The 72,089-nt window shown below is 35.8% G+C and overlaps 1 non-coding gene across 1 annotated transcript; it reads left to right on the forward strand.

The window, feature by feature from the left end:
* Nucleotides 1–15,543: 15,543 nt before the first annotated feature.
* On the forward strand, nt 15,544–15,650 carry LOC141710339 (small nucleolar RNA R71). Its single transcript, XR_012570865.1, has one exon. It is a non-coding gene; the product is annotated as a small nucleolar RNA R71 (small nucleolar RNA).
* The last annotated feature ends 56,439 nt before the right edge of the window (nt 15,651–72,089 follow it).

A 72,089-nucleotide genomic window follows, 5' to 3' on the forward strand; every position in this document is an offset into this window, starting at 1 on the left:
ACCAAGATACGATCCAGGTTCAAGTGTGATTCAGGTTTACATTATTACAAACCATTTATTCAACATCTAACACACTCTAACTTTATTCAGCAACTTATCAGACCACACATGGCCTGGCAAATACTACCTCAGAGAAGTCGGGTCCTAAAGGGGCGGGAACACGGGTATGTTTGACTGGTCTTCTAGGCATCTGCGATATATACATAACAGTTTGCAAGGGCGAGCATAATCGCTCAGCAGTACCAACATATGAATAATGGAATAAAAATAGTAATGTAACAATAATAGGAACAGAGCTGTAATCACGCCAATAACATTATATAATAAAAATTGGAGACAACTGGATATCACTAACTAGCATGCCGTTGTATCAACCACTTATACCCTTATGGGAATCAAAAATCGAGATCAAATACGTAACGGATATGAGAAGACAGCTGATCTGGCTATCAACGCCAGACGGCTCTAACTGCCATCCCATTTACCTGTTCCGGAACTCAGAGTCTAGCTAGGTCTCTGACCTGCTGGACTAATGGGTTATATACTGCGCGCAACCGAATTAGCCTCTTACGCCACCTCAATAGGCCTACTCTGGCCCCTATGTATCCCATATCTGACCGTTTTATCCAGTTTTCAAAACACTTGTACCTATCTCATTTTCAAAATCATTTATTTTACCAGCACACATATAAAATCCAGTTCGTAAATCATTTCATTCGAGATAGGTACCTTTCGAAGTTACTTTTCCCCAAAATAAGTTGAAAACAGTGAATTTATAACTACAGGGGATACGTAACTTAAAACGTTTCTGTTCCATTACGAGAATAAAACATTTAGCTATTCATACGTACTGAACCATAAAAGAATGGTCAGGGGTACTTGCCTGGCAACGCTTTACAAAACCCTAAGTAGCCTTCATGTTGATTTCGATCCTGGTGAAACTCGACTGGGATCTACAAATACAGAATACCCTAATCAGTTATACCGACATGCTTGATATCCTTAGATCCTGATAACCCAATCCGATAACCCGACTCGTATAGTTATTATACACATAATCACGTATTCATGTAATCCGAACACAAATAGGGGTAACACGTATAATATAAATACGTATGTTTACAAATACATTTTTAGAAAATTTTGGTAGCAACTCCTTTGTTTATAAGCCTACCCGTCGATTACAATCGAGGTCAACAATCACAACAATCCATAATATGAAGTTCACCATTCTCATATAATTTATACCAAAACACAATTCGTATTTAATTATTTAAGTTCGAAAATACTTTACGTAAATCATTTTATTTATTTATAAAATTTAGGACTCAGAACAACGTCATCACCGTCCACCGTCTGCTCGTAACGAGTCATCGCGGTACGGCGGCAAAATTCTCTTGGTACCTGATAATTCGGATTCCAACCAAAAATTTCACCGATTAATTACTGAAATTTTTCCTGTATAAATTTATTTTTATCACGAATATTACTCAAAATTTCCTGCAATACAGAAATTATAATTAAAAATTATGCACAGTCCAAATCATAGCACATAAGCGGCCCAAACAGGCCCAACCAAAAACAACTGCATAAACTGGCCCAACAGTGGAGGCCCAATAACAGAGCCCAACTGCAAAGCCCAGTAACCAGAACCCGAAACCAGCCAAACCAAACACACAGCCGCACAAATGCACAGCCACCACATGCGCCACCGCGTGCCACATACACACACACACACACAATCGAACACACACACACACACAGATATGCACACACAAATACACAGAGCACACACATATATACAAATATATATACATGCATACCAACTGAACAACACAGAAGCAAGCCAACCAGAAAACAGGGGCGGCTCACCGGAGAAATCGCCAGAAAAATGAGGGGAAGAGGAACGAAGTCCAGGGAAGCAAAAACGGAAGGAAGAAGATAAGAGCCGAGGAAGGAAACCGGAACAAAAACGAGAAACAAAGAGAGAACAGAGAGAGAATCGAGAGAGAATCGATAGAGAATCGAGAGAGTTTGAGAGGCACAGCCGAGAACCAAAGGGAAATTGATGTCAAGGATATAACAGGGCAGCCACAGGTGTCCTATTAAAACAGGATACGTGTTGGTTTATTATTAACTCGTACTCCTGAATTCCCAGAATCCCAATTTTATATCCCGACATTATATTTTTAACGAACCAAGTAATATTGAAAACACATCGAAATAAATCCCAACTAATCTAAAAAGATTTAAAATATTCTGAAATAATTAAAAACATAATCTTTGAAATTTTAAAAACAATTCTTAAGGCGCACGTTATACCCACTTTTTAACAAATAACGAAATGACGCGCGGGTGAAACGAATCCCGAATTTTCCAAAATAATTTTAAAATTCTCAGAATAATACGAACTTAATAAAATATGAGTTTCATGATTTTTAAAGATTTCCTGAATTAAATATAGATTTTACAAATAAACACACTCAGAAAATCATTTAAAAATAAATAATTCGTGGAATATTGATTTCTCAATTTTATAAAGTCCTAAAATTAATTATTGAAATTATAAAATTATAAAACCAATTTTAGAAACAATCCAAGTATTTATGGAATTAAAACTATACTAAAATTACTTTTATAAGCGAAATAAAATCGTATAACTCAATAATAAATCACACAATCCAGTCCCACATATCAACAAATCATAATTAAATAAATAACAATCAATAACTGCTGCTAAAATCAATACACACATTTATTTAATTATTTAAACCTTTATTACACTTTTAAAATATTAAAAATAAAAGAATATACACGAGTCGTTATATCATTTCCCCCTTAAGAAGATTCTGTCCCCAGAATCTGACTTAGCTAAACAAATGAGGATATTTATCAAGCATGTTTGACTCTAATTTCCAAGTAGACTCTTCTACTCGAGGATTTCTGCACAAGACTTTCACTATGGGGATTGACTTATTCCTAAGGACTCATTCTTTACGGTCTAGGATTTGGATCGGTTGTTCCACATAGGACAAATCTGGTTGCAATTCAATCGGTTCATATTCTATAACTTGATTCGAACTAGGGATATAGGGCTTCAACATAGATACGTGGAACACATTATGAATGTGCTGCCACTGCGGTGGTAACACTATCTCATAAGCAACCTTTCCCACTTTCTTCGAAACCTCAAAGGGTCCTATAAATTTGGGGCTAAGTTTACCTTTCTGACCAAAACATACTAACCCTTTTCAAGGTGATACCTTTAATAATACTAGAGCTCCTATCTCGAAGTTCATATCTATCCTATGCAAATCTGCATACTTTCTCTGTCTATCTTGGGTTGCTTCCAACCTTTTCCGAATCAACACTATTGCATCTTTGGTTTGCTGAACCAACTCGGGACCTAACACTTTTTTCTCTCCTACCTTATCCCAATACAACGGTGATCTACACTTATGTCCATACAAAGCTTCGTAAGGCGGCATCCCGATACTGGCATGGTAACTGTTATTATACGAGAAATCAATCAAAGGTAGGTGTTCATCCCAATTACCCTTAAAATCCAAAACACAGACTCTCAACATATCCTCTATGATCTGAATCATTCTTTCACTTTGGCCATCCGTCTGAGGATGATAAGCGGTGCTCATATTCAACTTTGTTTCTAGGCACTCTTGGAATTTAGTCCAGAACCTGGAATTAAATCTCGGGTCTCGATCTGACACTATAGACACAGGCACTCCATATTTGGTAACTATCTCATCCAAGTATAACTTAACTAGCTTTTCCAACGAATACCTTTCATTGATCGGAAGAAAATGCGCTAACTTAGTCAATAAGGGATGTATTCACCGCTCGGTGAATATGATAAGGGATCGGTTAAGAAGTACCACTAGGGGCCACAGGAGGTACTAGAGGTCTCGTCGAAGAAGAACTGGGACCACAGCCGGGAGGGAAATCCCTAACGGCAGACACAGACCTACGTACCCAACGGGGACGAGTACCAAGTCCAGAGATGTCTCTCGACACAAAGGAAGGAACTGGTGGAAAAGGCATATGGGTCTCCTCAGCAACAACATCCAGGGTCCTCTCAGAATCTGAGCTATCCGAGTCAGAGGGATTCTCCCGAGATGGAGAACTCGAAATCGCAATAGGCCACTGTCAACATAATAAATATACAGGGAAGACAAAACCAGGTCAAGGCATATCTATCAAAACATTTAATAGATGCCAGGGTAACGCCGTCGGAACCCTCGACTAACTCTGAAGTTTTGCTCCTCTATATGAGTTGCTGACTCACACCTAAAGACTCACTTTATCACCTATTCGAAACAATCCCTAACCTGGATCAGGGACTTGAACCTGTAGCTCTGATACTAACTGTGACGTCCTCAACCCCGGGGTCAGGAGTTGATGTCACCAAACACAACTACCAAAATATAAACAACTAGATTATTATTAAAATATGCTAACTTGACCCCAAACCAAGATCTGATCCAGGTTCAAGTGTGATTCAGGTTCACATTATTACAAACCATTTATTCAACATCTAACACACTCTAACTTTATTCAGTAACTTATCAGACCGCACATGGCCTGAGAAACACTACCTTAGAGGAGCTGGGTCCAGAAGGGGCGTGAACGCGGGTATGTCTGACTAGTCTTCTAAGCATCTGTGATATATACATAACAGTTTCCTAGGGTGAGCATAATCGCTCAGCAGTACCAAGATATGAATAACGGAATAAAAACAGTAATGTAACAATAATAGGAACATAGCTGTAATCATGTCATCAACATTATATAATGAAAATCGGAGATAACTGGATATCACTAACTAGCATGATTTATCTAAACAACGTAGTAGTGTGCTGTGTAAGTACCAGAGTCCAATTTTAGCATTTTATTCACATTTATAAAACCGATGTATCAACCACTTATACCCTTACGGGAATCACAAATCCAAATCAAATACGTAACGGATATGTGAAGACAGCTGATCAGGCTATCAACACCAGACGGCTCTAACTGCCATCCCATTTACCTGTTCCGGAACTCAGAGACTAGCTAGGTCTCTGACCTGCTGGACTAATCGGTTATATACTGCGCGCAACCGAATTAGCCTCTTACGCCACCTCAATAGGCCTACTCTGGCCCCTATGTATCCAGTATCTGACCGTTTTATCCGGTTTTCAAAACACTTGTACCTATCTCATTTTCAAAATTATTTATTTTACCAGCACACATATAAAATCCAGTTCGCAAATCATTTCATTCGAGATAGGTACCTTTCGAAGTTACTTTTCCCCAAAATAAGTTGAAAACAGTGAAATTATAACTACAGGGGATACGTAACTTAAAACATTTCTGTTCCATTACGAGAATAAAACATTTAGCTATTCATACATACTGAACCATAAAAGAATGGTCAGGGGTACTTGCCTTGCAACGCTTTACAAAACCCTAAGTAGCCTTCACGTTGATTTCAGTCACGGGGAAACTTGACTGGGATCTACAAATACAGAATACCCTAATCAGTTATACCAACATGCTTGATATCCTCAGATCCTAATAACCCAATCCGATAACCCGACTCGTATAGTTATTATACACATAATCACGTAATCACGTAATCCAAACACAAATAGGGCTAGCACGTATAATATAAATACGTACGTTTACAAATATATTTTTAGAAAATTTTGGGAGCAACTCCTTTGTTTATAAGCCTACCTATCGATTACAATCGACGTCAACAATCACAACAATCCACAACATCAAGTTTACCATTCTCATATCACTTATACCACAACATAATTCGTATTTAATTATTTAAGTCCGAAAATACTTTACGTAAATCATTTTATCAATTTATAAAATTTAGGACTCAGAACCTCGTCATCACCATCGACCGTCCACTCGTAACGAGTCATCGCGGTACGGGGGCAAAAATTCTCGGGGTACCCGATAATTCGGATTCCAACAAAAAATTTCGCCGATTAATTACTGATATTTTTCTCGTATAAATTTATTTTTATCACGAATATTACTCAAAATTTCCTGCACTACATAAATTACAATTAAAAATTCTGCACAGTCCAAATCGCAACGGCCCAAACAGGCCCAACCAAAAACAACTGCATAAACAGGTCCAACAGTGGAGGCCCAATAATAGAGCCCAACTACAAAGCCCAGTAACTAGAATCCGAAACCAGCCCAAACCAAACACACATCCGCACAAATGCACAGCCACCACAGGCGCCACCGTGTGCCACACACACACACACACATAATTGAACACACACACACACATATATGCACACACAAATACATAGAGCACACACATATATATAAATATATATACATACATACCAATTGAACAACACAGAACCAAGCCAACCAGAAAACAAGGGCGACTCACCGGAGAAATCACCGAAAAAATTAGGGGAAGAGGAACGAAGTCCAGGGAAATAAAAACGGAAGGAAGAAGATAAGAGACAAGGAAGGAAACCGGAACAAAAACAAGAAATAAAGAGAGAACAGAGAGAGAATCAAGAGAGAATCGAGAGAGTTCGAGAGGCACAACCGAGAACCAAAGGGAAATTCATGTCAAGGATATAACATGGCAGCCACACGTGTCCTGTTAAAACAGGATACGTGTTGGTTTATTATTAACTCGTACTCCTGAATATCCGGAAACCCAATTTTATATCCCGACAATATATTTTTAACGAACCAAGTAATATTGAAAACACATTGAAATAAATCCCAACTAATCTAAAAAGATCAGAAATATTCCGAAATAATTACAAACACAGTCTTCGAAATTTTAAAAACAATTCTTAAGGCGCATTTTATACCCGCTTTTTGACAAATAACGAAACGACGCGCGGGTGAAACGAAATCCCGAAAATTTCCAGATTAATTTTAAAATTCTCAAAATAATACGAACTTAATAAAATATGAGTTTCATGATTTTTAAAGATTTCCTGAATTAAATATAGATTTTACAAATAAACACACTCAAAAAATCATTTAAAATCAATAATTAGTGGAATATTGATTTCTCAATTTTATAAAGTCCTAAAATTAATTATTGAAATTATAAAATTATAAAACCAATTTTAGAAACAATCCAAGTATTTATGGAATTAAAACTATTATAAAATCACTTTTACAAGCGAAATAAAATCGTATAACTCAATAATAAATCACACAATCCAATCCCACATATCAATAAATCACAATTAAATAAATAATAATCAATAACTGCTCCCAAAATCAATACACACATTTATTTAATTATTTAAACCTTTATTACACTTTGAAAATATTAAAAATAAAAGAATATACACGAGTCGTTATATCGGTAATTACAGATAAATAAATTTATTATTTAATATAAATAATTATTACTAATTATTGAACCCTAAAAATTGTTTTAAAAAATTATTTGAGAAAAATCAGAATTAAAAATGATTTTTCCATAATTTTTGGAATTAAAATAAATTTATTATGATTTATTAAAATTATTTGATTAATTATCAAAATAATTAATCATTATTAAAAATTTAATAAATAATAAATAAATAATAAATAACTGAAGAAATAACTAAATCTGATTTTTATAAAATATTTCAGAATTATTTATAATATAAATCAATTAATTAAATAATTAATTAATCAATTTATAAAATAAAAAACTGATTTTATAATTAATAAAAAAATAAAAATAAAAATTTGTAAACACTTGTCAGAAAAATTGTTTCTGACAGAAACAGATCAAAAGCGAGTTGGAATTGGGTTGAAAACCGGGTTGTCAAGAACAATCCGGGTCGGGATGAACGCACCGGAAAATTCCCAGATTCCGGTGGGTTCCCTAGACATCGGCAACCTCTGATCTTGGTCAAAAACGTACCGTTTGGTACCGTTTTCGATCCTAAATCATTCTAAATCACTTCACCAACTTCAATCAACTGAGAAACAACCAGAATCATCCCTGAATCTGCAACTTCGGCCAAACCTGATTGAAACTCCGGCCAAATATTCATCTAACAATTCTGTACATGAAACTTCGTGTTCTATATCTCAAATCAAAGCTTAAAACCTGTACAATAAAACCCCTAACCTCTACCATACCAAAGATTCTTCAAAATAAAAAACGTTCAAATCAAAAACTGGGTATAAACCATAATAATCGAATATCACTATTCAGGAATCATTTGTTCAATTAAACACAGTGAATCGATTGTAAATTATCAGATACAACTATATCAATCATCAAATCATCCTAATAACCCTAGAATCAAAAAGACCCAATTCGAACATAAACCCTAGAATTCGAAAATCAAAAAACAACGAATTAAAACATGAAATTGATGATAAAAACAGAAAGAACAGATCAAAACTTCAATTTGGGTACTTGAATCACACGATTTGATGCGAAAATAAGCTTGAAATCATGATTTAATCTTCGACCCGACCCTCGAATACCTGGCCCGAATTTAAGTGAATTTTATTATTTTTCTGATTTTATGTAATTAATTAATAATAAATAAATAAAAATTAGGCTATTTATAGTAGTAAAATTAATACTCCTAATTAAAATCAATGCCCTAATTACACATCTTTTAAAATTAATTGGCCCTTAATTTTATTATTTTTGAGTATTAAAATTTAATTTTTAAATATTTTATATATACAATATATATATGCCAAAAATTTCCATAAATTGTGAATAATTCAAAAATGAAAAGAAATGGTATAAATGAAAGTCCTATAATTTTATAAAAATAAAAATGTGATTTTTGTGGGGGTTTTTGACACCTAATGGGGCCCAGAAAAGTCATTTTTCGTGAAACGAGAAAATTTATAAAATACTTTAGATGTTCAGAATAACGCGATGGTACAAGCCGTTTTATGAAAAATAAGGCCAATTATTTTATTTGAAATATCAGCTATAAAATCATAGTTCAGGTCATATAACTTTTGATAGGAAGGCTGTAACTACGAAATAAAATATCCGAAAAATACCCTGAAAATACCCGGACAATATGGAATACACCTAGCACGTAACAGTTAGGGTTTTATAGATAATTACACATAACTGACATATTAAAACACATAATTTTATCATTAATACGATATAGTACAAACGTAATTTCCCAGGCATTACATCATTTCCCCTTAATAGGATTCTGTCCTAAGAATCTCACTAGGAAAATAAATGGGGATACTTTTCTAACATTTCGCTTACAAGTTCCCAGGTTGACTCTTCAACCATAGGATTTCTCCACAAAACTCGTACTAAAGGTACAGACTTATTCCTCAATTCTCTTTCTTGCCGATCTAGAATTCTTATTTGTTGTTCTATATAGGACAAATCAGATTGAATTTCTATCGGCTCATATTCTATTACGTGTATGGAATCAGGATTATATCGCTTAAGAACTGACACATGAAATACGTTATAAATATGCTGCATATGAGGTGGAAAGGCTAATTCGTAAGCAACTTTCCGGACTTTCTTCAGAATCTCAAATGGACCAACATATCATGGCTTCAGTTTATCCTTGTTGCCAAATCTGGTCAATCCTTTCCATGGCGATATCTTGAGTAATACGTGTTCTCCTTCTTGATAGTCCATATCTTTCCTGGCTTGATCTGCATATTTGCGTTGTCGATCCTGAGCTGCTTCGAGTCGCTTCCGGATAAGTTCTATCTTTTCCTTGGTTTGTGAATCAATTCTGGACCCAAAATTTTGTGTTCTCCAACTTCATCCCAATATACAGGTGATCTGCATTTTCTTCCGTATAAAGCTTCATAGGGTGGCATCCCAATGCTCCCATGATAGCTGTTGTTGTAAGAAAATTCGACTAACAGTAAATGCTCATCCCAACTACCTTCATAATCAATTACACATATGCGCAACATGTCTTTGATTGTTTGAACAGTTCTTTCACTTTGTCCGTCCATTTGCGGATGATAAGCGGTACTCATATTCAATTTAGTTCCAAGACATTCTTGAAATTGTCTCCAAAATCTTGAATTGAAATGCGGATCTCCATCAGATACAATAGAAACTAGGACTCTATTTCGAATCACAATTTCTTTGAGATATAAATGTACTAACTTGTCGAGTGAAAATCTTTCGTTGATTGGTAGAAAATGTGCTGAATTCGTTAGTCTGTCAATAATCACCAAAAAATAACTACATAAACAAGCCCAACAGTGGAGGCCCAATAATAGAGCCCAACTACAAAGCCCAGTAACTAGAATCCGAAACCGGCCCAAACCAAACACACAGCCACCACACGCGCCACCGTGCGCCACACACAAACACACACATAATTGAACACACACACACACATATATGCACACACAAATACACAGAGCACACACATATATACAAATATATATACATGCATACCAACTGAACAATATATAACCAAGCCAACCAGAAAACAAAGGCGGCTCACCGGAGAAATCACCGGAAAAATGAGGGGAAGAGGAACAAAGCCCAGGGAAACAAAAACGGAAGGAAAAAGATAAGAGACGAGGAAGGAAACCGGAACAAAAACAAGAAACAAAGAGAGAACAGAGAGAGAATCGAGAGAGAATCGAGAGAGTTCGAGAGGCACAACCGAGAACCAAAGGGAAATTGATGTCAAGGATATAACGTGGCTGTTAGGGCGAAAACATGCGCTAATATTCACGCAAGTATACGCATTCGCAAGTAGTATAAGATATAAATCAGATTCGTTCCCACAGAGACTGGTTTAGGTTAAGTTCAATTTATGCACCTATGCAACAATGTATGGTTATCGCTCAATGCTAAGACAAATAACAAATTGGGTTTTTATTAAACTAAGAGATTATATTAAATAACATTAACTAAGAGAATTGAGGTTGAATTACTATATATGACAAACATGGGATTCTAACTTCATTAAATACTTCATTCAATAGCCTTATTGTTTTTAACCTTAGCATGTGATGGTGATGACACTAATCAGATAACACGAAACTGATAAACGCCAACTTTCGTTGCACAAGTACCATTCTACCAGACATCCACAAAAGAGATAGAAGCTGAATAGGCACCAATTATATTGAGACCCTATATGTCTATAGAATTTGACAACATAACGGTTTAAGAACAAGTTATCTATCTTGATTACATAGGGCAAGTAAAATGGTTAGAGTTACCTACGAATCATGCATACACGTACATGAACCTATGCTAGCATGGCAAGTTCTAAACCTCTATATTCACTGTCGCTTCAATAGAGATTAACACGCTATCTTATATGTTAGCTACGCACATAAGACGAATAAGCACAACCAATACTAGGATATCATACAATCACCACACACCAAGATATCGAAACAATTAACTATTGAAATCCATAAGTAAATCCGCTAGAATCCCATGACAACGATTAGCCCATAATCGAACTCATCGTCACCATGGGTTCCAATGAAAGCATGGTATAAACAAGGTCTTAATAAACTAAATAATAATCAAAGTATGAATAAACGAGATCTAGGTTCAACAAGAACGAAAATGAGCATCCAAAGTTACAACTAATTCAAAGAATCACAAGTTGAAAACAAGATCTTCTTTTTCAGAGTTGTTCTGTGCTTCTAGGTCTTCTCCTTGGTATCCCAATCTTCCCGGATGATGAAAACCCTTTTTTTTTAAGTATATATACGCCCCTAGTGGACCTGGACCCTTAAAATCGTCAAATTCTACTCAAAAAATGCTTTTTCAGCGAAATCAGCGACTAGCCGCGCCCTGAGCGGCCGCTCAGCTCTCCTGAGCGGGCGTTCAGCTCTCTGAGCGGGCGCTCAGCTCTGCTGAGCGGGCGCTCAGCTACTGACTGGGAAAAATATTCTGATGAATCTTGTTTTGGCCATAACTTGAGTTCTACTCGTCAGAATTAGGCGATTCAACTGCCCACGCTAAGCTATTGAGATTCTCTACAACTTGACAATGGCCTTGGCTTCCAATTCTGATCACTTTTCATCATATTTCCTTTAAAAGCTCTTTTCTTCATATAACTGATACCTGAAATGCATTAACACAAAAACACATCAAAATACCAACAACTTGAGTCCAAAACACCAATTTAAGCTTGTAATAAAGCATTCCAAGTGGATATAAAATCCACTTATCATACCCCCAAACTTGAATCGATGCTTGTCCTCAAGCATAAACAGACTCAAAACTACAAAACAAACCTAATGCATGAATACAACTATGTGAATGCAACTAAATGATAATGCAATCGATCCCCTCAGAATAACCATAACCAAATGAATAAGCCAATGCCTCTAAGAATGCAATAACTTGAAACAGAGTTCAAATAAATCCCACAAACCAACTCATAAACCAGAAACGTGCGGGTGTGGATGCTTAACAAATATAGTCTCGATACTAGATCAATAACCCTAACTTATCTATCATTGAAACAATCAAAAGTTTATAAACAGAATAGACAATAAACGCATTATGACTCACAACACCTCCTTTCTACTAGAGTTATACAAGGATTCACACTATTATTGAACACATAGCAAAGATGCTTATTTGATCGTGCAATGAATGAGGTCCCAAAAGACTTATACAATAATACCCATGTAGCGAGCGTTAGGTTAGCGGATCCCAGACTATAAAAGCCTTAGGTCACTAGGCACAAAGTCCCCTAGAACTTAATAACTCGAGTATTAAAGAGCTCACTCTTGATCAATTGTGTATAAACACATACTTTTTTTCTTTCTTTTTTTTTCTCTTTTTTCTTTTTTTTTTCCTTTTTTTTTTCAACACTTTCTGAATGAGTGTGTTTCGCTCCATCTCATTCAACCCTAGACTACTCATAAAAATATGAGCCGGCTACTAGCCATTTGACGCCTAGCCTTACAACAACTAGCAATGAAATCCAAGTTTTTCTCCAGATAAAAAAAAATCAGTGTTTTTACGTCATTACGAGAATATCACATATTCTAAATATAACCAAGTGATTAAATCTCAACAACAAACAAGTATGATCATGATCTAGATCAAAAGCAACCCTATAAGACTTTGTGAAAATATTTATTTCTGGCATGCAAATCAATTCATTAAGACTTAAACATCCCTCTATTCCTCATCACCACACTCAAATCAACATCAACTTATCCAATATCATAGTTCAACTTAAGGGATCATGCTAAATATGCATGCAAATGCAACTATATGAAATTACATAAAAACAAACAAATATGTCCTAAATGAACAATCATACAAAAATATGAATGAACTACAACTAAACATGCAACATGAATCTATATGAATCTATATGGACACACACTACTAATCCTTACATTATCACCCCCAAACTTAAAATTTTCAATGTCCTCATTGAAGGTAATAATAAGGATTTCAGGCATACCTAGTCGTCGGAAAGATCACCCTCTTCGGGTGGAGGATCAGGTGGCCAATCAACTTCGCCACTAGTGTCTCGGAAAATAGTACCGAAAACGTGTGTCAAATCTTCAGCAAAATGATGGTGAATGTCGTGCATGGCCTCCATACGCCTAATTACTCGCCTATACTGCTCGTCACCAACACCAGTCCTATCAACTACCTGCTGCACATGAGAAGAACCCTCTATAGGCACTGGAGGATCCGTTCGGCTACCCTCTACATCATCAAAGATATATCCCAACCCCTTGTCAGGGGGTGCACCTAAGAATGAATAACTCAAGTGATTTGGTAGTGGGTTGAGCTCAAGTGTAGGAGCATCTTCAATAGACGACTCGAGACGATCCTGAGAAATTTTCAGCTCTGTTAACCCAAGAGAATCGAATGGCACATCCAAATTCCTCTTCCACAGAGGTGCATTCAAAACCTGAATTTGCTCTACTTTAAAGCACTCCTCTTTAGTTGTGGGTAATTTTATTTCCTTGAACACATTGAAAGTGACCTTCTGATCATGAACCTTCATCGTAAGCTCTCCTTTTTGCACATCGATCATAGTTCGGCCTGTAGCCAAGAATGGTCTTCCCAAGATAATGGGAATCTTCTTATCTTCCTCGAAATCAAGAATTACAAAGTCAGCAGGGAAGAAGAGTTTATCCACCTTGACCAAGACATCCTCCACAATACCTCGTGGATAAGCGATGGAATGGTCAGCTAGTTGCAATGACATGTATGTTGGTTTCGGCTCAGGCAGACCAAGCTTCTTGAAAATAGATAAGGGCATCAGATTGATGCTAGCTCCTAAATCACATAAACACTTGTCGAATGACAAGTTTCCGATTGTGCAAGGAATAGTGAAGCTTCCAGGACCTTTAAGCTTCAGAGGCAACTTCTGTTGCAGCACAGCACTGCATTCCTCCGTTAGAGCAACGGTCTCTAAGTCATCGAGCTTCACTTTCCGAGAGAGAATACCTTTCATAAACCTCGCATAGCTAGGCATCTGTTCAAGAGCTTCAGCGAAAGGTATGTTGATATAAAGTTTCTTGAACACCTCCAAAAACTTCTCAAACTGCTTATCCAGCTTTTTCTTCTGCAGCCTTTTAGGAAAAGGAGGTGGAGGATATATCTATTTATCCCCTGTATTACCCTCAGGAGGAGTGTGTTCCACATTAGTCTTCCTTGGTTCCACCTCTACTTCCTTCTGCACATCTTCTTCAGCCACAACTGCATTTTCTGAATCTTGAGATTTTTCTGGCTCTTCGTCTTGCTGAACTTGGGGGCTTGCGACCTTTCCAGACCTTAAGGTGATGGCATTCACCTGTTCTTCAACTTCCCTCTTGCCTGGATTTGTTTCTGTATCACTAGGAACCGTTCCTGGTGGTCGATTCAATAAGGCATTAGCAATTTGCCCTATTTGGTTCTCCAGATTCTGGATAGAAACAGCTTGGCTTTGGCATATAAGAGCTTGGTTTTTGCACATAAGCCTCAACTCCTCTAATTCAAAATTTTCATTCGAAGATAGACCTTCATCATGAGTTTGTAGTTGAAGTTGGAGTTGTTGCTGAAAACCAAGAGAGTTGAACAGCTTATTTCCAAATGGCTGGAATGGCTGTTGCATCACATTCTGATTGGTGCTCCAGCTGAAGTTAGGATGATTCCAGTTGTCAGGATGATAAGTGTCTGGAACTGGTTGTTGCGATCTCTGAAAGTTGCTCACAAACTGAGCTGAGTCGCTAGATATAGCGCATTGCTCTGTCGCATGCGGACCTGCACACAGCTCACAAACACTAATTATCTGCTTAACACCATAGTTAGCCAGAGAATCGATCTTCATCGACAACGCCTTTAGTTGAGCAGTGATAGCCGTAGCTGTATCCACTTCAAGAACTCCTGCTACCTTGCCCTGTGGACATCTCTGGGTTGGATACTGATATTCATTAGCAACCATCAGTTCAATTAGATCATAAGCTTCCTCATAGCTCTTTGCACATAATGCTCCGCCTGATGCTGCATCAAGCATAGGTCTGGACTGTGCTCCCAACCCATTGTAAAAATAAGTGATGATCATCCAATCAGGAATTCCATGATGAGGACACTTCCTAAGCATCTCCTTGTAGCGCTCCCAAGCTTCACATAGCGATTCTCCCGTTTGCTGCACAAATTGAGTAATAGCGTTCCTCATTGCAGCTGTCTTCGCCATAGGGAAGAATTTAGTAAGAAAATTCTGAGCAAGATCTTCCCAAGTAGTAATCGAACCAGCTGGTAGAGAGTGTAACCAGCTCTTAGCCTTGTCCCTCAAAGAGAATGGGAATAGTCTCAGCTTCACAGCATCTTCGGAAACACCGTTGAACTTGAAGGTGTCGCAGATCTCAATGAAATCCCTAATGTGCGTATTGGGATCTTCCATTGGAGAACCCCCAAACTGGACTGAAGTCTGTACCCATTGAATTATTCCAGGCTTGATCTCAAAGGTATTAGCTGTGATAGCTGACCGGACAATGCTAGATTGAATGTCATTGATCTTGGGTTGAGAAAAATCCATCAAGGCTTTCGTTCATGCTGCTGGATCACCCATTGTAATGAGTACCTGAAACACAAACAAATAAACCGTGAAAGTAAAAGAATCCGAGTCAGTGAAATTTAACGACCACTGATGACAAGCACATAAACTAAAAATTAACACCGAGTCCCCGGCAGCGGCGCCAAAAACTTGTTAGGGCGAAAACACGCGCTAATATTCACGCAAGTATACGCGTTCGCAAGTAGTATAAGATATAAATCAGATTCGTTCCCACAGAGACTGGTTTAGGTTAAGTTCAATTTATGCACCTATGCAACAATGTATGGTTATCGCTCAATCCTAAGACAAATAACAAATTGGGTTTTTATTAAACTAAGAGATTATATTAAATAACATTAACTAAGAGAATTGAGGTTGAATTACTATATATGACAAACATGGGATTCTAACTTCATTAAATACTTCATTCAATAGCCTTATTGTTTTTAATCTTAGCATGTGATGGTGATGACACTAATCAGATAACACGAAACTGATAAACGCCAACTTTCGTTGCACGAGTACCATTCTACCAGACATCCACAAAAGAGATAGAAGCTGAATAGGAACCAATTATATTGAGACCCTATATGTCTATAGAATTTGACAACATAACGATTTAAGAACAAGTTATCTATCTTGATTACATAGGTCAAGTAAAACGGTTAGAGTTACCTACGAATCATGCATACACGTACATGAACCTATGCTAGCATGGCAAGTTCTAAACCTCTATATTCACTGTCGCTTCAATAGAGATTAACACGCTATCTTATATGTTAGCTACACACATAAGACGAATAAGCACAACCAATACTAAGATATCATACAATCACCACACACCAAGATATCGAAACAATTAACTATTGAAATCCATAAGTAAATCCGCTAGAATCCCATGACAACGATTTGCAAATAATCGAACTCATCGTCACCATGGGTTCCAATGAAAGCATGGTATAAACAAGGTCTTAATAAACTAAATAATAATCAAAGTACGAATAAACGAGATCTAGGCTCAATAAGAACGAAAACGAGCATCCAAAGTTACAACTAATTCAAAGAATCACAAGTTGAAAATAAGATCTTCTTTTTCAGAGTTGTTCTGTGCTTCTAGGTCTTCTCCTTGGTATCCCAATCTTCCCGGATGATGAAAACCTTTTTTTAAGTATATATACGCCCCTAGTGGACCTGGACCCTTAAAATCGTCAAATTCTACTCAAAAAATGCTTTTTCAGCGAAATCAGCGACCAGCCGCGCCCTGAGCGGCCGCTCAGCTCTCCTGAGCGGCCGCTCAGCTCTCTGAGCGGGCGCTCAGCTCTGCTGAGCGGGCGCTCAGCTACTGACTGGGAAAAATATTCTGATGAATCTTGTTTTGGCCATAACTTGAGTTCTACTCGTCAGAATTAGGCGATTCAACTGCCCACGCGAAGCTATTGAGATTCTCTACAACTTGAAAATGGCCTTGGCTTCCAATTCTGATCACTTTTCATCATATTTCCTTTAAAAGCTCTTTTCTTCATATAACTGATACCTGAAATGCATTAACACAAAACACATCAAAATACCAACAACTTGAGTCCAAAACACCAATTTAAGCTTGTAATAAAGCATTCCAAGTGGATATAAAATCCACTTATCAGTGGCAGCCACACGTGTCCTGTTAAAACAGGATACGTGTTGGTTTATTATTAACTCGTACTCCTGAATTTCCGAAAACCCAATTTTATATCCCGACAATATATTTTTAACGAACCAAGTAATATTGAAAACACATCGAAATAAATCCCAACTAATCTAAAAAGATCAGAAATATTCTGAAATAATTAAAAACATAGTCTTTGAAATTTTAAAAACAATTCTTAAGGCGCATTTTATACCCACTTTTTGACAAATAACGAAACGACGCGCGGGTGAAACTAATCCCAAAAATTTCCAAAATAATTTTAAAATTCTCAGAATAATACGAACTTAATAAAATACGAGTTTCATGATTTTCGAAGATTTTTTGAATTAAATATAGATTTTACAAATAAACAAACTCAGAAAATCATTTAAAAATAAATAATTAGAGGAATATTGATTTATCAATTTTATAAAGCTCTAAAATTAATTATTGAAATTATAAAATTATAAAACCAATTTTAGAAACAATCCATGTATTTATGGAATCAAAACTATAATAAAATCACTTTTACAAGCGAAATAAAATTGTATAACTCAATAATAAATCACACAATCCAATCGCACATATCAATAAATCACAATTAAATAAATAATAATCAATAACTGCTGCTAAAATCAATACACACATTTATTTAATTATTTAAACCTTTATTACACTTTGAAATTATTAAAAATAAAAGAATATGCACGAGTCGTTATATCGGTAATTACAGATAAATAAATTTCTTATTCAATATAAATAATTATTACTAATTATTGAACCCTAAAAATTGTTTTAAATAATTATTTGGGAAAAATTAGAATTAAAAATGATTTTTCCATAATTTTTGGAATTAAAATAAATTTATTATGATTTATTAAAATTATTTGATTAATTATCAAAATAATTAATCATTTTTAAAAATTTAATAAATAATAAAAAACTAAAGAAATAAATAAATCTGATTTTTAGAAAATATTTCAGAATTATTTATAATATAAATCAATTAATTAAATAATTAATTAATCAATTTATAAAATAAAAAAAATTATTTTATAATTAATAAAAAAATAAAATAAAAATTCACTAAACACTTGTCAGAAAAATTGTTTCTGACAGAACATATCAAAAGCGGGTTGGAATTGGGTTGAAAACCGGGTTGCCAAAAACAATCCGGGTCGGGATGAACACACCGGAAAATTCCCAGATTCCGGTGGGTTCCCTGGACTTCGGCAACCTCTGAACTTGGTCAAAAATGTACCATTTGGTACCGTTTTCGATCTTAAATCATTCTAAATCACTTCACCAACTTCAATCAACTGAGAAACAACCAGAATCATCCATGAATCTGCAACTTCGGCCAAACCTGATTGAAACTCCAGCTAAATATTCATCTATCTATTCTGTACATGAAACTTCGTGTTCTATATCTCAAATCAAAGCTTAAAACCTGTACAATAAAACCCCTAACCTCTACCATACCAAAGATTCTTCAAAATAAAAAACGTTCAAATGAAAAATTGGGTATAAACCCTAATAATCGAATATCACTATTCATGAATCATTTGTTCAATTAAACACAGTGAATCGATTGTAAATTATTAGATACAACTATATCCATCATCAAATCATCCTAATAACCGTAGAATCAAAAAGACCCAATTCGAACATAAACCCTAGAATTCGAAAATCAAAAACAACGAATTAAAACATGAAATTGATGATAAAAACATAAGGAACAGATCAAAACTTTCAATTTGGGTACTCGAATCACACGATTTGATGCGAAAATAAGCTTGAAATCACGATTTAATCTTCGACCCGACCCTGGAATACTTGGCCCAAATTTCAGCGAATTTTAATTATTTTTCTGATATTATGTAATTAATTAATAATAAATAAATAAAAATTAGGCTATTTATAGTAGTAAAATTAATACTCCTAATTAAAATCAAGGCCCTAATTAAACATCTTTTAAAATTAATTGGCCCTTAATTTTATTATTTTTGAGTATTAAAATTTAATTTTTAAATATTTTATATATACAATATATATATATGCCAAAAATTTCCAAAAATTGTGAATAATTCAAAAATGAAAAGAAATGGTATAAATGAAAGTCCTATAATTTTATAAAAATAAAAATGTGATTTTTGTGGGGGATTTTGACACCTAATGGGGCCCAGAAAAGTCATTTTTCGCGAAACGAGAAAATTTATAAAATATTTTAGATGTTCAGAATAACGCGATGCTACAAGCCGTTTTATGAAAAATAAGGCCAATTATTTTATTTGAAATATCAGCTATAAAATCATAGTTCGGGTCATATAACTTTTGATAGGAAGGCTGTAACTACGAAGTAAAATATTCGAAAAATACCCTGAAAATACCCGGACAATATGGAATACACCTAGCACGTAACAGTTAGGGTTTTATAGCTAATTACACATAACTGGCATATTAAAACACATAATTTTATCATTAATACGATATAATACAAACGTAATTTCCCAGGCATTACATCATTTCCCCCTTAATAGGATTCTGTCCTCAGAATCTCACTAGGAAAATAAATGGGGATACTTTTCTAACATTTCGCTTACAAGTTCCCAGGTTGACTCTTCAACCATAGGATTTCTCCACAAAACTCGTACTAAAGGTACAGACTTATTCCTCAATTCTCTTTCTTGCTGATCTAGAATTCTTATTTGTTGTTCTATATAGGACAAATCAGGTTGAATTTCTATCGGCTATTATTCTATTACGTGTATGGAATCAATATTATATCGCTTAAGAACTGACACATGAAATACGTTATGAATATGCTGCATGTGAGGTGAAAAGGCTAATTCGTAAGCAGCTTTCCCCACTTTCTTCAGAATCTCAAATGGACTAACATATCATGGCTTCAGTTTATCCTTGTTGCCAAATCTGGTCAATCCTTTCCATGGCGATATCTTGAGTAATACGTGCTCTCCTTCTTAATAGTCCATATCTTTCCTGGCTTGATCTGCATATTTGCGTTGTCGATCCTGAGCTGCTTCGAGTCGCTTCCGGATAAGTTCTATCTTTTCCTTGGTTTGTGAATCAATTCTGGACCCAAAATTTTGCGTTCTCCAACTTCATCCCAATATACAAGTGATCTGCATTTTTTTCCGTATAAAGCTTCATAGGGTGGCATCCCAATGCTCGCATGATAGCTGTTGTTGTAAGAAAATTCGACTAACGATAAATGCTCATCCCAACTACCTTCAAAATCAATTACACATATGCGCAACATGTCTTTGATTGTTTGAATAGTTCTTTCACTTTGTTCATCTGTTTGCGGATGATAAACGATACTAATATTCAATTTAGTTCCAAGACATTCTTGAAATTATCTCCAAAATCTTGAACTGAAATACGGATCTCAATCAGATACAATAGATACTGGGACTCCATGTCGAATCACAATTTCTTTGAGATATAAATGTATTAACTTGTCGAGTGAAAATCTTTCGTTGATTGGTAGAAAATGTGCTGACTTCGTTAGTCTGTCAATAATCACCCAAATTATGTAATGATTCGCTCTGGTTCTTGGAAGTCCTACCAAAAAATCCATCGCTATATGTTCCCATTTTCATTCTGAAATATCCAGTGGTTGCAGTAATCCGCTTGGACGTTGATGTTCTTCTTTGACTCATTGGCATGTGTATCATTTACTTACCCACTATGCTATTTCTTTCTTCATATTTGACCACCAAAAGTTTTCCTTCAGATCTCGATACATTTTTGTACTTCCGGGATGTATGGAATATTTTGAGCTGTGAGCATCTCGTAGTATTTCTTCTTTCAGTTCTGGCACATTAGGTATCCATATTCTTGATGAAAAGCGTAGAATTCCTTCATTATCCTTCTGAGTTGTGATTTCTTCTCCAGTTAAATTGTCATCGTCTTGACTCATCACCTCTTCTTGGCATCTTCGAATCTATTCTAATAATTCTGACTGGAAGGTCATTGAATGAATAGCTTCAGTGGATTCATTTGGGATACGAATCTCAATTTCCAATTTTTCAAATTCTTTGGCTAATTCTTCTGAAAAATTCAAAAAATTCAATCTTTCTTTTCAGCTTAGCGCATCTGCCATGACGTTCGCTTTTCCTGGATGATAGCTGATTGTGACATCATAATCCTTGATTAACTCTAACCATCATCGTTGTCTCATATTGAGTTCCTTCCGCATAAAGATATACTTTAAACTCTTATAATCCGTGTAGATTTCGCATTTTCACCGTAAAGATAGTGTCTCCAAAGTTTTAGTGCAAATACAATGGCTGCTAGTTCCAGGTCATGCATAGGATATTTCTGTTGATGAGGTTTCAATTATCTTGAAGCATAGGCAATTACTTTACCATGCTGCATCAATACACATCCCAGTCCTCGATATGAAGCGTCGCTGTAAATGATAAAATATCCTTGCTCATCTGGTAAAACGAGTACCGGTGCAGTTACTAACCGATTCTTCAGTTCTTGAAAACTTTCTTCATACTTGTCATCCCATACGAACTTTTCACTTTTTCAAGTCAACTTAGTCAATGGCGTTGCTATCTTCGCAAAATCTTTGACAAATCTTCTGTAATAACCTGTCGATCCCAAGAAACTTCTGATTTTTTCGGTGTCTTTGGCCTTTCCCAATTTAGTACGGCTTCGATCTTTGCTGCATCAACTTTAATTCCTTCAATGCTGATGATATGACCTAGAAATTGTACTTCTTGTAACCAAAATTCGCATTTCAAGAACTTCACTTAAAGCTGTTCCTTTCTTAAAATTTCCAAAGCAATCCTCAGATGCTCGACATATTCTTTTTCAGTCTTTGAGTAAATCAAGATGTTATCAATAAATACAATCATAAACTTATCCAAATATCTCTTAAATACCCTGTTCATCAAATCCATGAATGTTATTGGTGCTTTGGTCAAACTGAATGCCATTACAAGAAATTCATAATGTCCATATCTGGTACGAAAAGCAGTTTTGGGGATATCTTCAGCTTTGATCTTCAATTGATGGTATCCCGGCCTTAAGTCTATCTTGGAAAACCATGCGGCTCCTTTCAGTTGATCAAACAAATCATCGATTCGTTGAAAATGATATTTATTCTTGATAGTCAGCTTATTTAGTTCACGATAGTCGATACATAGTCGCATGCTGCCGTCTTTCTTCTTCACAAACAATACCGGTGCACCTCATGGGGATACGCTAGGTCTTATAATTCCTATGTCCAGAAGATCTTGTAATTACATCGACAATTCTTTCATTTCAACCGGTTTTATCCGATATAGAGCTTTCGAAACTGGTTCTGTACCCGGCGCTAAATCAATAGTAAACTCAATTTCTCGATCAGGTGGTAACTCTGAAAGTTCATCTAGAAAGACGTCGGGAAATTCACATACAACCGAAATATCTTCTATCTTGGGACTTTCTTTTTCCGTATCCAATATATAGGCTATATACATTTCACATCCCTGTCGTAGCAATCATTTGGTCTGCATTGTTGTCAGGAATTTTTTCGCTATTTTTCGCCCGTAAACATTACCGTTGCATTTTCCGCAGTCCGCAATTTCACTTTCTTATTTGCACAATCGATCTGAACATTATGACAGGCTAACCAATCCATCCCTAAAATAATATCAAACTCTCCTAACTTGAATAAAATCAAGTCCACAGAGAAAAGATGTCCGATTATACTAATATCGCACTCGGGAAATACTCGATATACAGGAATTTGGTCGTCATTATTGATGTCCGATTATACTAATATCGCACTCGGGAAATACTCGATATACAGGAACTTGGTCGTCATTCGCTAATTTTATAATTAATGTCTCGCCCAACCATTCTGTTCCGCAACATTTCTTATCAATGAATTCTTCAGAAATAAAAGATCTTGTAGCTCCGGAATCAATCAATACTTTTGCATCTACTGAGTTCACCGAAAGCATACATGCAATCACACTAGAACTCCACACAACTTCCTTTATTATCATGTTGAAAGTTTTCGCTCTGAGCTGATTATGTTGTGTGGTGGAGGTAGTGCCAATACTTTCGGAACACTAGCGGCCATAGCTGGTCCTCGGCAATCCCTAGCAACATGTCCTTTCTTTCCATACTGAAAATAAGTAACCTATGTTCCTCCTGCTGGACATTCATTTGAGTAGTGCACTTTTTGTTTGCATCTAAAACATGTCATATTGTCCTTGATACAGACACTCGTATGTTTTTGACCACATATTTTACAGTACGGCGGTAGGGGTCTGATGATTCCCTGCTGATTGGGAGCTTCAAAATGATTACCTGATCTCTGGTTGCCTTGTCCTGTCATTTTAAAATTCATATTTTTCCGGACTTGAAATCCCGGCTTCCTGTTGAAACGGTTCTGAAAACTTTCTTGTCCTTTTTCCCTTTGGGACATTTCACTTTCTTCTTCAATGATCATAGCTTTCTGGACCATGGCGGTGTAAGTCGTCAATTCAAATACTGCCACTCCGGTACGAATCCATGGCTTCAATCCCTGTTGGAATCTCTTAGCCCGCTTCTCTTCAGTATCAACCTGCTCCGGAACAAACCTAGCCAACTCAGTAAACTTGGCTTCGTATTTTGTCACGGACATATTCCCTTGCTTCAGTTCTAAGAACTTAATTTACATCTAGTTCTTCACATAGAGAGGAAAATGTTTTTCCAAAAATAGCTCTTTAAACCTATACCAAGTCACATTGTCTTCACCCTCTAAAGCTTTCCTTGATTCCCACCAATAATTCGCTTCTCCTTTCAGGATATAGCTATAAAAATCAGTTTTTTGATCATCTTCAACCTTCACGAGTGCAAATGTTTTCTCTATTTCTTTTAACCAAGCCCTAGCCTTAGTAGCACCTATTGTACCTTCAAACTCTGGAGGCTTAACTGACTGAAACTGCTTAAAGGTAACAACAGGCATAACTGGTGGTAATTGAGGTTCAGGACGAGGTGGATTTTGTAATATCTGTTGCTGAATCTGTTGCTGATGTTGCATGCATTATTACCATCTGCTGTTGCATTAGATGGAAAATTTGGTTCATAGTGTCATTAGTCTATCCCTCAGAGTTGTTGTTGGAGGTTTCAGTTCTGGTCTTTCTTTTTTGTGCCATTTTCTGATAATAAAACAAATGATTCTTATTAATAATTCCTTAGAAAGTTGATAATAGATACATAAATAATTTATCTGTTATTAAAACAAAATTTAAACAATAAATTATGGAGAGAAAACAACTTGATTAATATTAAACAAAAATTTGAATGATTTGAAATTTAAACAATCAGTTGAAATGATTTTTTTTTTATAATTTGAAATGGAAAAGATGATACACTGCTTTAGATTAAACATAATTTAAAATATGAAAAACTGTAAAACAGTAAAGTAAATGTAAGTGCTGTAAAGACTAAAATTTAAATAAATAAAAAAAAGTTGAAAAAGTTTATTTTATATATATGACACCAGCCTCAGGTGTAAGTGTTTGATACAAAAAGTCTCGGTCAGATCTGTCATGGGTACTGCTACTACAAGTCAAACTAGATACTACACATATACATAGCTAACCACACTATACTACGCTGCATTTATCTACATATTTCATATATAATACACAACTAGTCTCCTGCTGTCAACCCTCAAAACCCTGGAGGAATGCGCCTCAACTCATCCTGGAGTATCTGAATAACCACTTGTGCCAAACGGGTAGCTCTATGATACTCTGCATAGGAGTACGGTCCATCATGCATCAAAGCATCTAACTCAAAAGTAGCACTCATCACTGTCGACTGAAGCCTCTGCCTCATCATGTAATCTGGCTGAAGTGTAGCTAACGGTCCTCGATCTCTCTGGTCAAACAAATCCATAATCTCTCTGCACTGTGACCTCCAATACTCAACATCCTCCCTCAAAACACTATACTCATGATATGGAACCATATGTGGTGCTGCAACCGGCCCCACAGACTCCTGTGATGGAACTCTCGGTATCCCTGCTGAGGTAAACCCAACTGCAATCCCAAATCATGCTCATCCATTCCCTCGACCGGTATAACGACTCGTGTATTTTTAATTATTTAAATATGTAACTATGGAAATTATTAAATAAATAAAATATGTGTATTGGTTTTAACCGCTATGTGTTGTTTGATTAGTAGCTATGTGTGATTTATGATGTACTGGGTTGTCCGCGTGATTAATTATGGAGTCGTATTGAATTGTTTTCACTTTTGAAAGTGGATTTAGTGTAAATTTATTTGCATAAATATTTGGAATGTCTCTAAAAATTGTTTTTATGGTTTTATAATTATAATAATTATTTTTGCGATTTTACAAAATTTAGAAATCAATATTTCATCAATTAAATAACCCTGTATGATTTTCTGAGTGCATTTATTTGTAAAATCTGCATTTAATTCCAGAATTCTTTAAAAATCATGAAACTAATATATATTTAAGTTTGGAATATTCCGAGAATTTTAAAATTGTTTCGGAAATTTTTGGGATTAATTTCACCCGCGCGTTATTTCGTTAATTATTAAAAAGCGGGTATAAATTGTGTTTTAGAAATTATTTTAAAATTTTAAAATTTATGTTTTAATTAACTTTGGGATATTTATAACATTTTAAAACTATTCTCATGATTTTCTGAAATTGTTTTAAGTTCAGCTCGGTTCGTTAATTATGTAATGCGAGTACGAGTTATATTTTTAAAATACTTAAAAAATTTTGAAAAATTTATTTTTAATAACCTTAAATTATTCGTGAAATTTTAAAAATTTATTTGGAATTGTTCGGGATTATTTTATTTGCGCGATGGTTCGTTAAGTTTGCAAAAACGGGACAAAATGGGGCTGTCAGAAAAGGAAAAGGGGCACGTGGCACAATTATAGCTATTCAAGTAACTCGTGGCTGTTACTCAGTGGTTGCTGCAGAATTAAAAAAAAACAAAAACAAAAACAAAAATTATATAAAAATATTAACAGCAAAACCCTTGTTCTGTTTTCCCCACCCCGTGCCATTCCCTTCTTCCTCTCGACTTAAATCTCTCTCATCTCTCCTTCGGTTTTATATCGGGTTGCCTGCTTCGATTCGTGGCCGCTTCCTGTTTTCTGTTCCGGTGAGCCGCGTCCAACTCCTGCTGGTTCCAATTGTTGAGTCCTATTTTCTTTTGCCTGATTATATAGATATATATAGATACGTCTTGGTGTGTATTATAGTTGAATGTTGATACTATTGTGCTACCGTTCTTTTCCCCCTTATTTCCGACCGCCGTCGCGTGCTTTTCCGGCGTGGTGGCCGGCGTGCATGTGATGCACGTGCGTATGTCCAGTTGTGTTGCTGTTGTGTTACTTGTTGCATTTGGTTCGCTGTTACTCGAAGTTGCCATTTTATGAATTTAATTTATTGATTATTGTAATATTCGTATGACTTTATGTGATTATGTGAATTTTGGATTTCAATTATTTCGAATTTTATCGGTGAAACCCGAGATCGGAAACCAAAATTGGGCACCTCCGGGTTTTTGCAGCCGACATCAAGGAACATTAGTGAGCTGACGGTGGACGATGATGATGTATATCTGAGTCCTAAAATTTTTAAAGAAATAAATGTAAAAATGTGAATAATAATAATTAGTTGGTTTAAATCAGTGGTTGGGATTTGTGGAATTGGAATGTGATTGGATAATTGTTACGATTGTTGTGTTTGGGATTTGACGTCGATTGATGTTTCCACGGGTAGTCCAATAAACAAAGGGGACGCTGCCCGATTTTCGGGAAATCAACTGTGGAAATGCGGGAGGGTATCCGGTAATTATCGGGACGTCGAGTGAATATATATACTTATACTTTATAAGAACTTGATTGTATGTTGTGGTAAATGTTCTGTCCAAAACTCAGTAACCCTAATTTCATAAAATGACGAGTATACGTATTTTCTGAAAATGAACACTGAACCGATTTCGGGAACGTGAACCCTAATTGTTGTATATGTTATTATAATATGAATAATTACGAGTCGGAATATGCTATCGTATGGGTAGGTTGTTAGCGAGGATATGTCAAGCATAACTGGGTGTCTAACATATAGTATTTCGACCTTGTAGGTTTTAGTCGGGAAACCGAAAGTGGACGTTGGACTAAAGATAACCTAGTGGTTAGTCGACGAGCTCAGTAGAGTTTCAACAGAAAAACCTGAGGGTCGAAGTCGAATCCAATTTGATCTAGTGGTTGGACGTTAAAGCCTGAGCGGCAGAGTCGGCTCAGAATTGATCAGTAATAGTTGTAAAGCCGTGCAAGGCAAGTACTTCTAAAACTTTTTCGAGATATAATGCAAATATTTCTAAATTCTCTTGTGACATATTGTTAAGTATTCAAAATAGCTCTGTTTTATATTTTAAGTACTTTGAATTCTTCAGCCTTGAACCTGAGCCACATCATTTGATCTTTGAGCCATAAGCCTTATTCTTTCTAAACCATCCTTTGTTGATTTTCAGATACCAAAACACAGAAATATGATACTACTCCCCAAATGTATAACTACCAAACACCAAACACTGGAAGAGAATTGTTTGAAAACACAGAAACTTTTATACCCCAACCATTCTTTATAACATCAAAGAACTAAACCTTGAAAAAAAACATTATTCGTCTAATACCTGATCCTTTTACAGGCTGAAAATCATTTCTCATACATACTCTGATATACCCTTGTGATACCCATGAATTGGATTACGCTTTTATTCAAGTGTTTTATCATCATTGATTATGATCTTGTTTTATTGAAGTATATTGTTTATCATACTGAACTGTTTTAGAATTGGATAGTTTTCTTATGTGGACCAGATTCGTGGTCAGACTAGATTCGTGGTCGAGGTAGGCCAATGTGTGCCTTGGATCCAGTAATTAGAGCAGAGCTGTGTGCCTTGCTCGGGGTTAGTGCGTGACTGATCGGCAGCCTAACCTTGGTTTTAAAACTTAAAATGAATATCCAATTCTAACGATTGTTTAACAATAAACTTGATTATTCTAAATCATCCCATTTGAGCATTGTTTAACTTCAGTTATCACTGTTATGACTTGCTGATCTAGTTAGCTCACTCTTGCGATTCTTTTATGTATTCTACAATTAAAAAGGATATGGTTGATAGCGAGGTTCCTCAGTCTAGAATACGAGCTAGGATTCCAGATTGAGTTGGATCGAGCTAGCAAGAGCTTATATTGGTAATGAGATAATAAGATTGTAAACATAATTTCATTATCAATTGTAAGTTAAATTAGTTGGGATTTGGTACGTTGTAATAAAAGATATGGTTGTGGCTTATTTTCATACTTTAACCTGTTGCGATCCATGGTTATGTAAGGCAGGGTCATTGCGAATAATATTTCATATACAAGTTTTTATATTATATATGTGTTGTGGACCCCGAACTTCTGACCCGGGTTTGGAGGGCGCCACAATCGGGGCCATCTGAAATTCCTCTGGCTCTGGTGTATATACTGGCAAAGGGGGTGGTACTGCTGGTGGAATCTCTGGCTCCATCTCTGGAATGAACTGATACTCTACCGGAAGTGGAGGTGGAAGTATCAACTCAAAGAACTCTAAAAGATCAAACATCTCCATGGGATCTGGTAACAGCTCTGGAGCTAGTGGTACTGGCTCCTGTGGGAATGGTGGTGGTGGTGGAAGTGGTGGAAATATCTGTGCTTGTGCCACCTGAACTGGTATCTCAGCGGACACTGGCGGCATAACTGGTGCAACTGGCCCAGTAATAGTCCTATCGGAAGATGCTGACGATGTCATCTGATAACATAACAAGGAAATAAGAAGGGTCACTTAACAATCCTATAACTTATAATTTCTGAATCTAAGACTATCTGGACCCTAATATTCCAATTCTTATCTTATTTGATCTCCCTATCTTATCCTAATCCTAATGTTCTTATTTTCAGGGACCTAACCTACAACTCTAATGCCAAATTATAACGCCCTCCAGAACCTGGGTATAAGTATGGGGGTTACTAGCTAATCTCCATTCATGTACAACCTGTATAATAATTGAGCAGAGATATATCTAAACCCCTTTAATAGTAACCAGGATCTTTCTAGGTTGAAGTATGAAAACAAGAACCACTACCTAACTTTATTACAAACCAAATTTAAAGTCTCATAAACTCTCTTTATTACAAGCCATTGTCTAACAAGTTTTAAACTACTTTTCTCATTTATTTAAACACACCCATTAACTATCTACACTACACCTGCTCAGACAACTCAAAACTTTCTTCCTAGATTGGGATCAACACCTTTGGTATGAGAGGGTCCCACGGCTTGACTCGCTTCTTTACCACTCGGGTCCTGATAGGTTTCATATTCCTTCTTAACTGAAAACAATAAGGTGAATAACAACAAGAAAAGGGGTGAGCCATAAGTTGCTCAACAAGTTCGCAATATATCAACAGTGCTATAGTAAGTTAAAAGAATTAGTAACTTGATTACATCTGCAAAGACTTAATCTCGCAAGAAAAGAATGAAGGCCATTATTGGAAATTACAAACGAACTAAACTGGACACAAGTTCGCACCTATATCCTGATGATTAGCCAGGATATAGTGCAGATCTATATCTCACTATAAACATCCATTTGGGTACCCAGGATCCACGACCCAACTCAAGGATCCGGTTAAGTCCCGGCCCTTAGGATCAAGTGTATACTAAATCTCAATCGTCACTATCCAGTCCATAGAGAAGCAACCAGAACAATCGGTATGCTTTGATATATTTCAACACTAGAATATATTAATATATGTTTCTAGTTATTAGAATATGAATAGAGAATTCAACGAATTAAGAGAAATCAGGAATCGAAATGAAATATGAACTAAGGAATAACAATTGTGTATTAGTGTTTTTGAACAGGAATCAAAAGTGTGCAAGTGCGATAAGAATCTGAAGTAATTTCACTATTTTGAAATTAGAATAGGGGAAAAACTTTCCTTTCACGCGATTTACTCCAATTACTTCACCATCGTCTATCTCCGGCTCGACTTGCCTTGTTGGTTTCGCGTCTATCAAATAAACAGACTTATTTAGTCATCCTGTGTCTCAATCGCGTCTCAAATCAACTTCACATAGCCCTTATCATCTACCCATACGCGTATTACTAACCCGTATATCAAGTATTAATAGATAAGACTCGATTAACCACGTAATACACATAAGCACATAAGCCACATAGCCATTCTAGGTTTAAAATAATTTTTGAAATTGAAATCGACTCGCTATTTGCTTAACTGATCATTATCTGACTCATTTCTTATTTTTCGGGATTTATCGGACTCATCTTTATACGCGATATGGCTTATAAGTAATGAAATACCAAAAGTCAACTAGCTTCTAAAAGAAATTAAAATTTAAAACTATTTTTAATAAAATAGGTCATTTTTCTGAGTCGAAGGGCTTTCGTTTCGCTCGAATCGGATAAATGATTCAATTATTATTCGATAATTATAGATAAATCAATTTATTATTCAATATAAATAATTATTACTAATTATTGAACCCTAAAAATATTTTTAAATAATTATTTGGGAAAAATCACAATTAAAAATGATTTTTCCATAATTTTTGGAATTAAAATAAATTTATTATGATGTATTGAAATTACTTGATTAATTTTAAAAATAATTAATCATTTTTAAATAATTAATAAATAATAAATAACTAAAGAAATAAATAAAAATGATTTTAAAAAAAATCAGAATAATTTATAATATAAATTATAAAAATAAAAAATAAAAAATAAAAATAAAAATTCAGAATCACTTGTCTGAAAATTGTTTCTAACAGAAACAAATCAAAAGCGGGTTGGAATTGGGTTGAAAACCGGGTTGCCAAGAACAATCCGGGTCGGGATGAACACACCGGAAAATTCCCAGATTCGGGTAGGTTCACCGGACTCCGGCAACCTCTGATCTTTGTAAAAAACATACCGTTTGTTACTGTTTTCGATCCTAAATCATTCTAAATCACTTCACCAACTTCAATCAACTGAGAAACAACCAGAATCATCCCTGAATATGCAACTCCGACCAAACCTGATTGAAACTCCGGCCAAATATTCATCTAACTATTCTGTACATGAAACTTCGTGTTCTATATCTCAAGTCAAAGCTTAAAACTTGTACAATAAAACCCTGTTAGGTCACACACACTGTAGAAGGAGGTTGAATACAGTGTTTATCACAATTAAATCAAATTAAAGAACACAAGTAACAGAAAACAAGCTTTATTAAACTCTGTTACAATATGGAACTGTCCTCTATCAGTGATGAACAAATTATCACGAGAGTTGCTAGGGTTACAATAAATAATAACTTTGATTATGATAACACATATAGTGTAAACCCTATGTCTATGTTTATATACTACATAGTTACAAGATAATTGCTAATTGATATTGAATATGATTCTGTATCCTAAAATATATCAATTAGATATCTTCTTTTCCAAGTCTTCTATTTTCCATAGAAGTCTTCTCCATGCATATCTCTTCTTTATTTAGTCTTGATCTTCTTTCCTTTCAATCAGCCTTTCCTTAACTGTTCGTCCTTCTGCACTTAAGTTCCGATATCCATCTTCTGATAATTATCTCCTGATAATTTAAGTACTGATATCATTAAGTTCTGACTTCCAGTAAGTGATGATTTCAGTAAGTACTGATTTGTCTTGTTAAGTAAGATCTGAAAACTAAACACAAATCATATTAGTCATGACATTATCAAATATATCTAACAATCTCCCCCAACTTGTAAATTAGCATAATATACAAGTTTAATAGATATTTGATGATGTCAAAAACATTAAGTACAAATACATGAGAATTTGACTAGATAACTACAACTTACAGTCCTTGTAGCTTTACCATTTTTAACTTCTGATAATAGCTTCAGTCTGTATACACATCAGAATTTAATCAGTTGTAGATCTTTGACTTGGCTTCAATTACTGATCTCTTTGATATCAGGAGTTGTTCTGAGATAGTTCTTTAACAAACATCTCTCAACATATTCAAGTTCATTAACCATCCTCCTTTTAGCATTCTTCAATTCAACTGTATCTTCACCAATTTGAAAGATCGCAGCCCTGAGATAATTTATTCTAGCTTTTCTTATGTCCTGATCTAGTCTGATCAAATATGCCTTGTCAGACTCAAGATTAAATTCCACATCTTTATATCCCAAAAAGGTAGTTATAATCTTAGCAGAGTTAGGCTTCATCTTGACAATATCACCCTTGTGATCTCTGTACTTGGGATAGTATGTGCTGTAAGACTTTACAGAATAAAGCTTCTTCTTTCTCTGAATTTGAGTCTTCAAATAATTTGCAGCACCATCTGTCATAAAATAATTTGTTCTTCACTTGAAGTAAGAATAGAACATGTTCTAGTTCCTCATAATACTTCAGTGGTACAACATTCTGCCTAATATGGTATACCCTTCCATCTGTCATAAAATATAACAAGATGTGTTCTTTCAAGAAGGTATGGTAAACCATCTGTACAGATTCAAGCTGATTCAATCTTTCAGGAGTTGCTCCAACACCTGGTTCACTCAAAGAAGTTGGATCATTGGTTGTCTTCTGTATTTTTCTTTCATCAACACTACCCAATCCAGATTTATCTCTTGCTTCTTTTCCTGTAACCACTCTTGCTTCAAAACCACTTGTTGCAGTTTTCAAAGGTTGAGTCTGAAAGGAATATGTCCTAAGTCCAATCATGTATAAGGATTTAGGAATAACTTTTTATATAATCTGTTTTGATTTCATTGATTTTAATAAAAGTCTTGTTTTGTTTTTATTACGGGCTCTATCTATTTAAGTGTTTAAATAAGATATACCATAGTTTAGAGTAAAGCTTTTTATGGATTATGATGAGATCATAATAGTGAGACCTAAAAAGATGATAACTCTAAACTTAAATAGTTCCTGGTCGTAGGATTACTAACTGGTAATTAATAATCCGCAGAGATCGGTACATACTATGCTTGCTTCATTATGAAGGATGTCTGTTCTCATAGACATTTATGTGGTGACACTATAGCTAGTATGTAGGTGCTTATTATGGAATAAGTTCACTGAACATGACTCGCACAGCTGAACAACTGATGGAGTTCACTCACGTGTCAGCAGTTGTTCACATAGTGATAGTTGTACAAGTATCCTTAGACTTGAGGTCATCATAGTCATCTTGTGTACACTGAACTATGCTTTGGTTTAGTTCTTAGTCTCCAGGGACAATTATTAGGGCTCTTCTGGGTATAGGAATTTGTACACGAAGATAGTGTATGATCAATAAAGGATCTACCCCTTCCAGTGAAGGAAGCGAATGTTCAAGGCTGATCCACTTATGCTAGTTCAGGAATCTCTGGCCAGAGTGAATGAAATTAGAAAGGAGTTTCTAATTTGCATAGAACTACGCATAGTAAATGGTAAGCAAGGGATTGAATTAGATAGGCTTGACACGAGATCCATGCCTTGTATTTAATCGGGACATTGTAGGGTAGAAGGAGTTTATTGTACGGTAACTATTCACTGAATAGGTTCTTGGTATTCTAAGCAGTGAATTCATATTATCCGGATAGTCGCGATATGCTGAGAAGTATCCCTCACGATGTAGAATAAATGTGATTAATTAATTAATCATATTTAATAAATTAGAGAATTTATATAAATAATGATAAAATAGTTTTATTATTATTTATTTCTACTACCGGCTTAATATTGAACCTACAGGGTCACACCATAAAAAGAGAATAATTTAATGGTGGAGGAATTAATTAATAATGGCTAATAATTATTTATTTGTAAAATAAATAATTAATTGGCAAATTTAATAATTGATTAAATGAGATTTAATTGATCATAAATTAATTAAGAAAAGTTCTTAATATTATTAATTAAGAATTTAAATTTTGGAAATTAAATCAAGAGAGAGAATTATTTCTAAAGTGTTTAGAAAAAGGATTAGTAATTAAAAGGTGTTTTAATTATTAATGAGAATAATAAATGGGATAATAATAATAATATTTATGGGAAAATTTCAGCTGAAAATTTTGCCTATAAATACACTATTATAGACCCTATTTTATTCGAACCCACATCAAACCCGAAAACCCAAAAAGTTTGGAAAACCCAATTCTCTCCACCTCCTTCCTCCTCCTTAACATCGTTTTCTTGGTGGATACCGGTGGAGTGCTTCACACTTGAGGAGCAACTGCTATGGATCTCTGATTGTTGTCTCCGAATTATTTTAAAAGGTTAGATTCGATCCCTCGAATTTTTATTCATGCTCTGATACCATTGATGGATTTTAAACGCAGCGGGGGCATGGCAAAACACTTTTACACATACAAAATCCAAATATTCCTGTAATGCGTTACAACCCGACTGTTTACATTAAAATTGATTTTCTGGGAGTTTCGTAACTCCGTTTTGGGCGTGCAATATACCGTTGGATTTGTTTTTCCGAGACGGATCTAATGGATTGATCAATTTTAGTTTATATAAAAGTTTTGAACTGATTATATTCCATGAAGTGTTTTAAAGATGTTTTTGACTGTTTTAATTGCTTTTAAATGCTTCATGTGATACATAGAGATGTATAATGCTTAGACTAATGTGCTAGATGATGTAACATGCCTACCTTGATGTTTATTCATGTTGATATATGTGATATATGCTTAGTTTATCATGCGATGATAGATTTAGGTGAACTTGAATGAACATAAGGCGTTTGTTTGACAACCTAGTATACTGAAATTGTTTCATAACCTTAATAACAATATTATGAATACAATCATGAGATTCTTGTGTTTATGAAACACGTAATTGAATATGAATTTTCGATATGAGAGGAAGGATGATTCTGTCAACAACAGATTTCTATCTGTAAGAAAGGGTTATTAAGTGACGCCTCTTGACAATGCTCCACCCGATCTGTGAATCATCTGATTATTGATTTGAAATATTTAATTTAAAAGGAAGAATCTCTTTATAATATGATTATGATTGTAACGTAATATAATCCCTCTAAAATTAAATAATATCAAGTAGTAATTGGCCAATGATACAACGGGCTTGTGTCGGTCATAGCCTTCCAACATGATAGAAAAGTAGTTCTTATTTTTGAATCATTGTCGGTTCGTGCTACAGCCGAGGGCTTTGATTTTGAAATAAGAAATACTTGTCTATTACATAGAGATGTGTACATTGAATACGAATCTAAAGGTCGGTACGTGCTACAGCCGTAGGCCTTTGGGGACTGATTCATCTGTACGGAATGTTGGGTTAGACTTGACTTAGAATATTGAGTTTGTTGTGCTACAGCCGAGACTCAATTATTCAAGAGGCTAAAGTTTGATTAGGGAATAACATAAGATGTAATTGACAAGAGTTGTCTGCCTATTGAACATTACATGGCGGTTCGTGCTACAGCCGGGGTCGTGTAATGGAATGTAGGATCCCTATTCCCACTAGCATTATGAATGCTTAATTTTTCACGTAGGGGGTTGAATAAATTAGATAAACTAGTGGGAGCCACTTATGAATAAAGACCCAATTCATGTAGTGTTTTAAAATGAAATCGAATATTTGCTAAGTGTTGTTATGTGTTTATCATTTACAGATTTACAATATACATTATGTCTTCTGCACTATCACTCAGGAGCATACTAGATGCTCATAAATTGACTGGTCCTAATTATGCTGACTGGCTTCGAAACTTGAGAATTGTTCTCAGGATTGAGAAGCTGGAATACATGATTGACTCACCTAAGCGTACTGAACCTGCTAGTGATGCACATAATGATGAACATGTTGTGTATCGTAAGTGGATAGATGATGCAAATGTTGCTCAATGCATCATGCTAGCTTCCATGAACATTGAGCTACAGAAGCAACATGAGCATATGGATGCTCACACTATCCTCATGCATCTACAAGAGTTGTATGATGTGGCGGGGAGGACAGCTCGATATGAGATATCGAAGGAGCTGTTCGGTTATAGGATGTCTGAGGGATCATCTGTGAATGACCATGTACTTAAGATGATCAATTTGATTGAACGTCTTGGACAACTTGGTTTTGCCATGGATGGGGAGCTGAGCCAAGACTTGGTCTTGCAATCGCTTCCGAGTTTGTTCTCGCAGTTTGTTGTGAACTTTCACATGAATAAGTTGGATGTCAGCCTGCCTGAACTCCACAACATGTTGAAGACTGCGGAATCGAATTTTCCCCCTAAGAAGAGTTCTATTCTTCTAATTGGTGAAGGTTCCAATCCTAAGAAAAGGAAGAGGAACCCTTCCAAGAAGAAGAAAGTAGGTGAGAAAATGCCGGTTCCACCAAAAGCTGAAGACCCCAAGAGCAAAGTTGTTTGCTTTCACTGTAATAAGGTGGGGCACTGGAAGAGGAACTGCAAGGTTTACCTTGCAGAATTGAAGAAGAAGGGTAGTGAGACTACCGCTTCTGATTCAGGTATGTTCATGATAGAAATGAATATGTCATTAAATCAAATTTCTACTTGGGTATTAGATACCGCCTGTGGTTTTAAAATCTGCAATTTGTTGCAGGAACCAAGGAGAAGTAGGACTCTTGAGGAAGAGGAGGTGATTCTATTGATGGAAATGGAGCAAGAGTTGCTGCTGAAGATGTAGAATCATTTCATTTACATATGCCTACGGGCAAGACTATTGTTTGAAATAATTGTTATTTTGTTCCCTCGATTGTGAGGAATATTATTCCCATGTTAGACTTGGCTAGATTTTCATTTATTATTGAGAATAATGAATGTTCTATTCTTAGAGATAATATTCTTTATGGACGTGGTACTTTAAATAATGGTCTGTATAAATGTGACATAATTTACTTCAGATTGAACAAACTAATAAAAGAAAAGGGATGATGAAAATCTCACTTCATAGTGGCACTGCAGTCTCCATTTAGTGGACATGGAGAGAGGGCTGCAGATTTGCTAGGAATGGTACACACAGATGTATGTGGACCAATGTCTACGCAAGCTATGGGTGGATTTTCATACTTCATTACTTTCATAGATGATAGATTTGGATTCGGATATGTGTTTGATGAAACACAAGTCTGAGGCCTTTGAAAAGTTCAAAGAATATAAGTATGAAGTGGAGAAACAACCAAACATAGTATTATAACTCTTCGATTAGATCGAGGTGGTGAATACTTGAACGGAGAGTTTCTGGATTATCTCAAAGTAAATGGTATAGTCTCCCAGTGGACTCCTCCAGATTAGTATCTGAAAGGAGAAATCAAACTTTGTTAGACATAGTTCGGTCCATGATGAGCTATGCAAATCTTCCAGTATTCCTATGGGGTTATGCATTGAAAACCTCAACATATTTACTGAATATAGTGCCTTCCAAAATCTGTTCCTCAAACTTCATATGAGATATGGAAAGAAAGGAAACCGAGTCTTAAACACGTTAAGATTTAGGGATGTCCAGCTTATGTCAAGTAAGTTGACCCAGATAAGCTGGAATATCGATCCGTAAAATATAGTTTTGTGGGATATCCTAAAGAAACTTTAGGGTATTACTTTTACACCGATCATCGGGTGTTTGTCTCCAAACATTCTACCTTCTTGGAAAAGGAGTTTATCCTTGAAGGAAACAGTGGGAGCAAAATTGAACTTGATGAAGTTCAAGAAGCACAAACTACTACAGATCGAGTAGAAACACTTGTTCTGACTGAACAACCTTTTGTGGAACAGCCCATTCATAGGTCAGGGAGAGTGTCTTGCCAACCTGAGAGGTAATATGGCCTTGTCATTGAGAATGACAATGAGTTGTCGATCATTAATGATGACGACCCTGTGACCTATAATGAGGCTATGAGTAGTGTTGACTCAGAGAAATGGCATAGTGCCATGAAATCCAGAATGGAATCTATGTATACGGTATACAAAAGATAGATTATAGCAGATGGCCAGGTGGAGACCTTTAAGGTCAGGCTTTTGGGAAAAGGATTCAAACAAAGGCAATGGATTGACTTTGATGAAACCTTTTACCTGTAGCCCTGTTAAAATCAGTTCGGATTTTGCTTGCGAATGTTGCTTACTACGACTATGTGATCTGGCAAATAGCCAGATGGTTTTTTTTCCAAGAGAAAGGAAAACCTAGTGTGTAAGCTACTGTGAACCATATGTGATTTAAAGCAAACTTCTCGTAGATGGAATATCCGTTTTGATGAGACAATCAAAGAGTTTGATTTTATCAAAAACGTAGATGAACCATGCATTTACAAAAGGGTTAGTGGGAGCGCGATAACATTTCTTGTGTTGTATTGAATTAGAGTTGACACACATAACAACATAGAAGACCCACTTACAAAGCTACTTTATGAAAGTCGCTTTGATCATCATAAATACAAGATGGGTATTAGATACCAGAGTGATTGGCTTTGGTACAAGTGGGAGATTGAAAGGAATATGTCCTAAGTCCAATCATGTATTAGGATTTAGGAATAACTTTTTATATAATCTGTTTTGATTTCATTGATTTTAATAAAAGACTTGTTTTGTTTTTATTACGTGCTCTATCTATTTAAGTGTTTAAATAAGATATACCATAGTTTAGAGTAAAGCTTTTTATGGATTATGATGAGATCATAATAGTGAGACCTAAAAAGATGATAACTCTAAACTTAAATAGTTCCTGGTCGTAGGATTACAAACTGGTAATTAATAATCCGCAGAGATCGGTACATACTATGCTTGCTTCATTATGAAGGATGTCTGTTCTCATAGACATTTGTGTGGTGACACTATAGCTAGTATGTAGGTGCTTATTATGGAATAAGTTCACTGAACATGACTCGCACAGCTGAACAACTGATGGAGTTCACTCACGTGTCAGCAGTTGTTCATATAGTGATAGTTGTACAAGTATCCTTAGACTTGAGGTCATCATAGTCATCTTGTGTATACTGAACTATGCTTTGGTTTAGTTCTTAGTCTCCAGGGACAATTATTAGGGCTCTTCTGGGTATAGGAATTTGTACACGAAGATAGTGTATGATCAATAAAGGATCTACCCCTTCCAGTGAAGGAAGCGAATGTTCAAGGCTGATCCACTTATGCTAGTTCAGGAATCTCTGGCCAGAGTGAATGAAATTAGAAAGGAGTTTCTAATTTGCATAGAACTACGCATAGTAAATGGTAAGCAAGTGATTGAATTAGATAGGCTTGACACGAGATCCATGCCTTGTATTTAATCGGGACATTGTAGGGTAGAAGGAGTTTATTGTACAGTAACTATTCACTGAATAGGTTCTTGGTATTCTAAGCAGTGAATTCATATTATCCGGATAGTCGCGATATTCTGAGAAGTATCCCTCACGATGTAGAATAAATGTGATTAATTAATTAATCATATTTAATAAATTAGAGAATTTATATAAATAATGATAAAATAGTTTTATTATTATTTATTTCTACTACCGGCTTAATATTGAACCTACAGGGTCACACCATAAAAAGAGAATGATTTAATGGTGGAGGAATTAATTAATAATGGCTAATAATTATTTATTTGTGAAATAAATAATTAACTGGCAAATTTAATAATTGATTAAATGAGATTTAATTGACTATAAATTAATTAAGAAAAGTTCTTAATATTATTAATTAAGAATTTAATTTTTGGAAATTAAATCAAGAGAGAGAATTATTTCTAAAGTGTTTAGAAAAATGATTAGTAATTAAAAGGTGTTTTAATTATTAATGAGAATAATAAATGGGATAATAATAATAATATTTATGGGAAAATTTCAGCTGAAAATTTTGCCTATAAATACACTATTATAGACCCTATTTTATTCGAACCCACATCAAACCCGAAAACCCAAAAAGTTTGGAAAACCCAATTCTCTCCACCTCCTTCCTCCTCCTTAACATCGTTTTCTTGGTGGATACCGGTGGAGTGCTTCACACTTGAGGAGCAACTGCTATGGATCTCTGATCGTTGTCTCCGAATTATTTTAAAAGGTTAGATTCGATCCCTCGAATTTTTATTCATGATCTGTATGCTTTTATTTGGATTTTGTATGTGTAAAAGTGTTTTGCCATGCCCTCGCTGGGTTTAAAATCCATCAGAGTCTGTTTAGCTTTGGTGAATCCTGGTAGGAGTAACTTTGAAGGTTTAACATGAGCAATATCAGAGGTTTCCTTTACCTTATCTTCTGATATCAAGCCAACTTGAGCTATGTCGGAGGTTGCTTGCTTCATTGTCATATCGAAACTTTCTATATCTTGACTCTGAACAACTTGAGCCATGTCAGAGGTTGTTTGAGAAATCTTCCTTTGTATCAGAGTAAGATTAGCATCTTCAGCAGATATTTCTTCATCCATAAATGGCACATAAACCTTTACAGGTTCATCAACTTTTTCCTTGCCCTTGGACCTTGGATCTATCTCCATTTGTGATTTGGCATTGGTTGCCTCAGGATTTGTCCTTTCTTTTATCACAATGCCTTTAGCTTAGGAAGTTTCTTTTCATCAACAAAAGCTTTAGATTTGGAGTTGACTTTTTCTAACTTAAGTCTAGCTTCTTCTTCCTTTAGACTCTCAAAGTCCATTCCTGGATTTTCTTTCAGAAATAACTGTCTTGAAATTTCCTCATCAAGTTCCAGATGTTCATCAGAACTTATCCTTTTACCAGTATCAGAACTTATTTTTCTCCCAGTATCAGAACTTGTTCTTTGACTCATAGTTCCAGCTTTACTTGATGAAAAACCTTTACTTTGACCATGACCTCCACCCATTCCAGAGTTTCCCTGGTCATCTTTTTCATCATCCTTTCCCTTCAGTGACTTAACAGTTTTGCATTTGGACTTAATTACTTTCTCCCCATTTTTGGCATCAGCAGGTAAAAGAAGAGAGAGAAGCAATTCCACTGAGGATTGGATCTCATTGAGTTGATTTTGATGAGAAGCTTGATTCTTCAAAATGTCATCAATCTGAGCCTGTTGCTTCTCCTGAGTTTTCTCAATATACTCAATTCTGTCAAAGGTAGGTTTGAAAAACCTTTTCTTGTCCAGCTTGGCAACCATATCTTGCTGATTTAAGGATTCTTGAATCTTGTCTACCTTGGCCTGAGTTACAGATTGTTGATTTTGAAGGTGTCTTGTACTGAGTGTAGTAACCATGAGCTGTGTCTTGAAATCATCATTGACTAGCATCTCATCAGCCTTTGCCAAGTGCTCAGTAAGTATAGTTGAAGAAGGAACAAAAGTAACTTTGTTCCATTCCTTAGTCCACTCCCTTCCTCTAGGAGTTTCACTCCAAAGTACTGGTGCATCTCCTCTAACAAACTTTTTAACAAGATCAGCTTTTGAAGGAGCTTGTGGAGGTGCATGTCCTGATGGACCAGCTGCATCAGCATCTACATTGACAGCAGCTTCACCAGTAAGTTCAATATTAGCAGCATCAGAACTTATAGAATCAGCATCATCACCTTCCACTGATAAAAGAATAGTATGAGAGGCTATTGAGACTTCAACATCATCCTCTAAGTGCTGATCTCCAACTAAGTTCTAATCAACAGCCAAACCTTGATGCCCACCTAAATTCTGATTTTCATCATCCAGATTTAGAATTGGTGTAGAAGGAATATCTTCATTAAAATCGGCATCTAGAATTGGTGTTGTTGGTGGAGTGATTTGAGCTGGTGGAGCTTCCAAGTACAGAATCTCATGCACAATCAGGTAGTGAATATCAATCTCAGCACTTGTGCCTGGGTCTTCAGTATGTACTGGCTCATTTACAGAAGACACAGGAGGAGTAAGCAGTCTGTCTTGAGTAGTTTCTGGTTGTGCTGAAGGAAGCAATTCAACAACAATTGCATCTGTTGGGATCAGAGATTCCTGACCCCCTTCCTTAGCTCCATCTTCCAGAGTTTCTTCAGAATGTGATGATACACTGACAGCCCTCCTGGTTTTTTGCTTTTTATGTCTCTTTGCAGAACTAGACACTTTGGGTGCTTTATCATCAGAATTTAGCTTTTTAAGCCTTTTTAGGGGCCTAGAACTCCCAATTTCAACATTCTTCTGAGAAGAGACCTTCTCAGCTTCTACAACAACAGGTTCTGATACTGGAACCTGTTCCTCACTGTCTGACTCATCCCTCAGAATAATCCTCCTTCTCTTCTGTTATGTCTGAGGTACAGTCTTTGTCCTCTTAGGTTTGGAAGATGAAGGCTTCACAGGATGTGCTGATGGGGAAGGTTGAGATGTCTGTGATGGTTTGAAATATTTCCTGATGGAGGGTTGAGTAGGTTGAGGTTGAGAAGTTTGAGGTGTAGGTGTGGTATGTTCTGATGGTTGTTGTGGTGGCTGGGATGCGCTGGTGGGTTGAACATCAGGGTAAACAGATGTGTAGGTTTGAGGATCAGTATTTACAAGAATCTGTTTTACAGACTGAGGTATCTGTAAGGGTCTAACCACTATTTTCTTAATGTCTGCATTTAACAAATCATTAAAAGCCCTTTTTGCAAGCTTAAAGGGTGGAATTAAATCAGTGGTAGGTTGGGGTTCATCAGCACAACAAAAATTATATATAAGCTGACAGAATCTAGCAAAGTATACTACATTCCTATCCTCTGTCATCCTATCCCCTATGAATCCTAGCACAGCACTTGCAAAATCAAAGTGAGTTTGATGAATAAGAGCATACCCGATTTGCTGACTCATAATTGGAATGGTATCAAAGTTGGAGCACTTATTGGCGAATGCCTTAGTGATACAATCGAAGAAAAAGCTCCATTCCTTCCTAATATTTGCCCTTTTCAACTGTCCAAGCTTGCCCAAACTTTTCTCATAGCCCAAACTGGCCATGAGCTGCTGTAGAACAGGGTCCTCCAATGTTGAAAAAATACAGCCTTCTGGTAAGTGGAGAGCTTTACAAACTGCTCCAGGAGTAACCACATGCTCAACATCATTGACTTCAAATACGATGCTTGGAGTACCAGTAGCACCACCACCATCAAAAATCCCAGTCCGCCAAAACGTCAGAACTTGTTGGCTTGAAATAGTTTGAGGTTGGGTCAAAGCATATACCCAATCTCACTATTTGCTAAAAAAATCTTGCACAAAGTGCAAATCTGATGGAGCTTCAGCCTTGTTCAAGATTGCAGCATAGTTGTTTGGTACAAACTTGGCTCCATCCATAATTAAATCCTTGGGTGCCATGAGAAATAAGTGAGAAATAAAATTGCCTGTAAGGTGTTTGATAAAATGTCTGTAAAGAAACCGTCAGAAAAAGTGAGAGAGAATAAGAAAAGAGAGAGAGTAGAATAAAACTGAAAATAAAAGATGTAAAAGTCTTTTATCTCTTTTACTTAGACACCCCACGTGACAGCAGTTAAAAAGTAGTGGAACAGACCTTTACACCTGTCAAACATGCAGCAGTTAAGGAAAAAATTAATGGGCATGGTAAATAAGCAATTATTACTTATCACATACAGTTTTTCAAGTAGAAAAACCATCCCACTAACCAAGTAATCCCATTAAATAAATGATTATTACTGCTTTATCTCTCATAAACCAATATTCAAAAAAAATATGACCGTTGAGGTAGTGACCAAAAATAAACCAAGTAAATAAATACTGCCACGCCAACGTCAGAACTTGATTATTATTAGAATTTAAAAGGTCATCAGAACTTGATTAATTAACTCGAAAAGTGAATGCCTATTTCTGTAATCCTTCATACAAATACTGATTTCCTTTCTTCAAAACTTAATCATCAGAATTTCCATCATAACTTGTCCTCAGAATTTATGCAAGTGACACTTAACCTGTTCATCTAAAATAACATTTATCACCACAGTAATTTTCATTATTCATATGGAGTGTATGTGTGTGCAGTAAGCTAAATATCAAATAAAGATTAAAGTCTGATTCACTTCAGTACATCTTAGAAATAAGGCATAACTAAGAACTTTGCTCAAATTCTGTCATTATTCTGAAGTCTACTATAGAATGAGTTCATGCATGAGTCCACCTCAACTGTTTTGTGCTCATTTTATGCATCTTTTGAAATTCAATTTTACAGTGGCTTCTCAGTGTAAGTGAAAATCACGACTGCTTATCAGAATTTATGCTATTATCAGAATATTTCTCCAATAATCATAGAGTGTGAAAATTCACCAAGAAAATATTTATTTTGCTTTTCTAATGCATATATCTTAATACCAGCAATGCACTTGGGTCTTCCCTTCCACATTTTTACTCTAGATCTCAAAGGAGTACCTGATTTTTATTTCTTTTCTTTTCTTTTGATAACTGAGGCTTATCAGCACTTAGTACATCCACCAGATTTACTAACATCAGAACTTAACAAATAAAAAACACTATTCTAGTTTTTGACTTCGTAATAAGATACACAAAGTAAACTTAACTAAGCTCAATATCAGAATTTGCTTGTGTTAAAATATTTCCACATAAACAATTACTTCAAACATGGGATTTTTAGTATATTAAAGACTATTAGTTCAGCATATAGCACAATTATCCTCATTGGATTGAATAGTCACAGAGACATGCATATCACTATCAGAGTTTAGAGATTCATATCAGACAACAATCAGCTCCTAATTAAATTTCAATTTAAGCACAGAATAAACAAAGATAGTAATATCTGTAAATACTGATCATAAAATCTGATATATCAGGACATAAACTAAGCAGATTTAGAGAAAGAACCTAAAACCATTCCAAGTTCATTTACCAATCTTGTAAAAGTAGCTTCACACAGTGGTTTTGTGAAGATATCTGCTAGTTGTTGATCTGTGGGAACAAAATGCAATTCCACTGTACCTTCATCCACATGTTCCCTTATGAAGTGGTACCTAATGCTGATGTGCTTTGTCATTGAGTGTTGAACTGAATTACCTGTCATAGCAATAGCACTTTTGATTATCACAGTAAATAGGAATTTTAGAAAATTTTAACCCATAATCCAGTAACTGATTCTTTATCCAAAGAATCTGTGCACAATAGCTTCCTGCAGTAATGTATTCTGCTTCTGCAGTTGATGTGGAAATTGACTTCTATTTCTTGCTAAACCAAGAAACCAATCTGCCTCCAAGAAATTGGCAGCTTCCACTTGTGCTTTTCCTGTCAATTTTGCATCCTGCAAAATCTGCATCTGAGTAACCTATTAGCTTAAAGTTTGATTCTCTAGGATACCATAATCCCAGATCAGCTGTACCCTTAAGGTACTTGAAAATTCTTTTCACAGTTGTTAAGTGAGGTTCTCTTGGATCTGCTTGAAATCTCGCACAAAGACAGGTAGCATACATGATATCTGCTCTACTTGCAGTTAGATAGAGTAATGAGCCAATCATACCTCTGTAATCAGTAATATCTACTGATGTACCAGTATCCTTATCCAATTTTGTTGCAGTGGCCATGGGAGTGGATGCACTTGAACAATCTTGCTTTCCAAATTTCTTCAGCAAATTTTTAGTGTACTTGGATTGACAAATACAAGTTCCTTCTTCATTCTGCTTGACTTGAAGGCCCAGAAAATAGCTAAGTTCCCCCATCATACTCATTTCATATCTTGACTGCATCAGCTTGGCAAACTTTTTACAAAGTCTGTCATTTGTAGAACCAAAAATGATATCATCAACATATATCTGCACCAAAAGTAAGTCATTTCCATGGTTGATATAAAACAATGTTTTGTCAATAGTCCCTATGTTAAATCCACTTTCCAGAAGAAACTGAGCTAGTGTCTCATACCATGCTCTCGGAGCTTGCTTAAGGCCATAAAGTGCTTTGTCAAGTCTGTAGACATGATTAGGAAATTTTGAATCTACAAACCCTGGAGGTTGTTCAACATATACTTCCTCTTCCAATTCTCCATTGAGAAAAGCACTTTTCACATCCATTTGAAAGACTGTAAACGTTTTCTGAGCAGCATAAGCCAAAAATATCCTTATGGCTTCCAATCTAGCAACTGGTCCAAATGTTTCATCATAATCAATTCCCTCCTGTTGAGAATATCCTTTTGCAACCAGCCTTGCTTTATTCCTTGTAATTATGCCATCATTATCAGTTTTGTTTCTGAACACCCACTTTGTACCAATAACAGAACTGTTCTTTGGTCTTGGCACTAGGGTCCAGACTTTGTTTCTTTCAAATTCATTTAACTCTTCCTACATTGTTTGCACCCCAATCAGCATCTTGAAGAGCTTCTTCCACTTTTTTTTGTTCAGTCTGAGAGACAAAAGAGTGATAAAGACATTCATTTGATGTAGCTGTTCTAGTTCTGACACCTGCATCAGGATTTCCAATAATTAAGTCAGGTGTATGTGCTTTAGTCCACTTCCTTGCAGATGGAAGCTTTTCTCTAGAACTAGATGCTCCCCCATGATCCATGCTATCTTCATCAACATTTTCTGATTCTCCCCCTGAAATTATGCTCTCTGAGTTGAATCCTTCAGAATTTGAGTTTCCAGAAATATCAGCACTTGAGTTTCCAGAATTATTAGAGCTTGGCCCATCAGAACTTGATGAATCAGAACTTGAAGAGCCTGTTGTAGGTTCTGATGCTTCTTGAAATGCGGTTGTATCTTCAGTATGCTCCCCCTGCACAGGTGCATCTTCCTTTGGCGTAGTCACCACAGTTTCAATAACATCAGAGTTTAATTCATCAAAGTTTGCAGTATCAGGATTTAGACTGTCAGGATTTACAGTATCAGAATTTAAAACTTCATTCTCAAATCTCAGCTAATCATGATCATTGAAATCTTCAAGTCCTGTAATCTTCTTATCATCAAAAGAGATATTGATAGATTCCATGACTACCCTTGTTCTTAAATTGTAGACTCTGAAGGCTTTTGTAGAAAGTGGATATCCAATAAAAATTCCTTCATCAGCTTTTAGATCAAATTTGGATAGCTGTTCAGGATGAGTTTTAAGAACAAAACACTTGCATCCAAATACATGAAAATACTTCAGGTTTGGCTTCTTTTTCTTCACAATCTCATATGGTGTCTTTCCATGCTTGTTAATGAGTGTTGCATTCTAAGTAAAACAAGCAGTTTGCACAGCTTCAACCCAAAAATAGGTTGGCAACTTTGCTTCATCAAGCATAGTTCTTGCAGCTTCAATAAGAGTTCTATTCTTTCTTTCAACAACTCCATTTTGCTGTGGAGTTCCAGGAGCAGAAAATTCCTGCTTCATTCCATGGTCTTTGCAGAACTCTTCCATGATCAAATTCTTGAACTCAGTGCCATTATCACTTCTTATGATCTTCACAGAATCTTTGACCAATTTATCCAGTTGCTTGACATGATCAATCAAAATAGATGCAGTTTCACTTTTTGTGTGCAAGAAATACACCCATGTGTATCTGGTGAACTCATCCACTATGACCATAGCATATTTCTTCTTTGCAATAAACATGACATTCACTGGACCAAATCGATGAACATGTAGTAGGTGATAAGGATCAAGAATTGATGATTCAGTCTTGCTCTTGAAAGAAGATTTTCTTTGTTTTGCCTTCTGACATGAATCACACAGGCCATTAGGAGCAAATACTGATTTTGGCAAACCTCTCACAGGATCTTTCTTGACTAGTTCGTTTATATTGTTGAAATTTAAATGAAAGGGTTTCTTGTGCCAATTCCAACTTTTTTCAATTGATGCTCTACTTAACAGACAGATTGTAGAACCATCAGTACTTGTTTAAAGCTTGGCTTCATTAATGTTACCATGCATGTATCCTTTCAGAACAACTTTGTCTGTAGATTTGCTTACAACTTCACAGTGTTCTTCAAAGAAATCCACACGATAACCTCTGTCACAGATTTGACTGACACTCAGCAAGTTGTGTTTAAGTCATGAGACCAGAGCTACTTTTTCAATGATGACATTCCCAAGATTGATATTGCCATATCCCAGTGTTTTTCCAATGTTGCCATCTCCATAAGAAACACTTGGGCCAGCTTTTTCCATAAAGTCTGATAGTAGGGCTTTATTTCCAGTCATATGTCCTGAATATCCACTGTCCAGAACTAGGATGTTTTTCATGTTGCCCTGCAATCACAAAGACCACTAATGATTAGTTTTCAGGACCCAGACTTTCTTGGATCCTTTGGCCTTATTAAGTTTGTTAACATTTGCAGCGGATTTAGCATCAGAATTTATGTTAACAGTTTTCTTATCAGCATTTACAGTATCAGACTTTGCATCAGAACTTATACTAGAAGGAACAGTGCTAACTTTCTTTAAAGAAGGTTTTATTTGATAATAATCATAGTACAAACTATGATATTCCTTACAAGTATAAATGGAATGCCATAAACTACCATAATGAAAACAAGGATTTTATGTCCTATATCTAACAGACTGACTCTTAACTCCTAACTTTGAAGGTAAAGAGTTTATGTTCTTATTCTTCCTGGAAAAAAAAGCCAGATGGTTAGAATTTCCACATTTATGACATTTCTTTCTAGGAACATTAGGAACAGGCTTATAATCATTATTTTTATTCACACTTCCTTTCCATTCCTATTTTTCCTAGGTGGCTTTACCTTGTTTATATTCTTAACATCTTTCAGCTTATGCTTAAGCTGCTTCTTTGTCATTAAACCTATGTTTACTTCAGTTGGCTTACCCTGTTTTGGTTTGTCAAAAGTTAATGTAATAACCCCAAAATTTTGAACTTTTTGTAACCCTTGTGAATAGTGTTTTTGCTGAAATTTCTGAACAAGAAAACTTTTCATGACACGCTATGTAGGGGTTCTATTATGGATATTCTGAGATCTTATTAGTACTCTACATGGTATATAAGTGTATGTAAAGATCGTCAGAATCCAATTCCGAACACTTTGATTTTTCCCGGAAATCCACTAGATACGGAAAGAATTGAGTATAAGGTCACAGGATAAAAAGGATTCAAATTAAAGGATTATAAGAGAGGATCATAAAAGGAATATAATATATTGAGAAAGGTTAAGGGAGCCTAAGTAATAAGATCCCGGGTATGATTTCTCAAACGATAAACGAAAACAAAAGTTAAGCGAACCGTACAACAAATCAGCGGTCATTAGGCAAACAATTAGGAAGTTAATCAAAGGGATTAGAGAGGATGATGTCACCCAACCAATGAGAAGAGGACAAGGAGGGAAAGATGACATCATAGCATGACACAAGCATGACATAAGGAGGAAGGAGATGTGGATGGTTATTAACCACACAAAGTCCAAGGTTAAATAGGTAATTAACTAAAACAAAAACAAAACAAAAACAACCAACCAAAACAAATCAAAGCAAAACACAAAAATCTATCTCTTCAACAAGAGCTTGCTCTCGGCTTTTTGCCAATTTCAAAGGGAAAATTTTCAAAATCCAAGATCTAAGCTTCCTAAATTGGTAAGATAATTCCCTAGTGTTCCTTATGCATAGATATGGCTATATTATGAGTTTAAGCATCCCATTCATTCTCTATCTTCTCCAATAAATCAATGAAGAAGACAATGAATAGTGATTTCAAAGTTTTTAACTTGTTTTTTTCTTGTTTTCCTTTAAGATCCAAGCATCCCTAAGACTTCTCAAGGCTTCCTAAGGCCTCCTAGCTACTCCCACCACTTCAAGGAAGGTATATCATCTCCAAACCCTAGCTTTACTTTGTTAAATAGGATGATTCTAGTTGTTATAGTGATATAGTAGCTTAATGCTTGTTGGTTTAGAATTTGGGTTGGAGTGGTAGTGAAATGGATGGTGAATCTTGTTGTTTTGGTTAAAAGAACTTAAGTATAGTTAAATTCAAGCTTAAGCATAAGTATAAATGTTAATATTGAATTGATTGGGGCTGTTAGGATGTGGTATGGATGGAGTTTGGATTGGGTTGTGATTGTGGCTTGATTATGGGTTGAATTGGAAGGGTACAAAATTGGGAAATCGCGTAAACATAGCCGTCGTAATGTCCGATTTACTTTAGACTGCTTTTGTTCATAACATTAGGACCCGAGAACCCCCTGCTAGATGTTAACCATTGCCATGTTTAGATAGCTCATGTTACGAGCTTCGTTTTGAAATGTAGTTCGTTTGATTCCGATATACGGTTTAGGAGAAACGACCGTTTTAAGTAACGACATTTCGTGAACGAAACATTTCCCCTCGCCTTACTTTGAAACATAGGTTAAAGACCAAGAAGGGTTAATTAATGTATGAAACAATTATGGTAAGAGTGTTAGGCAGTTGGTAAGACACTCGCGAAGGAATCGCCTTAAAACTCGTAATGGTTAAATTATTAAAAATGGTGGAGCCGAGGGTACTCGAGTGACTTAAGAGAATCAGTAAGCGCAAAACAAGCGTTAGAGTCTAAGTTAGTTAAAGTATAGATTTACAAGTGACTTTGGTTTAATTCCAACTTACTTATTGTTTATAGGTTACCAGACTCGTCCCGAGCCTTTTATCACCCCCAGTCGCTCAGGCAAGTTTTCTATCCGTTATACTGTTGTTGTGATGTATACACTTGTATATGCATTATCTTGTGATAGATGCATAATGGTTATTTAGCAAATTCTTGCGATATATTGTAGCATGTAATATGGTATATATGCATGCCTGTTTCGTATTCTTGCCATATATATATATCTGTTGGTTCAGTTGATAATACCTATGCTAGAGAATAGCGGTAATTTGCATATACCCTTAGTATAGGGACCCAAAGGTGAAAACATTTTCTAAAACCGGGACTTGAGGATCCCAGTAGATTTGATATATATATATTTATATATATATATATAGTTATAGTTTTCAAAACTATTAATCGAATAAGGTTTATTCGATAACTTTATTTTATTAATGAATATTATCTTGAATATTCATTCAAGGACTTATGACTCCTTTATATTATTTATTGAATATTACTTGAATATTCATTTGAGGATGTATGACTCCGTTATTTTATTTAATGAATATTATTTATAATATTCATTTGAGGTATTATGACTCCGCTTATTATTTAATAATATTCTTTAATTTATTAAAGAATAATGTTTCGATAATCAAACTTATTTTCGATTATTCAAATAAATATAGTACTTTTGTATAAGTATATCTTTGATTATTTAATTTTCATTCAAGTAAGAGTTTCAAAACTTCTACTTCAATTATTTTTATAAATATTATTCTTTATGGAAATATTATTTAAATAATAATATTCAGATATTTCTTTATATTGAGACTGATTTACTTCATTAAATCAGCATCATTCCAAACACTCTTTAAAGTGTTTTCAAGACTTTAAAATGATTTTCAAAAGTTAGAGCGGATCCCCAAACTCATTTTTATATTTAAGATCTTCCTTTTAAAAAGGGGATTTAAATACTCGCTCAAAACCAGAGGGATCCGGCTCGGTGGTGTGTTTTATATTCACAACAAGGTTGCTATTTTGATAAAAGAGTTTTTGATTACTTACCCAACACTCGGGAAGTAAAATTCTTGTAATAAGTTAATCCATTAACAAGCATCGCCTAGGAAATATCGGTGAGTTTTCCTTTCCAACTAGATACGACTTCATGGTGGAGCCGTATCAACAAGTTTCTACTTGGGGAAAGTGGGGACGAGCTTTACGTTTCAGAGTCATGGATTTCATCTGAACTAGGAGTGGTGTAAGTGGCCGAGTAGCGCCGGCCCAGCCTTATTATATTGGCCCAAATGGCCTGGAAGTTCCGCTAAGGCGGTCCATTCCTTAGTTCAGTGTTCGGTTGACAAGTAAATCCGACAGGTTCTCCTCTACATGTAGAAAATGGTGGGGTTGCACTACTACGACTGATCATCGTAAGTGGTCTTCCTGGCCCGGCAAACTCGCGTAATGAGTTCATCATCCAATTGGATATTTCTGCAACACTACCCAGAGCACTTCGATAGAAAGGCTACGGTTGGGCGATTGTTGAGTGTTGGCAGGGTCAAGTTTTCAAAATGATGTTTGCATCAAATGAAGTATCTCGTAACTTCATTGTATTTTGATGATATTTTAAAAGATTTAATCTATTCAAATCTGGTCTTGTAGTCTCATCTATGTGATGAACTTTTGAAACTAATTATAACTTGAACAGTGGTAGTTCAAGTAGTATTTGGAAAAGATATAAGTATATTGGAGTATCTTGTAACTTCATCTTTTAAACTTATATCTAGTAATTGATTATCTTATGCATGACAATGATTTTCAGAAAAACGTTGAGACAAGGTTAGATATATGAGATCACCTTGCAACGATATTTTTATACAGTTATACACTGGAACTCTGTGTGCATTATGCATGGAAGAGGACTTCCAATATTTTGAAAAGTATATATGTATATATATATACTGAATATTTTGCGACTTCATCGCATTAAGATATCAACTTGGTTCATTTCTTTTGACCAAGACTTTCATGAGTACTATGAGAATGCTCATATATTGTAAATTATTATACATATTATTTCGGTGGGCTTGTTGCTCACCCTTGCTTTCTTCTTTCATCACACAACACCTGATAGATAAGATGAACAGGACCAAGCTCCCAATTCGCAAGCGGAAAGGAAACGTTCCGCAGCTTCCTGGAAGCGTTGAGGCCGCTGTAGCTGAGGTAGAAATTACCAATAGGCTAAGTTTTCAACTAATGATGTACCAGACTTATGTATAATATGAATTGTAATAATGGCAAAGAAAATGTAAATTTATTCAGAAAACCTTTTAAGGTGTATTGGCATATAATTGTGGAATAAAACGACTTGTGTTATTTTTGAGTATTCATCTCTGAGACTATAACTTGTGGTGTGTGTGTGTATATTGTGGGGTCACAGTTCAGAGTAGTTGATTGTTTAATAAGATTGGGTGTTATTGAGGGAAATGGAACTCGTGACAACCCGGATCCCCGACCCCGGATTTGGGGGTGTTACAGAAGTGGTATCAGAGCTAAGCGTTATAAACCTCAGAGATGATGTGACGTTAAGATAATAACTAAGATAATAAGAACTCTTGCCAAGTTCATAGTCGGGCTACCTAACGTAGTACTGACAGTTAAAACCCTTATGGGAACCCTTATAGATATCGTGATAGAAGCGTAGTTCGTTATCGTATATGGTAGCGGGACTCCGAACCCTGAGGTTGAGGAGTAACAGCGCGATGATGTTTTATTACTTATTGGAGATCAGATTATGGATCCGATAGAGCTTCCTAACGCGGGATCGGATGATGTTCATATTGAGGATGTAGCGGTTGAGGATGTTGTCCTAGAAGGGATAGTTTCTGAGGAGGATCCCATGGAGGATCCTGACAAGAATGAATAAAGGACCACTGATGAATTGATGACCATGGTTAGGTCAACTACCAGAAATAGGATTGGTCGATCACTACCGGAGGTTCGTTCAAGTTTGTAAAGATAGTAGCCCCCTTTAACGCGGCTTACTCGTAAGACTGAGAAGTTTGAATGGACAGAGAAATGCGAGAACAGCTTTTAAGAACTGAAGCAAAGGTTGGTGACGACCCCTATGTTGGCGTTGCCGGATGGAAAAAGGAGATTTTGTGATTTATAAGTGACGCTTCGCATAAGGAATTAGGGTGCTTCTTATACAGCACAGCAAGATAATCGCGTCCGCGTCAAGACAATTAAGGGAATATAAAATTCGATATCCCCACCCATGAGCTTGGGCTCATGGCAATAGTTTTGCCCTAAATATTGGAGGCACTACTTGTATGGAGAGAATTGCGAGATTTACCTAAGCCATAAGTGCTATAGTACATTTTTTTTTACGTAGAAAGAGCTCAACATACGCCAAAGGAGGCAGTTAGAGCTAATCAAGGATTACGATTATGAGATTCTTTATCATCCAGGGAAAGCCAAAATGGTGGCTAATGCCCTTAGTGTAAAGGAGAGACTCAAGATGATAATGTCTTTGGGAGAGTTGATAAGAGATTTTGAGAAAATGGAAATAGATATGAAGGTAACCGGAGCCGGTACCGAAAAGCTGTTTGAGATTGCAACACAGTCCGAATTATCGGAAAAGAACATATTGTGCCAGAAAAAGTGATGAAGGAAGGCAAAGAGCCAACAATTAGATAAAAGATTAATACCGAGAAAGATGAGAAAGGAATAATGAGGTATTCCTACAGAATTTGGGTTCCAAATGTTTAAGAGCTTAAAGATGAGATCTTAGATGAAAGCTAGTTTGAGGAATAAGATTTAGAGCAAAACCTGAACGTGATAGTCAGGGGGGTCGCCATCAAGATAGAATGAACCCATAACATAATGAAGTGGAAAATGAGGATTTAAAATGTATAAGATAACCCCAGGTATGGGAGAAGGATGAAACATTTCATACTAAGGAAACAGAAAGTCGAGTAAGGAAAGGAGACCCGGGACGGTACTCCTATACGGCAATTCATGGACCTGTCTAGACAGAACTTAGACTATTATCCCCAACCACCACCCTGAGGAAACAATGCGGTGAGAAATTCTTTCAGGACCTTTAAGTCGCTAAGCTCTCAGAGTTCCAAGGAACAAGCTGACCCAGTCGAGGCAAGAGCCTGGCTAAAGGAAATACAGGAATCATTTGAGATTCTAAATGATTGACGAATCACAAAAGACTATTTTTGTCACTTACCCTCCTAAGAGAGAGGCCACCCGCTGGTGAAAGGCCAAGGAAGGCACGGAGCAAGAGATTATAATAAACTGATTTAAGTTCAGACAATTATTTTCGGGAAAGTACTTCCCAAGGTTATGGAGGTAGTGTAAAAGCTTTGGAGCTAGAACAAAAGCGGATGAGTATGATGAATTATGAATCTAAGTGGTAAAAGTTGTCAAGATTCGTTCTGAGGACACGAATCCAGAATGACGGGATGTTTGAAATCAATACTTATGTTGTGTTGGTTCATGAAATAAGGATAAGAGAAAGGAAAATAAAAAGAAACTGAAGTGGAAAGGAATATAAAGGCAATAGAGTTTGAGGTATGATAAGAGAGTTAGGTATGAGGAAACCCTAAAGACTCGTAGCAATAGAAATAGAAAAGTATGTAATCGTCAGGATGAGAGTGATTCACCATGAGTTAAAATTGATGGTTGAGGGCATAAGAGATACATATATTTTATCCCCTGTAAGTTGGGAGAATTCAATGAAACGTTGAGATAATTCGAAGGGTAAATAATGAGACGCGGATAGACTGAGGAGACAAGGAAGTAAGAAATTAGGAAAATTGGATGAAGGAAGTGACCTTCAAGAATGTGAAGTGTAAGACCGGTGGCTTGATACCCAGAAAGGGAGACGCCAGGTATGAAAGATATCCCAACATTGAGGTGACTGTTGAGATAAACAACAAAAGTAAATAAGGAATTATTAAGAAGAAGTTCACGTTGAACACGACCAATATCTTCCAGAACATCCTTGTTATCGTTACCAAATTAGGCAAGAAAAGCGGATAACCGTTGTTATCTTTTGAAGGCCATATGGGTTGACCTCAGTTTGAATACATATGTTATTGTGAAATTAGACATGTACTATCGAGGTGGGAATGATTGAATAAGACACCCTTATCAGGGATATATGACTTGATTTATCCATGGAAGGATGCATGTATTTTCTTTAAAGGTAATTAAGGATAGAACATCGGTAACTTAAAATGAATCCTAGGGGAATGCATAAAGGTTGGCATTTCACCCTTAAAAGGGATGGTATGAGTTTTGACAGTATGATTTGGAAAGGGTTAAGGTAATAATAACCTTTAAGAATCAGTGGAGAAATTTTTCAAAAGTATATAGACAATGGTTCTAGTATTAGTAAATGGTATTTTGATATGCCCTGTATATAGGGAATACAGGAGGAACGATTGAAGAATAACCTTAGAGGTTTTACAAGGAGAAAGGAAATATTCGAAATTCTCAAGAATAAAAATGTTGATAAAGGAAATATGACGTAATTATAATGATGCCAAGTGGGGCACGTGTTAAACCACGAGAAAGTATAGATCGACCCAATAAGGGTCAAGATTGGTGAAAACAAGAAGGACCCATGATAAGAGATGTTCTAAGTATGATTGAGAGTCAGTCGTGACAGTGATTAACCTCTAAAGACTGAGGCAATAACTTATGGAAAAATGGTGATTTTTTTTTTACTCATCAGATTTTAAGGAGAACATCTTCACATAAGCTGTGATTGAAATGAGGTAGAAAATTTATTTGGAGGTGGTTGAAATGACATTGACCGTAAGGAAATTTTACTATCAGGAAAGGCCAAAGAGGTGGCCGACACTTTAAAGGTAAGAGGATAATTATAGGCGCTTGTGCCAAAGGAATACAGTGATGATGGTTAAAGCTATGAGGGTTGTATTATGGTTTGGAAGATTGACATTCCTTCTGATGACCGTGCAATACCCAACCGTAATAGTAGTTGGTAAAGGTTTAATTCGTGTAATCGCCATGAGCGGGCTATCTATCTCAGAAGATACTATCTTGAGATAAGCCAGGACCATGTTTCAAAAAGGACTAGATGAACCCTTGAGTTAAGTCTTCTATTTAGGGCATACGATTAAGAATGGTATTAACCTGCTATCGTGCTTTGACTGAAACTCTTCTGCAATTTTATCTGCTTCATGTCATGAAAGTACGTCAGAATTTGGAGCGTTCTTCATGAATTATGAATGGTGATTATGTTACCTCCTTAGGAGAATTCTATACGACATGTATGGACTCCGTATGGTTAGATATTAAGATTTCATGGAAAGTGAATGACGACAGTAGGTCAGTGGTGGACCATAGTAATGCAGCAATGATTCTGCAAGTAATGAGCTAATTACAACCGTGAGAGTTGTATTGGAGTGGATGTTGAGATTGAGTATCACTAATCGGGTCGTGGTAGAGTAAGTTATCATTGATAGACTAATTAAGTAGAGTATCTACCTATTGAATATTTATTCTTTCTTATCAATAGAGAGTCGTATTATTATACGAGGAAGGTTACGGTGCAAGCATAGAATTCTAGTAACGATGATGTCTAGAATGAGATCCCAGATTTGATTTTCGATATCGAGGGAGTTTCAAAGGTGATTGTGTATAAGCTCGAGGAAGAGCCTGGGTCCATAGAACGATGGACGGAATAGCGAAAATATTTAGGCATGTGAAATATGATGCTATAACACTTGATGTTGATATAAATATATATGTTTTGTTCTCCTATGACAGACCTCTATAGTTCAGAGGCAGATTCCAAGCCAGATATTTTATGGCAATAAAATTTTTACGAATATATAATTCTCTTCAGTTCGTTCGTTCTTTTCTCTTCTTTTCATTTCATGTAAGCTGAGAAGAACAACCCTTCCAGAAGGGGAGGTATTGCCGAATGACTATCTATCTGTGTGATAGAAGCCTAGTAGGATACCATCTATTGTTTAATTGTTTGTCAAGTACTAAAGGCTGGCCACCTTCTGTACTAACTATGCAATGTAACAAGTGTTCATGATCATAGTGATCTCTCAACAAATTCCTTTACTTCTATATGATTGATCAAATTTTGGAAAATAGAAACAGATGAAAAAGGAGTAATAAAGTTGTGATAGTATTCGGAATGGAAACACATTCGTGATACTAAGGTTGACGAGGTTATTAAAAGGTTATAGAACGCTAAACGAGCAAAAGTATAACCAGTATAATATTAGGAATGGAAGGTAGTAGCGATTACGAACTGGAAAAGAATGGGTATTGAGACGCCAAAGCTATAGTGCTAGAAGCTGTGAAAAAAAAAATCCATGCAATAGACTTGAAAGAATTTGGAATGATCACTTAACGCGGATTGAGTTATCTTACGACAATAGATCATATGTCATTATCGAGATATCGCCTTATGGGATCCTTGAGGGAAGACAACGTCGATCTCCCTTATGTTAGGATGAAGTTGTAGAGCGCAAGATGCTCGGACCCGCAGTAGTCCAAAGGACCAGGGATATAATAGATCTAATCAGAGGACGGCTGGTAGTAACCCAAGATGGACATAGGAGGTATGCTGATTTGACTTAAAAGGACAAAGAGTATGAAATAGGGGACCTAGTAATGTTATAGGTATCCCTTGGAAAGGATTGATGAGAATCGGAAAGAAAGGAAAGCTAAGTCCACAATTTGTCGGATCCTTGGATATATTAAGAAGTATTGGGAAGTTAGCATATGAGCTAGCCTTACCCCAGAACATGTAGCAAGTCATAACGTGTTTCACGTATCAATGTTAAGGAAGTGTAATTCGGATGCCAGATAAATAGGGGTATATGAGCGCATATACATGCAACCTGACGTAACATATATGGAGCAACCAGAAAGGGTTATCAAACTAGGCAGAGTTTGGTGGTAGGACCACAATGTGGGAAAATTTACTCGAGAGTTAGAAAGTGCAATGCTAGGAGAGTATCCCTATTCATTTTCTATCTGATTCCGGGACGGAATCCTTTTAAGGAGGGGAGATTGTAATAACCCCAAAATTTTGAACTTTTTGTAACCCTTGTGAATAGTGTTTTTGCTGAAATTTCTGAACAAGAAAACTTTTCATGACACACTATGTAGGGGTTCTGTTATAGATATTCTGAGATCTTATTATTACTCTACATGGTATATAAGTGTATGTAAAGATCGTCAGAATCCAATTCCGAACACTTTGATTTTTCCCGGAAATCCACTAGATACGGAAAGAATTGAGTATAAGGTCACAGGATAAAAAGGATTCAAATTAAAGGATTATAAGAGAGGATCATAAAAGGAATATAATATATTGAGAAAGGTTAAGGGAACCTAAGTAATAAGATCCCGGGTATGATTCCTCAAACGATAAACGAAAACGAAAGTTAAGCGAACCGTACAACAGATCAGCGGTCATTAGGCAAACAATTAGGAAGTTAATCAAAGGGATTAGAGAGGATGATGTCACCCAACCAATGAGAAGAGGACAAGGAGGGAAAGATGACATCATAGCATGACACAAGCATGACATAAGGATGAAGGAGATGTGGATGGTTATTAACCACACAAAGTCCAAGGTTAAATAGGTAATTAACTAAAACAAAAACAAAACAAAAACAACCAACCAAAACAAATCAAAGCAAAACACAAAAATCTATTTCTCTTCAACAAGAGCTTGTTCTCGGCTTTTTGCCAATTTCAAAGGGAAAATTTTCAAAATCCAAGATCCAAGCTTCCTAAATTGGTAAGATAATTCCCTAGTGTTCCTTATGCATAGATATGGCTATATTATGAGTTTAAGCATCCCATTCATTCTCTATCTTCTCCAATAAATCAATGAAGAAGACAATGAATAGTGATTTCAAAAACTTGTTTTTTTCTTGTTTTCCTTTAAGATCCAAGCATCCCTAAGACTTCTCAAGGCTTCCTAAGGCCTCCTAGCTACTCCCACCATTTCAAGGAAGGTATATCATCTCCAAACCCTAGCTTTACTTTGTTAAATAGGATTATTCTAGTTGTTATGGTGATATAGTAGCTTAATGCTTGTTGGTTTAGAATTTGGGTTGGAGTGGTAGTGAAATGGATGGTGAATCTTGTTATTTTGGTTAAAAGAACTTAAGTATAGTTAAATTCAAGCTTAAGCATAAGTATAAATGTTAATATTGAATTGATTGGGGCTGTTAGGATGTGGTATGGATGGAGTTTGGATTGGGTTGTGATTGTGGCTTGATTATGGGTTGAATTGGAAGGGTACAAAATTGGGAAATCGCGTAAACATAGCCGTCGTAATGTCCGATTTACTTTAGACTGCTTTTGTTCATAAAATTGGGACCCGAGAACCCCCTGCTAGATGTTGACCATTGCCATGTTTAGATAGCTCATGTTACGAGCTTCGTTTTGATATGTAGTTCGTTTGATTCCGATGTACGGTTTAGGAGAAACGACCGTTTTAAGTAACGGCGTTTCGCGAACGAAACATTTCCCCTCGCCTTACTTTGAAACATAGGTTAAAGACCAAGAAGGGTTAATTAATGTATGAAACAATTATGGTAAGAGTGTTAGGCAGTTGGTAAGACACTCGCAAAGGAATCGCCTTAAAACTCATAATGGTTAAATTATTAAAAATGGTGGAGCCGAGGGTACTCGAGTGACTTAAGAGAATCAGTAAGCGCAAAACAAGCGTTAGAGTTTAAGTTAGTTAAAGTATAGATTTACAAGTGACTTTGGTTTAATTTCAACTTACTTGTTATTTATAGGTTACCAGACTCGTCTCGAGCCTTTTATCACCCCCAGTCGCTCAGGCAAGTTTTCTATCCGTTATACTGTTGTTGTGATGTATACACTTGTATATGCATTATCTTGTGATAGATGCATAATGGTTATTTAGCAAATTCTTGCGATATATTGTAGCATGTAATATGGTATATATGCATGCCTGTTTCGTATTCTTGCCATATATATATCTATTGGTTCAGTTGATAATACCTATGCTAGAGAATAGCAGTAATTTGCATATACCCTTAGTATAGGGACCCAAAGGTGAAAACATTTTCTAAAACCGGGAGTTGAGGATCCCAGTAGATTTAATTATTTTAAAACTTCTACTTCAATTATTTTTATAAAGATTATTCTTTATGGAAATATTATTTAAATAATAATATTCAGATATTTCTTTATATTGAGACTGATTTACTTCATTAAATCAGCATCATTCCAAACACTCTTTAAAGTGTTTTCAAGTCTTTAAAATGATTTTCAAAAGTTAGAGCGGATCCTAAAACTCATTTTTATATTTAAGATCTTCCTTTTAAAAAGGGGATTTAAATACTCGCTCAAAACCAGAGGTATCCGGCTCGGTGGTGTGTTTTATATTCGCAACAAGGTTGCTATTTTGATAAAAGAGTTTTTGATTACTTACCCAACACTCGGGAAGTAAAATTCTTGTAATAAGTTATCCATTAACAGGCATTGCCTGGGAAATATCGGTGAGTTTTCCTTTCCAACTAGGTACGACTTCATGGTGGAGCCGTATCAACAAGTTTCTACTTGGGGAAAGTGGGGACGAGCTTTACGTTTCAGAGTCATGGATTTCATCTGAACTAGGAGTGGCGTAAGTGGCCGAGTAGCGCCGGCCCAGCCTTATTATATTGGCCCAAATGGCCTGGAAGTTCCGCTAAGGCGGTCCATTCCTTAGGAGTTCAGTGTTTGGTTGACAAGTAAATCCGACAGGTTCTCCTCTACATGTAGAAAATGGTGGGGTTGCACTACTACGACTGATCATCGTAAGTGGTCTTCCTGGCGCGGCAAACTCCCGTAATGAGTTCATCATCCAATTGGATATTTCTGCAACACTACCCAGAGCACTTCGATAGAAAGGCTACAGTTGGGCGATTGTTGAGTGTTGGCAGGGTCAAGTTTTCAAAATGATGTTTGCATCAAATGAAGTATCTCGTAACTTTATTGTATTTTGATGATATTTTAAAAGATTTAATCTATTCAAATCTGGTCTTGTAGTCTCATCTATGTGATGAACTTTTGAAACTAATTATAACTTGAACGGTGGTAGTTCAAGTAGTATTTGGAAAAGATATAAGTATATTGGAGTATCTTGTAACTTCATCTTTTAAACTTATATCTAGTAAATGATTATCTTCTGCATGACAAAGATTTTCAGAAAAACGTTGAGACAAGGTTAGATATATGAGATCACTTTGCAACGATATTTTTATACAGTTATACACTGGAACTCTGTGTGTATTATGCATGGAAGAGGACTTCCAATATTTTGAAAAGTATATATGTATATATATACTGAATATTTTACGACTTCATCGCATTAAGATATCAACTTGGTTCATTTCTTTTGACCAAGACTTTCATGAGTACTATGAGAATGCTCATATATTGTAAATTATTATACATATTATTTCGGTGGGCTTGTTGCTCACCCTTACCTTCTTCTTTCATCACACAACACTAGATAGATAAGATGAACAGGACCAAGCTCCCAATTCGCAAGCGGAAAGGAAACGTTCCGCAGCTTCCTGGAAGCGTTGAGGCCGCTGTAGCTGAGGTAGAAATTACCAATAGGCTAAGTTTTCAACTAATGATGTACCAGACTTATGTATAATATGAATTGTAATAATGGCAAAGAAAATGTAAATTTATTTAGAAAACCTTTTAAGGTGTATTGGCATATAATTGTGGAATAAAACGACTTGTGTTATTTTTGAGTATTCATCTCTGAGACTATAACTTGTGGTGTGTGTGTGTATATTGTGGGGTCACAGTTCAGAGTAGTTGATTATTTAATAAGATTGGGTGTTATTGAGGGAAATGGAACTCGTGACAACCCGGATCCCCGACCCCGGATTTGGGGGTGTTACAGTTAATATCTCTTTAACTCCTGATTTATCATTATTAGACTTTACAGCTACAAACTTAACAGGATTTACCTTTGGCTTTTGTTTAACAACTATAGGCTCAATCTCTACAGTTCCCTTATCATTCTTATCATCTCCATAACCTAAGCCTTCTTTCCAGTTTCCACTACTTAACAAATTCTGAGTTGTTCTGCCAGAGTTAGTCCAAGTCCTGATAATCTCTCTTTCCTTTTCTAACTTAGTTTTTAGAGATTCATTCATTTTAAGTACTTCATCCCTAACATAGAAAGTATCATCTCTATCTTTATGAGTTTGATGGAACATGACTAACTCTTCTTCTAAATAATCATTCCTCTTTTTATAAGCAAGATTTTCAGAAGTTAATCTTTTACATGTTAAAGTTTGATCTCTATAACTAATGAACATGGTTTTAAGATATCTTCTTAACTCATTAATATCATCAGTATGAAAGGCATAAGTAGTTTAAGGTACCTTTGACTCAGCAGCATCAGAACTGCTATCATCATTTGCCATCAAGGCATAGTTCTCCTCACTTTCAGAATCTGAAGTGTTTGTCCAGCTTTTCTTCTTTGTGACAAGAGCCTTGCCTTTGTCGCTCTTCACTTTCTTGCAATCAGGAGATATGTGGCCTTTCTCACCACAGTTGTAGCATTTGACATTTGAGTAATCTCCTATGTCAGACTTTCCTCCTTTGCCTTCAGATTTTCTGAAACTCTTCTTATCAGAACTTGCACCTTTACTGGAAAACTTCTTTCCCTTCCTAAATTTTCTTTATGCAATCCTTGTGATTCCTTTCACCATAAGAGCACACAGCTTCATCATCTCTTCATCAGCATCCATCTCAGGTAAGCTTTCAGTTTCTGAGTCATCATCACTATCAGAACTTGATGATTCAGTATCAGACTTTGTGATGAGAGCTTTTCCCTTGCCTTTCCTTGAGGGAGCTGCTTTGGGGATTCCTCCTCAGCCTTAAGAGCAACTGCCCTTGACTTTCTTCCTTTTCTCTTGTTTCTTTGTTCCATCTCAAGTTCATGAGTCTTGAGCATCCCATAAATTTCATCAAGAGTTGTTTCTTCAAGATTATAGTTGTCTCTTATAGTGGTGACCTTCAAATCCCAATTTTCAGGAAGTGCTAACAGGAATTTAAGATTTGAATCCTCAAGATCATATTCCTTGTCAACTAGTGACAAATCATTCAAGAGTTTGACAAATCTGTCATATAAACCAGTTAATGACTCATCAGACTTTGAGTCAAAGTGTTCATACTCTTGAGTGAGTATAGTCTTCCTGTTCTTCTTAATTGATTCGGTTCCCTGGCATCTTGTCTCCAAAGCATCCCATATCTCCTTTGCAGTCTTGTAGTTGATTACCCTATTTGACATTACATTATCAATAGTACTATGCAGCGAGTGTCGTACCTTAGCATCCTTAGCAATTGATGAGATATCTTCAGCAGTATAATCACTCTTCTCCTTTGGTACAGACTTTGCTGGTTCACCTGCAACTACAACAGAGAGTTTGGTTGGCTTGTGTGGTCCTTCATTGATTCTGTCAAGGTATTCTGGATCAGTAGCTTCCAGAAATATAGACATCCTCACCTTCTATATGGAATATTCAGATGGTTTCAGTATGGGAAATCTAATAGTCTCATATCGACTACGGATTTGAGTCTTTGGAGGTTCTTCAGTTTTGGTGGGCTTAGTTGGAGTTTGTTCTTCTTTAGACCTGATTGTTTTCGGATCTTAAACTGTTTGTGTTTAACAGATCTGCTCTGATACCACTTGTTAGGTCACACACACTGTAGAAGGGGGTTGAATACAGTGTTTATCACAATCAAATCAAATTAAAGAACACAAGTAACAGAAAACAAGCTTTATTAAACTCTGTTACAATATAGAACTGTCCTCTCTCAGTGATGAACAAATTATCACGAGAGCTTCTAGGGTTACAATAAATAATAACTTCGATTATGATAACACATATAGTGTAAACCCTATGTCTGTGTTTATATACTACATAGGTACAAGATAATCGCTAATTGATATTGAATATGATTCTGTATCCTAAAATATATCAATTCGATATTTTCTTTTCCAAGGCTTCTATTTTCCATAGAAGTCTTCTCCATGCATATCTCTTCTTTATTTAGTCTTGATCTTCTTTCCTTTCAATCAGCCTTTTCTTAACTGTTCGTTCTTCCACACTTAAGTTCTGATATCCATCTTCTGATAATTATCTCCTGATAATTTAAGTACTGATATCATTAAGTTCTGACTTCCAGTAAGTGCTGATTTCAGTAAGTACTGATTTGTCCTGTTAAGTAAGATCTGAAAACTAAACACAAGTCATATTAGTCATAACATTATCAAATATATCTAACAAACCCCTAACCTCTAACATACCAAAGTTTCTTCAAAATCAAAAACATTCAAATCAAAAATTGGGTACAAACCCAAATAATCGAATATCACTATTCAGGAATCGTTTGTTCAATTAAACACCATGAATCGATTGTAAATTATCATATACAGCTATATCAATCATCAAATCATCCTAATAACCCTAGAATCAAAAAGACCCAATTCGAACAGAAACCCTAGAATTTGAAAATCAAAAACAACGAATTAAAACATGAAATTGATGATAAAAATAGAAAGAACATATCAAAACCTTCAATTTGGGTACTTGAATCACACGATTTGATGCATAAATCAGCTTGAAATCACGGTTTATTCTTCGACCCGACCCTGGAACACATGGCCCGAATTTCAGAGAATTTTAGTTATTTTTCTGATGATATGTAATTAATTAATTAATAATAAATAAATAAAAATTAGGCTATTTATAGTAGTAAAATTAATACTCTTAATTAAAATTAAGGCCCAAATTATACATCTTTTAAAATTAATTGGCCCCTAATTTTTTTATTTTTTGAGTATTAAAATCTAATTTTTAAATATTTTATATATACAATATATATGCCAAAAATTCCCAAAAATTGTGAATAATTCAAAACTGAAAAGAAATGGTATAAATGAAAGTCCTATAATTTTATAAAAATAAAAATGTGATTTTTGTGGGGTTTTTGACACCCAATGGGGCCCAAAAAGTCATTTTTCGCGAAACGAGAAAATTTATAAAATATCTAGATATTCTGAATAACGAGATGGTATAAGCCGTTTTATGAAAAATAAGGCCAATTATTATATTTCAAATATCGGCTATAAAATCATAGTTCGGGTCATATAACTTTTGATACGAAGGTTGTAACTACGAAGTAAAATATCTGAAAAATACCCTGAAAATACCTGGACGATACGGAATACACCTAGCACGTTACAGTTAGGGTTTTATAGCTAATTACATATAACTGGCATATTAAAACATATATTTTATCATTAATACGATATAATATAAACATAATTTCCCAGGCGTTACATTTAGAGCATTCAAATGTAAAAAAACTGGCTGTGACAACATCTCAAGTGTAGTAAAGAAGCTAGTATACTCTATGTCCTATAATAAGCACTTGGATGTTGGAGGAGCTAAGCACAAGAGTATGCCTTTGGTAAGTAGGGGTAAATAAATTTCCTCCCTAGATTCATTATGTCAACTTTAAATTATAAAGTAACTGACATAAACTTGCTCGAAGGTATAAATGTAAATCAAATAGGTATGTGTAAATAAGTATTCCAAAATTCTATTTGGATCACTTAACACAAAGAATCAGGTAAATGTAGGTCTGAATGTCACTAACTTTATGTTAGAAAAACTCAAGACTTATCCTTACCCCATGCCTGACATGAGAAGTAGTGCAATCTCTAGTTCAGCTATGGCTCCTAGTCCTACAGTAGCACAAATACAAGAGCACTCACAGGAGCATACCACAGCTGTAGCCATTTCTTCACAACCCTTAGTGAGTAGTGAACCAACTACTTCATCATCTCAAAAGGATGGAGTTAGTAAAAAAAAGAGAAAGCAAGTACACTTAACTGTGATCAATGAGACTGAGGGAACATAAAGTGAGGATGTGTCTAACCTAATTAAGAAACCAGAGAAGAAGAAGAAAATAGAGCTGACCACCCAATCAACCACCTCTGTATCTTCTCAACAAAATATAGTTGTACACGAGGGATCAAAAAAGACTCTAGTGGCAGCTTCTCAACAAGGTGACACTGTTGAATAAAGCATTCTCTCAAATGTACCCTGTAATGAGTCTGCACCCCCTCCTGAGCACTCTCAAGAGGGTGAAAGAAGTAATGTAGTTGGCACACACATTGAGGGCACATCCCTTGAAACTCCCTCATTTACTCAGGGGAGTTGCCAACACTCACATATGAACTCACATCTCTAATTTCTAAAATTTCTTATTCATTTAATGAAGGACTTGAATCAACTTCTCAAGTCTTGCCAATATCAAGTGACACGGTTCTTGAAACTATGATCACCACGCAGAACCAATCTCTAGATGATGAAAGGCTACATGCTGAGGTAGACCTTGATGACACCATCATAACCACATGGGTTTTTTTAGATATTAAGTAAAACACAGAGGGGGGTGAATGTGTTTTCTTGATTTTTAGGCTTTTTCAAACTATTTGGATATGGTGAACAAAGCAGTCTAATTTGTAGAAATATTGTGTTTAATAGAATTAATAAAGAATGCACAAGAAATACAGTATTTTCAAAACTCACTTAACTTTGTATTAAAATTAAGTATGTCTTGCTATAAATTTTTGGGTTCTTTGTAAGTAAAGAACTCAGCTTCTATCTTGAGAGAGTACAAAAAAATCTTGATCTGTTTCTTACTCTTTAAAACAAAGGACCGGTGATTACTTTATAGATTAGTAAACACAGGTTTACACAGCATGCAATAAGATGTACTAAACCCTACTTTAAGTTATCTCTAAAGCTTTCCATTTCTGGCTTAGTGAATCTTTACAAATCCTGTAGGTCTGTGACCTTCCTTTGTCAGTTAATCTTGGCCCTTGATCATGCACTCTTCAAGATGTTTTTGTAGACTTCTCAATCTAAGTGATTAGATCATTCGTTGATTGATAATATTGAATCTTTAACTTATCTGCATTCTGTAGTTGAGGTTCATATCGAGATCTCCAGTTTGTTGTATAGAGAACTGACATCTTGATAAGTATAATGGCTTATCGAGATCTCTTAGTTCTCTATAAGTGTCTTTGACTTGTCGAGGTCTCTGAGTTCTTTATAAGTGAACTTGGCTTGTCGAGGTCTCCAAAACTCTACATATAGAAATGGCTTTTCGATAACTCTGAGATTTCTAATGCATTTTGACTTGTCGATATCTCTGATATCTCGAATTAGAGATTGACTTGTTGATATCTCCAATCTTCATATCTTCATTTTGGCTTGTCGATATCTCCGAGTTCTCTATATGCAGAAATGACTTTTCGATATCTCTGAGATCTCTATATCTATTTTGATTTTTCGATATCTTTGAGATCTCTAATGAGAAATTGACTTGTTGATATCTCCAATCTTCATATTTTTATTTGACTTGTCGATATCTCTGATACTTCTCTATAAGTCATTTTGGACTTCTCCATAAGTCATTCTGGAGTTCTCGAATGACTTCTCTATATGACTTGATCTCTGACTTGTAGATATCTTGACTTAGAACATTTTTCCCAAAACAGATTTATTCAACTACAAGCTTCTTCACCTTTTCTCTGAGGCATGATCTTGTTGATCTTCTTCCAGAGTTTATTTTTAGGCTTGAGACCATTCACAGAAAAATACTCTAGTCTGATCTTTAACATTTTTACAAACTCGAGTAATACAATATAAAATATAGATTAAGACTATCATACAACTAAATCTTAGGGTTGTCACTGTGACTTAGTCTTGTTATAATACAGGCATGTCTTGCACAACAATCTCCCCCAATTTGTGAGAAAATTACTTATCACAAATTCATGCTTGGTAACAAGACTAAACCCAAGTTACAATGATACAATAAAAGTTTACACAAAATTGACATATCACAAATACAGCTTTTATACATTAAGTGATTACATGAGTCTAATAAGTATATTCATCATATGAAATTATCATAGCCTGATTCCTTTCTAATGAGGTACTTAATATTTACAAGAACTTGAAGTTCCTCTATGATTTCAGTTCCTCTATGATTTCAGTTCCTCTTAGAGCTTCCACAAGCTTGATCCAATCATCCAAGTAATAATTATTCAAGTAATCAACTCTGAATCTTAAAAATCTGCCAACCTTTATGTTCAGAAAGTGTCCATCCTTAGAAATTCTACTTATTCCCTTTTCCTTGAGCTCATTTGATCTTTGTTAAAACATAGCAATTTCTGCTGCATATTTCATATCCCTTTCTTCCTTTTCAGCCTTTGCTTGTGCTCTTCTTTCATCTCTTAATTTCAGCCATACACCCATTACAACCCTCCATGCCCTTGTACTTGTATCCTTATCCTTCATTAAGATAATCACCCTCTTAATTTCTGTGGTTGAAAGTGTGTCCATTAAATCCCTGCCAAGTAGAGTGAAGGAGACATATTGATAGTATATTTTGACTTCTCTCAATGATATAACCCAAACTCTGACTATTTCTTCAGCTAATTGTTGAAAGTAGTCATCATCTGTGATGCACCAATTTAAAGGTAGAAAATCAGCCTAATTAAAGCAATTCCAGATAGCCCTCTCTTCAACTTGCAGCTTCTTTGGTTTTCTCCCAACAATTTTGAAATGAGTTTTGATTGGTGGCTTAAATGAGGGTAGGTTTGAGATTTTCTTTAGGGTGGATTGACTAGAGGTGATTGGTATTTTAAGTAGAGTGTTTGCAGTTTGTTTGTACAAAAGTTTTAGCTTAGAGGTTAAGGGTAGTTGAGTGTTTGAGTTTGTAGGCTTAGAGGATTGAGCTTGTTGGATTTGGATTGCTAGGACATTTTTCTTGGTGCCTTCACCATCTTCCTTCTTCTTTCATCTCCCTTTTTCTTGTCATCCCTCTTCTTCTCATCCTGCTTCTTATCTTCTGTTTTGCTGCCAGTTGCTTTAGAAGAGTGACTTAGATTTGAGCCAGAAGGTTTTTGATCGTCTTTCTTCTGCTCATCATCATTTTTGTCATCTTTTGAGTTGAACTGTGTAGTTGGCAACATGGTCTCTGCATTCTATATATATCTCTCTAGCATCCTAATCATCTCCTCATCTTCAGTTATTTTGAAGTTCTTTCTCTTTAGATCAGTCTCCAATATCATTATTAATCTTGTATTTCCTCTAACACAGTTTTTAGGTACTATGAAGTATCTGCACTGTTTAGTTTGTAGACAAATGTAGGCCACCTCCTTTCTTGGATGTAGATAGGCTTCACGAAAAGCAGCTATCTGAGCTTGCTTGAGTTCTTTGAGCAATTGGGTGTCCTTTGAATTTACTGGATTAACTCTGTCAATTATTACATCCAGCGCAGATGCTCTCATTCTTTGTATATTTGATAGAGACACCTTCAGACATCTGTCCAAACCACAGTCATTGATATTGGTTACTATCCTTTTATCCAAAAAGTTGTCAACCTTTAGTATTACCTCTCTTAAGAAATTGATGTTGTTGGCCAAAGCTCTCTTGTAAGTAATGTAGTTATTTGCCAAAAAGAGTCTTAAAACTATCAATAGCTCATTGAACTCCTTATCTTGACAGGGTCCTTCTGCAGCTTTCTGGAGCCTGTCTTTACTAACACTTTGAGAGAGTTTTAATTGCATAGAACTTTGACCAGAGTGAGTAGTAGATTTTCCAGCCTCTTGAGATTGTGAAGATTTACCAGCTTCCTTGGACTGTTTAATCCTAGCTTCTATCTCCCCCTTAGTCTTGTTGGAAGGAAGGAGTTGTGGATTTAGAATTTTTGGCCTCACAACTTCTGGAAGAGCAGGTAAAGGAACATTCAAAGCACCCATGATAGCTCCTAAAGAAACTGAATTCTGTATTTGAAGATGTTTATGGGAGTCTACCATGGTCCTGATGTCATTCTATTGACTCCGCACTAGAGAAGTGAGAGCTGTAAACTGAGCTGTGAGTGAGTCATTGGAGGCTTGAAGAGTTGAAACTTGTTGTTTTAGAGATTGAATCTGAATATTTGTTGATGTAGATGGAAGGTGTTGAGAACTTGAAGAGATATGAGCACCAAAAGTAGCTTGAACTGTCTCCTTGATCCCTTGCATTGAAAGAGCAGATAGTTCATATCTAGCTTGATGAAGTTGATCCAGTTTGACCCTAGTGTCACTGTTACTGGTGATATGATTCTGGACAACTTCATGCAAAGCTACATATGATTGTTTAAGATTCTTGATGCTTTGCTCCACGCTGGTCAAGTCAAACCTTGCCATTTGGTCAGCAAATGTCTGAAACTTGTTCTTTATTTGAACTTGAGTAGGCACAAAGACATCAAGTTTGTCTTTCACCATCCTTCTTATCTTATTTTGATGGTTGTCCAGAGTCTGTTGAAGTGCTTTACTCATGAGATGAAAAGCTTTGAGTTGAGCTTTGTAGACTTCAGTCACAGCATCATAGACTTCCTGTGGAGTGAGTGCCTTGGCATTGCTTCCCAATATTGTGATATGTTCTTCTCTAAATGTTGCCAAGACCTCATTCATGCTCAAGCTAAAGTCATTTCTTAACCAAGCATCTACATTGCCATCCTGCTCAGCTTCATCCATAATCTTTTGCTGCTGCTCTTCAATATCAGTTTTATAAGATATCAAGATTGCTTGATAGTCCTGATTAGACATGTTTGTTGTAAGAAGCTGTTGTGTGATGTTGGCAAGTCCAGAGAGTTGACCAACCAAGAGGTCATTCATTATAATGGGTTGAGCTTGGGTATCTTGAAGCCACTGAGAGATAAGGTGTGATGGTTGTTGGGAAGGGTTTGATGTAGAAGGTATGTC

Source organism: Apium graveolens, chromosome 2 (genome assembly GCF_009905375.1).
Source record: "Apium graveolens cultivar Ventura chromosome 2, ASM990537v1, whole genome shotgun sequence".
Lineage (NCBI taxonomy): Eukaryota > Viridiplantae > Streptophyta > Magnoliopsida > Apiales > Apiaceae > Apium > Apium graveolens.